This window comes from Lithobates pipiens, unplaced genomic scaffold (genome assembly GCF_037356315.1).
Source record: "Lithobates pipiens isolate NorthernLeopardFrog02 unplaced genomic scaffold, aLitPip1_a1.2 Scaffold_13, whole genome shotgun sequence".
Taxonomy (NCBI): Eukaryota; Metazoa; Chordata; class Amphibia; order Anura; family Ranidae; genus Lithobates; species Lithobates pipiens.
Genome location: NW_027507718.1, coordinates 243,584,878 through 243,656,966, shown reverse-complemented (window position 1 = coordinate 243,656,966; position 72,089 = coordinate 243,584,878).

The following is a 72,089-nucleotide window of genomic DNA, read 5'->3' as shown; positions in this document are numbered from 1 at the left end:
CATTTCCACCGATCATTTAATGCCTGTGCTCGGCTGGCTGAGCTCCAAAAGGAGTTGAACCTGCCCAAGAACCGCCTTATATGTGACATGCCCACCAGGTGGAATTCAAAGTTGGCCATGCTGCAGCGGCTGCACATGCAGCAGAGGGCCATCAGTGAGTACCTGTGCGACTACGGCACCAGGACAGGGTCAGGGGAGCTCGGTTTTTTCTCACCACGCCAGTGGGGCATGATCAGGGATGCATGCACTGTCCTGTCACCGTTTGAGGAGGCCACAAGGATGGTGAGCAGTGACAGTGCATGCATCAGTGACACTGTACCTCTTGTCCACCTCTTGGAGCATACGCTGCGTGGAATAATGGACAGGGCACTTGAAGCAGAACAGAGGCAGGAAGAGGAGGACTTCTTTGCCTCTCAAGGCCCCCTTTATCCAGACAGTGTTCCTGCTGTGCCACCCATTACACAGGAAGAGGATGAGGAGGAGGAAGAGGAGGAGGAAGAGGAGGAGGAGGATGATTGTGTCAGCATGGAGGTGGAGGCTGGCACTCAGCATCAACAGCAGCAGCAGCAGTCTTGTAGGGATGATTTACAGTCCCAAGAAACACGTGGACTTGTACGTGGCTGGGAGGAGGTAGCTGCGGATCATGTTGTCCTTAGTGACCCAGAGGACTCCGGACCGAATGCCTCAGCTAACCTACGCTGCATGGCCTCCCTGATCCTGCAAAGCCTGCGGAAGGATCCTCGAATTCTTCGGATCAAGGAGAGGGACCATTACTGGCTGGCCACTCTCCTTGATTCACGGTACAAGGGTAAGGGTGCCGACCTTATCTTGCCATGGCAGAGGGAGCAGAGGATGAGATATCTCCGGGAGGCCTTGCAGAAAGGTCTGTGCAACCGTTCCCAGAGACTGGGAGGTTACAAACTTCTGCTCCTTGACAACGTGTTGCTGAGGCATTGGTCAGAAAGAGCGGTGGAGAAGGTGGCCATCTGACTGATGCTTTCAGACAATTTTTTAGTCCGCAGCCCCAAGGTATGATCGGTTCCAGCAACCATCGCCAGCGTCTGATTTACATGGTGCAGCAATACCTAGGGGCAAGGTCAGACTTGGACACCTTTCCCACCGAAAATCCTCTGGCTTACTGGGTCTTGAGGATGGATCACTGGCCAGAGCTTGCACAGTATGCAATTGAGCTACTGGCCTGTCCTGCATCTAGCGTTCTTTCGGAACGCACCTTCAGTGCTGCTGGTGGCTTTGTTACTGATCACAGGGTGCGCCTGTCCACCGAATCAGTTGATCGACTGACCTTCATCAAGATGAATCAGTCTTGGATCACCCACAGCTACCAAGCACCTGAAGCTGATGTAACCGAATAATTTTTTTTGAAATATCACATCCCTTCAAGACTGCCTATGCTAATGCTGAGTGACTGTCCTGTTATGTTGATTGTCTATCCTCTTCCTCCTCCGCTGATATGTTGGAAGAACATTTCTGGTTCTGGGTGATGCCATCAGCCCAATTTTTCTGTCCCTGTTTAACAGGGGCGTTTAATTACAATTTTTGATGCAATGCTTTGCAGCAGGGCTAATTCCTGCACCACAACTAGAGTATATGGGAGAGGTTGCAGTGTGGTGGCACCAGCACCAGTGCCTAAGGCCCAATTTTTCTGCCCCTGTTTAACAGGGGCGTTTAATTACAATTTTTGATGCAATGCTTTGCAGCAGGGCTAATTCCTGCACTAAAACTAGAGTATATGGGAGAGGTTGCAGTGTGGTGGCACCAGCACCAGTGCCTAAGGCCCAATTTTTCTGCCCCTGTTTAACAGGGGCGTTTAATTACAATTTTTGATGCAATGCTTTGCAGCAGGGCTAATTCCTGCAATAAAACTAGAGTATATGGGAGAGGTTGCAGTGTGGTGGCACCAGCACCAGTGCCTAAGGCCCAATTTTTCTGCCCCTGTTTAACAGGGACATGTAATTACAATTCTTGATATAATCGTTCACAGCGGGGCGCTCCAGCGCCCACCAAGAGTCACTTTGAGGGCTTACAATGTTGTGGCAAAACCAACACCTTGTTCCGCCATTTCTGCAGAGCATATAGGGCAGGCCCCTACTTTCAAACATCCAACTTACAAACATCTCCTACTTGCAAACGGAAGGAGACAACAGCAAGTGAGATGAAAAAAGATGGACGACAAAACTAATTATACAGGGGTGATAACCCTTCCCTATGTTTTCCAAAAAGCTTAAAAATAGTTTTTTTGACTGGAGCTACACTTTAAAAATGTACCAGTTGAAAATTACAAACAGATTCAACTTAACACAACAAACCTACACAGTCCCTGTCTTGTTTGCACTGCCTGTATACTGCTGTTCTGAGTATATAGGGCCTGGGGGGCCACACACATTTCCTTTTTTTAATATGGGTACGGGGTTCCCCTTAATATGCGTACAAGGCCCAAAGGGGCTGGTAATGGGCAGGGAGGGCTACCCATGCCATTTTTCTCAATGATTTTCAACCATATTGCAGGAACCAGATATAACATTAAAACAGCAAGCAAGGACTGCGCAAGGACTATTCTAAACACGGGAAACACGTGGCACTTCACAGGCATACCACAGACACCCCCCAGGCACGATATTTAAAGGAATATTTCACTTTTTTTTTTCACTTTAATCGTCATTAAAATCAGTGCTCCCGCCAAAACGGCCATTTTTAAAAACATTTTAGGCATTGACCCATGTCCCCTGGGGCAGGAGCCAGGTCCCCAAACCCTTTTTTAGGACAGTATCTTGCATATTAGCCGTTAAAATTAGCACTTTTAATTTTGAACGTTCGAGTCCGATAGACTTCAATGGGGTTCTAAAGTTGGTACGAATTTGGGGTCCATTCGAAAGTTCTGGTGCGAACCGAACCAGGGGGTGTTCGGTTCATCCCTATAGGTGGATATAGCGGTGTATACTGCGTTCAGAGCACGCAGACAGCACGCACAATCTCCTAACATTGACTGAAAGCTCTATTTAAAACGAGCAAGATAGTTTGCTATATAGGTGGATATAGCGGTGTGTACTGCATTCAGAGCATGCAGACAGCACTCACAATCTCCTAACACTGACTGAAAGCTCTTTTTAAAACGAGCAAGATAGTTAGCTATATAGGTGGATATAGCGGTGTGTACTGCGTTCAGAGCACGCAGACAGCACGCACAATCTCCTAACACTGACTGACAGCTCTATTATAAAAGATATAGATATACTGTGATATACTGATAGAGGTACTGTGTTGAAGGTACACAGAACACCCACTAACTGCTACAGACGCCAACACACTACACAAGGCCGCCGCGCTGGTGGCCTTATATAGTGTGGGGCGTGTACTACACAGCCTGAGCTATGATTGGCCACAGGCATCCTGCCTGTGGCCAATCATGGCTCTCCTCGCTGCCGGCGCTGTGATTGGCCAAGCATGCGGGGTCACAGTGCATGCTTGGCCAATCATGAGGCAGCAATGCACTGCGCCATCGCAGTGCATTGTGGGCCATGAGCGCCACACGAATTTGGCGCGGACGGCCCATAACGTTCGGAATTCGCCGAACGGGCGAACAGCCGATGTTCGAGACGACTCGAACACGAAGCTCATCCCTACTTGCAATCCATCTTGAATCTCAAGGCACAGAAGATTCTCTTTGCGGAAAAGGGGTTCTTCTATGAATATGGGGGAAAAAACTGGAAATTCCTCACAAGAGCATCATTGCTATCAACAAACATAGCCACCATTAAGAACAAAACTAATCAAATGGTACAAGATACCAAAATGATCACACAAAGATTCCACAACTACTACACTGACTTATACAACCTACCGAATACACACAAACCTAAACACCTTTTCGGGTCTCGGACGGAAATAATCCACAAATTTCTAACAGACAGTGGCCTCCCCAAAACGAGATGACACGGGCTCCCAATCTCTGGAAGACCCAATTACGGAATTAGAACTCATGATGGCCATTAAAGACCTCAGAACAGGAAAGAGCCCAGGCCCAGACGACCTTACAGCACACTATTACAAAGCCTTCTCCACGGCTCTTATACCACACATGTTGAAGACCTTTAACCACTTTAAAGATCCACAAGAGATCCCAGAAGATTTTCTGAGAGCCCACGTTACAGTTTTACCTAAACCCGGCAAGGACCCCCTGGATTGCGCCAGTTACAGACCGCTATCCTTACTTAATGTGGATTTGAAGCAAAAGACAATGTGATAAAAGCTTTAAACCTTATCCACAGATCACAAATGGAAGACTTTGAAGGTATGCTACTCACCACAGACTCAGAGAAAGCCTTCTACCGCGTGTCGTGGGACTTTCTCTTTGCCACTTGCACCCACATGGGTCTGAAACCACACATGCTGACATGGATCAAGACCCTTTACCACAACCCAACAGCACAAATCAAAATAAATGGAACATTATCTGATACAGTGACACAGAAAGAGATTACAAGTGTGCGGCATACGCTGATGACCTCCTTTTCTTCCTTATCCAACCACACAACACCATACCCAACCTGTCAAAATATTTACTCAATATAGCTTTTATTTCAAATTTTAAAATCAATTTAAAAAAATCTGAGGCTCAAAATTTGACACTACAAGAACGCACAAAGACTACACAGACCAATTGCAAATTCAAATGGGAAAACACTGCCCTAAAATATCTGGGGATCTGGTTGACACCGACACTAGAGTCACTATACACCAGAAACTGTCAACCCCTCTTACAAAACATAAACAGAGACCTAGAGAGATGGACATTGAAACACTTTTCATGGTTCGGCAGAGCAGCCATTATCAAAATGTCAATCCTGCCCAAAATTCTATATTTCTTCCAAACCATTCCCATACTTTTACCAGACAAGTTTTTCCGATCACTATACGCCCCACTCAGGAAATTTCTTTGGGCATAAAAAAAAACACGAGTTAACCTCCAACTACTCACGAGGGATAAACATAATGGTGGAATGGATTTTCCCAACTTTAAAAACTACTACTTGGCTATACACCTCACTAGAATTATAGATTGGATATACCATTCACAAAATAAAGACTGGGTAACATTAGAAAATAATGTAGACCCAATACATGTGACACACTCACCCTGGATACCATGAGATACATGCCCCAAACAATTAAAACAACACCCTCTGATAGGGGCAACACTTAAAAACGTGCAAAAAGTGACTCAAATATCTGATCTAACCACACCCCCAAGCCCACTAACACCACTGCTAGCTAACCCAGACTTTACACAGGGATCAAACAAACTCACCCAGCTGTGTACCAATAGACACATACCGCTCCTAGCCGCACACTGTCTCAACGTTAGCGAATTCAAATCACTATCAGAAATGCAGAGGAAGGTTTATTGGCCTTAAGTCAATGGGATTAACGTCAGATTCATAGCTATGTAATGGGCCCTCAAAGATACCAACACTTCACAAGACCCTTTAGAAAGTATTTGCTTCATAGCTCACACATCTGAGAAAAATATATCCTTAGCCTACACCTGGTTGAAAGCCTCTACTCTTCAGGAACCCAATAAACATAAAGAGTTTTGGGAAACAGCCTTAAACATTACCTTCACTAAAGATAAATTGCTGCAGGCATGTGTGTTTGCTCATAAATGTTCTATTAGCACACGACTACAAGAAACTTAATTTAAACTCTTAACGAACTGGTGCAACACACCAATCAAAATTCATAAATGGAGAAAGGCACCTTACAACATATATGGTGGGATTGCACTCAGATACAGCCATTTTGGAAACAGGTATGCCATATAATAAAACTCATAACAAACAATGATCCTGTTAAACGCATTATGCTGCCTGTTACACATAACCACTTGTTCACTGAGAAAATATAAACGATCACTTACCAGATTCCTAATCACAGCTGCAAAGGCAGTGATACTCAGACACTGGAGAAATACCACAACGCCCACGACCAAAGAATGGCTAGAAGAGGTCCACCTCCTCTATAAAATGGAAGAGATAAGGGTGATAGCACACAAGACGACTGAAAACTTTAACAAGATGTGGCAACCTTGGATCATTTTTACTTTGAATCTTTTTTTTTATTGAACAAGGTATAAAGTCATTACAAAGATTAACAAACGTTTGCATAGTATATCCATTTATTCAGAAAAGAAATACTGCTTATCTTGTATCGAATCTTGTATTGATCGATTCCACTCTTTAGATATACGCCTATGTATTATGTGTGATATAATTGTTATACCTATAGGTAAAACCATCTGCGTCTTCGGATTTGCACCATCTCTCAGTATGGTCGCATCCTCCGAGCCAATAGGTACGCTCCTTGAATTTGCCGCCGTGCCATCGCGTGCAGGCCACCAGCGGCGCACGCATGTGGGCACCACCAGTGGCGCACGTGCGTGTCGGTCGGGACACCCGTGAGACTGACCGCGGACTCAATCACCACGGGGATACTTGCGATAGTCTCACGGGGAAGAAGAACGGAGAGATGCCGATGTAAACAGCATCTCCCCGTTCTACCTAGCAACAAGTGACACTGATTTCTGCTCCCTGTGATTGATGCAGAGATCAGTGATCTGTAAAACTCAGCCATGCGCCCCACAGTAAGAAACATGCCCCTAGGAAACAATTAATCCCTACACTGCCACCTCCTGGTTAACCCCTTCACTGTCAGTGTCATTTACACAGGAAGCAGTGCATTTGTATAGCACTGATTGCTGTATAAATGACAATGGTCCCAAAAAATGTGTCAAAAATGTCCACTGTGTCCGCCATAATGTCGCAGTCACAATAAAAATCGCTGATCAAAAAAATATTACTAGTAAAAAATAAATTATTAATAAAAATGCCATAAAACTATCCCCTATTTTTAAATGCTATAACTTTTGCGCCAACCAATCAATAATAGCTTATTACGATTTTTTTTACCAAAAATAAGTAGAATAATACGTATCGGCCTAAACTGAGGGGAAAAAAAATTTGGGGATATATATTATAGCAAAAAGTAAAAAATAATGTGTTTTTTTCAAAATCGTTGTTTCTTTTTATAGCGCAAAAATAAAAACTGCAGGGGTGATCAAATACCACCAAAAGAAAGCTCTATTTGTGGGAAAAAAAAAGGATATCAATTTTGTTTTGGGAGCCACGTCGCATGACCGCGTAATTGTCAGTTAAAGCGATGCAGTGCCGAATCGCAAAAAGTGCTCTGGTCTTAAGCCAGCAAAATGGTCCAGTCTGAAAGTGGTTAATGGATTTAATGGTTGTGTATATAGTATATAATGACTTTTGTGCTTTAGTAACCTTTGTACCTTTAGTTATAGTACAGCACAGTAACTTAACATAAAAGTAAATAAAATTAAAATAGATAACAGAATGGAAAGCAAAAATAGAAACCTGTCAGATTACTTATCCATAGTCCATTATCCTTAGTCTAGTTAGACCACATTCTCAAAGTGAATGGATTATACAGTATTCAATTGCCTTGAGTACCATTCATTCCATGGTAACCATAATTTGGATTCCTTTTCATACTTCTCCAGTGATAATGAGGGTAATACTTCATAGGTGGCATGAATGTGGGTGGTGGCTAACACTTTTGATATAGATGGAGCCTCTGTGTCTTTCCAGTGTCTGAGAATTGTTAATTTAGTTGCAAGCATTATATGGGACATTACTGTTCTACGAGAGGGTGAAATAGATTCTAGGTCTAGTGAGGGTATAGACATTTCTGGTTTTAAGTACTCTAAGCCCTTGTACACACGGTCGGAGGTTCTGACAACCAAATCCGTCGGAGTCATTCCGACAGATTAATTCCGGAAGAGGTCCGGAAGTGATGTTGCATACACACGGTCGGACTAAGTTGTCGGAAAGTCCGACTGTACATAAAGTGATGACGTTATTTCGTTACGACGGGACTATGTTCAGGCTAGTAGTCAATAGCTTTGGTCTAGGAATTTGATCTGAGCATGCGTGGCACTTTGTCCGTCGGAGTAGGCTACACATGATCGGAGTATGTCTGATCGGAGCATTTTGTCGGAAAATTTTACCGGCAAGTTGGAAAAGTTGGTCCGCCGGATATTCCGACGGAAACAGTCCGATGCAGACCACACACAGTCGGAATATCCGACAAAACGGCCCGATAGGACACATTCCGTCGGAATCTCCGACCGTGTGTACAAGGGCTTAAACATACGAATCCCTGACAAAGATATAAATCCTGACAATCTCCAGAGACTCTGGCATACTATGATCTTTCCTATCATCTCCCCCTCCTTCACTGCTTCTTTTTCCTCCCTATATTAACCTGAGATGGTGAGGGCAATCCTACATAAGCTACTAGATGGTGACCTCCCTGTCTCACTGGCGTTTGATAGGGTGCACAAGGCGCTTGCCCAAGAGTCGCAGATGTGGAAAGGCCCCAGGATGTGCTCTGTTGCCTGCACCGGTATACTCAAAGAACAAATCATGCATGCAACACGGCTCAAGGGTCCGGTGGATTTTGACAGGGTACAAATCACTATTTTCCTGGACGTGTCCCATGCAACACTACTGAGAAGAGCCATGTTAAAGCCATTGTTGGAGAGGCTCTTCCGGGTGGGACTGACATATAGGTGGAGATTCCCCTCCAGCTAACCATCAGGAAAGGGAGCACTTCCTTCACCTTACGGTGCCTTGCCAAGCTTCCTGATCTCTTCATCTTCCTGGAGATGGGACCGTTCCCCTGTGGGACTGGCTGAGTCCCCTGCCTGGCAGAGACCCCCCGTTCAGCTTCCCAGGGTGCCCGAGAGATTTGCCCGTCCATCTTCTAGGTGCAGGCACAGAGAGCCCACTCCGATCGGAAGAGGGGATCCGGAACAGTGAAACCTATAGACATCCACTCGTGAGTAATGGGCACAGGTTGACTGTGTGGTCGGACTATGTTGTTCAGTACCCAGCGGGGTCCCAGGGCTCTGGGAGATATCCCCCCTCTATCTGACACTGTTTGCCCGGGCCCCTTCTTGTCCAATGCGGTCCCTGGGGGGTCCCCCCGGTGTCCGCACTTGCCCCTCACAGTGTAGCTGGTCAGCATGAGACAAGCAGGGTGGCCCCCGGCCCTTCCCCTTCTCCCCCTTGGATACAGTGATCTCCCAGGAATATTGTTGGATTAACGCATCTGGCCACACAGACGAGGGCCTCCAGCTGCAGGACTTCTCTGCCAGCCCCGGGGTTGGGGGCCCGGCCGGAAGCTGGGGTCCTAACCCCTTGGGGAAAGGTGCTGCTGCTAGCCAACATGAACAATGATCTCCATGGCTGGCATGGAACCCACAACACAGACTGTGAGGATACCCATTACGAGACTGTAAGCCAGCTAGCGTGGATGGACTCAGCCCTGACTGAGAATACAGGCAGTGTACTATGCAATTGGCTGACAAAATGGGTCTGGGGGAGGGGGCGGATAGGTGTGTTTCTACTGTACTGCTGCCCTGTCTTGACCCCCTTGTCCCCGTTGCCAGTGAGGATGGGCCCTCCTGGTGGAAATCTGCTTGGGGGGGTGATGGTATTTTGCGTGGTGGGGGGTTGGTGCTGGTCTGTGTGTCGGATGCTTGTTTGAATGATGTGATGGGGATGTGGAGCACTAGAATAAAGGTACTGCTGATGCTGAAACATTCCTCCAGCCCCCATTGTGCAGATATGCCTGTAGCCCTATTTATCACTGTAGTGTTTTGCTTTCTTGCTGTTGGTTGGCAGGGCGCCCACCACCTTCTACTGTTACAGGGGGCACCTTTGGGGTTATGCTATCTTAGCATGGGAGTTGCTGTTTGGCAGGTGGAGTGGGTACCCTATGAGACCTACAAGCTATGACCTCTGATCCGCTTGATTAAAGTGGTTAATGTTGATTGTGTGTTTGTTTTTTCTTTTCATTTGTTTTTTCTGAGGTTTTATTGCTGTTTTTCTATTTTTAATGCTCTGGGTTTGGTTAGGGAGCTCCTGACCCCTTTGCCCAGTCACTTCCCCACGTAGGTAAACACCCCTCTGGGTCCCAGATCAGGAGCTCTGGGGGTGTATTGAGACCAATTCTCACAAACGCCATTGGCGTTTTAGTCATCAGGGCTTGCTGACTTCTCAGTGCCCACCTGATACTTCTTCTGTTTCTTTCTCTTTCTACCACCCCTCCTTCCGCCCCTCTGACCCCTCCTACTTTTGTTTCTGCTGCCTCTCCCCACCTACCCACTTTGCCCCCCCTCCTTACCCTTTTTTTTTCTCTCCCCCTGCCCCCTTCCTCCAGCCCAGCTTTAAACATGAGCCTTACAAAAACACTCAGGCTTATGTCCATTAATGTAAATGGACTCAATACCCCAGATAAACGATCTGTGGTGTTATCCAACTTGAGACACTCAAAAGCCCATGTGTGCTCCCTCCAGGAGACCCATTTTCGAGGCGAAAAAATACCTTAATTTCATGACCGACGCTTCCCGATTGCTAATTACGAATGCTCCTCCGAGTTTAAGTCCAAAGGGCTTAGCATATTAATACGAGCCATGACGCCATGGACGCTGAGTGATGGGGAGGGGAGGGCCCTATTTTTGAAAGGGACACTAGGCAGCACCTTGGTGACCCTGGTAAACCTGTATCTTCCTAACACGGGACAGATAGGATTCCTCAAATCCACACTGACAAAACTATAAAAATTTGCAGAGGGGGCAGTAATCTTGGGAGGTGATCAAAATTTTACTACCCTGTTTCCCCTAAAATAAGACCTAGCGTGATTGTTGACGATGGCTGCAATATAAGCCCTACCCCCCAAATAAGCCCTAGTTAAAGTCCTTCTATGTCTTATTCTCAGGGTAGGGCTTATTTTCGGGGAAAGAGGGTGGGGTTTATTTGGGGGGTAGGGCTTAAATTGCAGCCATCACCGACACTCACGCTAGGTCTTATTTTAGGCGAAACAGGGTATGGATCCCTCATTAGATACATCCAGGCAAACATCCCAGATCTCATACACAGCACTTAAACACCTAAAGAAGAACTTCTACGCTTTCCACTTGGTGGACGTATGGAGGGTTTTGAACTCAGAGGGAGTATACTTTCTACTCGTACCCTCATGACTCTTATACTAGAATAAATCTTCTCATGATACCCCAATCACTGCTCTCTAGAGTCAAATCAGCCATCATAGGGCCCATCACTTTCTCTGACCATGCCCTAGTTTTTGTAGATATAGAAATCTTGGACCCAGTGCATAAACAATGGCAATGGAAGCTCAACGATATACTGATTCAGACCCCCAACGTGGTAGAAGAGGTCTCTAGAGAGTTGAGGAACTTTTTCTCCTCCAACAAGGAAATGGGTAGCAACCCTCTAATGGTCTTGGAAGCCCACAAGTGCACTCTCAAGGTTCTCCTAATAAAAATAGGCACCTGCATCAAGAAGGCAAGGGCTCAGCAAACCTTAGACCTCCTAGGAAAAACCAGGGCTCTAGAGGCCACACACAAACAATCTCTAGCCACTCAGGCGTTACAGGACCTTACAAGTCTGAGAAACCAACTGAGCTCACTGGCCTTGTTCAGGGCCAAAGCAGCTATTGCAAAATGCAAACGTACCTTCTATGAACACAGTAATAAGTGCGGCAAGTTATTAGCATGGGCCTTGAGAGCCAAACGGACACAAGACTTTATCTCCGAGCTTATGAAAGAAGGCGGCTCCAAGGTTCACACCATGCACCACGAGGAGATTGCGGACCAATTTTGCAAATATTACACCTCACTGTATAACCTGCCGCGTCAACAATCAGATAGAGAGAAGTCCCTAGAAAGGGAGGCTATATGGGAATATATCCAAAAGTTCCGGCCTCCCCCAGCTGCTGGAAGAGGCCTTTCGGGGTGTTAGAGGAGCCGCTGTTGGGAGACAAAGTGACACTAGCCTTAGCAAGAATGCAAAATGGCAAAGCCCTGGGACCAGATGGGTACCCATTAACATACTATAAAACTTTTGGTGATATTCTGTTGCCCCATTTTCTGGCAGCATGCAACGAGGCTGGGGTGCGACTCCTATGGTGGACTCTCTGAGAGCGTTTATTTATGAAATACCCAAGGAAGACAAGGACCCCCTATTATGTCAAAACTATAGGCCAATCTCCCTCCTTAACGTGGACCTGAAGATCTTCCCCAAAGTTCTATCAATACGGCTGTCGGAGTGGATGCCATCATTAATCCATTGAGACCAGGTTGGCTTTGTGGCCTCAAGAGAGGCACGGGACAATGCCACTAAAGCAACTAATCTCATTCACGCCACCAAAACGCAGGGTACCCCGATACTATTGCTCTCGACCGACGACAAGAAGGTATTCGATAGGGTGCATTGGCCATTCCTACTCGAGACCCTTTGTCACATAGCACTGCGACAGAGAGTGATGAATTGGATATAAGCTATCTACTCCAGGCCCTTCGCCCAGGAGAAAGTTAATGGTCAGCTCTCCTCCCCTTTGGTATAACCAACGGGACGAGGCAGGGCTGCCACCTGTCTCCACTGATATTCATCTTGTCCTTAGAGCCATTTCTACGCACCGTGAGAGACAATCCCAACATATCGGGTATTAATTTAAGCAACTCCCTGGCCCCCAAAATAGCAGCCTTTGCTGATGACCTACTTTTTTTATATCTAGTCCCCTGGTCTCTGTGCCAAATTTACTGATGGAACTACAGAAATATGGTTTGTTGTCATTTTTCAAGGTCAACTTCCAGAAATTTGAGGCATTAAATGTCTCCATGCCAACCTCCTTATGCTCTTTGTTGCGCCAGGATTTCCCCTTTAAATGGGCAAGCTCCCACATTAAGTATCTTGGAATCCGCTTACCTAGTAACACTGAAGACATCTTCTCCCTTAATTTCCCACCCTTACTGCAGGTCATCAAAAAAGATTTACAGAGGTGGCAAACGGGCTTGTTTTCATGGTTTTGGCGGTGCAGCATAATCAAAATGAACATCATGCCCCGACTACTGTATCACCTACAGGCCCTCCCGATTAAAATCCCGAATGCCTTCCTCAGAGCAACGAATCGAGCACTTACCATGTTCATCTGGGCAGGGGAACACCCACGGCTGGCCCAGTCCATCCTGTGTTTACCAAAAGCGCTGGGAGGAATGGCTTTTCTAGATGTGTCACTGTATCATGTAGCATGCCACTTGACAAGGATCATTGATTGGTGTCGCCATGGGTCACTAAAACAGTGGATACAAATAGAGAAGCTCTCATCAGGGGCAGACCTGGGGGGACTGCCCTGGTGTCAGAAAGGCTGGGTAACAGAATAGGTAACAATACACCCCACGGTAGGCGAGACTTGGTGAATGGTCCAAAAAACATATCGGGAACAGCAGATCGCACCCACACCCTCATTACACACCCCCATAATTGGGAACCCGGATTTTAAACTGGGACTGACTGACGCAAGATTTCAAGCGCTGAAGGGCAGCGACATATATCAATTATGCCACTTTATCAGAAATGGCCAGTGGTTGTCCAGGGACAACATAATGGAGGATCCTCTCCTAGCAAGTCTCTCTTTCTGGCAAAAACTCCAACTGGCCCACTTTATTAGATTGCAGCCTGTTCCGAGATTATTCTTGGGAAACTTGACACCCTTTGAGCAGCTTTGCTCGGCGCAAGAGTCGATACGGCACACCATATAGCTGACGTACCTAATTCTCGTTACTCCTCCAAAAGGGTCTAGACCTCCTTACATAGCTAAATGGGAGCAGGACCTGGGAATACAGTTGACAGAGAGACAAGCGGAGAGAATTATTCTCTTTACGTATAAAACATCAATATGTGCCAACCAACAGGAAGCAGGATACAAAGTATTAACACCATGGTACTATACTCCAGTCAGGCTGCACAGGATGTTCCCTCAGAGCTTGGGCTGATGCTGGAGGTGTGGGGAGGAAGTGGGCACCCTTCCCCACATCTTCTGGTCCTGCAGGCTCCTGACCCCCTTTTGGACTGAGGTCCACCGCATTATACAGAAATTCACAGAGCAGAGATTACCCATGACCCCCAAATTCTTCCTAATACACCATCACGACATACCGGGCAAAGCATATAGAAAATCTATTCTATCCTCACTGGTCACGGCAGCAAAAAGATGCATTCCCCTATTTTGGAAGTGGACAGAGTCTCCGGGAGTGGTGACATGGTTGAAGAAGATAACTGAAATACACAGAATGGAAGGCCTGGTGGCAACTGACAGGGGTCTCAGGGATCAGTTCCTCAAAAAGTGGCATTATTGGCTTGAATTTTTCTATTCTGAGGAGTATACAGGGCTGTCAACCTAAGCACCTGGGGACCCGGAAATCCAGGTTAAAGATGGAAAAACTGAGGGAGGGGAATCCCCCTCTCTCCTTCCCCAACCCTCTCTTCCCCCCTACCCCTTTCCCGAAGTGTTTTTTTTTTCTCCTGCCCCCTCTTTATTTGTTCTTCCCTTCTTTAACTATTCTCACTATATCTTTTACTCTCTCTGCATTCTTAAAAGGATTTACGACCTATTGACGAAACTGCTACCACACAGGACACAATGAGCTCTATAATCTGGGGATTGGCTCTCCAGATTGGGAATATTGAGGTCTTGACAAACAGTTTGGATTTTTCATGTGTCCCATATGTTTTGAAAGGTTGAGACATGCTGACAGTGGAAACAAAATGGTTTTGTCCTCTGTATCAAAGTATGTATTCTGTTATTACTTTGTTTTTTCATAAATAAAGAATTTAAAAAAATTCACCCTGGGGAATTTCTATTTAAAACCATAATGAACTGTATGGCCTTTGAACTATGGGCAGCATAAAAAGGCTTCAAAAGGAGGCTTTTGATTGAGCAAGCCCCCTCACTATAAAAAGGGGGGTACTGAGGAGTTATAGAAGTCCATGTATAAAACGTTCACTGCGTGGATTTGAGGAACATTTGCACAATCAGGACAAGAATTGGTGTATTTTCTCTATAATGTTCCTATTTTATCTATGCCACATGGCCATAATATTTTTTTCCAGAAAACCCCAGATAAGATAAGATAAAAAATACATGTGGTGGCCATTAGTGCCAATATAGAAAATTACACATAATAAAGGAAGTATGGCAATATTTGTCCTGCTTGTGGGGATGTTTGTCACATCCACACAACAAATATCGTATACAGACAGTAGACCTCATAGTGTCAGTGAAATGGTAGCAGCTGCTTTTTTTCCCGCAAGGCTTCCCTTTAAAAATGTGAAGTTTTGTTTCAGGGGTGGTATTATGGGGTTTTCCTTTTTTTTTTTTTTTTTAAGGTTGGGGTGTTCAAAGTGGAGCATTCATTTGTTACTCACCATCTGTTCTTGGAGCTTCTTTTTCTTCACAGCATACCGCTGTATCATTTGAAAGAAATATACAAATATAAAACATAGTTCTGTAACACCATGTACAGCTTTAGGGCATTCATGTATATCTTTAAGGTAACCCCCAAACATGTTATTCAAAATATTTGTGTAATTTTTAATGTAGCCCTCAAAGCCACTTGAAAATACCATATGACCGCTGTGCTTTTTTTTTTTTTTTTTTGCATTAAAACATGTCAGTGACAGTGCCCACCTTCCCGTTCCTTTTTATTGACAGCAGTTTCCCTTTTAGCCATAAAAATAGTCAGAATTTAATAAGATTCAACCCCCAAAGCTTTATTTACATTTGCATCTAAGTTCAGGTTTGCTTACTTTAGAACAAGATTCTCTTAACCCTTAGGCCGCGTACACACGGGCGGACTGTCTGCCCAACTTAGTCCGCCGAAACACATTTGAGCGGACAGTCCGCTCGTGTGTGGGCTTCAGCGGACTTTTTCAGCGGACAGTCTGACGAACAAAGTCTTACGGAATTTCCGTAAGATTGTCCGTCCAAACTTGGTTTGAGCGGACAGTCCGCCCGTGTGTGTGCCAGTCCACTGTACTTTCGAAATGAGTGGACTTTTCCCGCCCGGAGAAAAGTCTGCTCATTTCGAGCGGGTATCCAGGTAGGCGGAGCACGCGACGGAGACGTTGCGGGCCCCGCCGCCTGGTATGGACTTAAAGGGGAACCCCAACGCCGAAAAAAATCGGCGTGGGGGCGCCCCCCAAGTCCACAACAGACCCTTGTCCGAGCACGCTACCCGGCCGGCCAGGAAAGCCTGAGCCGTACCAGGCCGCGTGCCCTCAACATGGGGGGTGCCTTAGGGAAGGGGGGGCCGCGGGGCCCCCCCACCCCAAAGCACCTTGTCCCCATGTTGATGAGGACAAGGGCCTCTTCCCGACAACCCTGGCCGTTGGTTGTCGGGGTCTGCGGGCGGGGGGCTTATCGGAATCCGGGAGCCCCCTTTAATAAGGGGGCCCCCGGATACCGGCCCCCCACCCTATGTGAATGAGTATGGGGTACAATGTACCCCTACCCATTCACCTGTAAAATAAAAGTACCAAAAAAAACACAACACACGAGATAAAATATTTTATTGCACAGCTCCGGGGGTCTTCCGTCTTCGGGGGTCTTCCGTCGTCTTCGGGGGTCTTCTCGCCGGACTCCTCCGCTATCTTCTTGTAGCTCTTTTACTAGCGGAGGAGTCCGGCTTTCTTCCTCCCCGCCGCCGGCCTCTTCTCCCGACTTCGGGGGTCTTGTCCCCCTCTTCGGTTCTTCTGCCGGGCCACCACGCCTTCTTATAGCTCTTTTACAGGCGGTGGCCCGGTCTTCTGTCGCCACTGTCGCCGCCGCCTTCCGTTCGAAACTGTTGCATACACACGGTCGGACAAAGTTGTCGAAAAATCCGATCTTTCAGAACGTGATGACGTAATTTCGTTACGATGGGACTACATTCAGGCTAGTAGCCAATAGCTTTGATGTAGGAATTTGATCTGAGCATGCGTGGCACTTGGTCCGATCAAAATTCTCTACACATGATCGGAGTATGTCTGATCAGCCCAGTTGGTCAGGAAATATTTCCAACAAGTTGGAAAATTGGGTCCGACGGATATTCAGACGGAATCAGTCCGATGCATACCACACACAGTCGGATTATCCGACAACGCGGTCCGATAGGACACATTCCGACAGATTCTCCGACCGTGTGTACAAGAGCTAAGACAGTCACACTCTCTACTTGCTCTGGGGACCATTGTCTCTGTGGCAGAAAGTGGGGGAAAATTCAAAGTGTTATAACCATAACAGGAGGTAAGAGAACATTCCAATGGGGACACCTATTCTGATAACGGCTTTAAAGAAATTACCCCTCACTTCCTGTTGTGTCTCCACAACAGAAAGTTAAGAGAAATATCTCCATTAGGGCGCAAACAGAAAATGCAGGCAGAGTACTATTCAACCCCTACTTATTCTAAAACTAAAAAAAGCTTTGTCTGTATTAATCGGAATAGAGCACTGTTTCTAGGGGGAATCCTTCATAAAAATATTTGTGTTAGCTAGACCTTATTTTAGTACAAGCAGCTTGAGATTTCAAGAAAGTTATGCATTAATGGCAATTTGCAAACCAAATTTTAGGCTTGCCCAGAAGTCCTAATAAAGAGTCTCTTACATATGTTTTTTTTTTTATGCCATACCATAAATTCATTGTTGATAACGCATTGATAAAAAAAACATGTGAATATGAAGAATGCTATATGAATAATAGATAAAACACATACTGTATTTATTGGCGTATTGGTATTGGTGCAAATAGCGTGTGCCTGTTATATGCCGATTCTTCAGTTTTAGCTGCTTTGGAGGGGACAGGAAGGGGGCGGGATGACCGCCATCAGATTACATAAAGTGAAAATCTCCTGCTTACTTGGTGGTCTCTGTAATAGGAAGTCCCGTCTCCTGGGCCGCCATTGGACCACTGTTCTGTCTATCATAGGAGCTTCTCACTGTATGTAATCTGTCGGCACTCATCCTGCCCCCTCCTAGGCTGCAGATGGGCATCGATCAGGCTGCACTGATGGCAACGTTGTGGCTGCTGCACTGAAGGCAATGGTGAGGCTGCTGCATTGATGTCACTGGTGAAGCTGCTGCATTGATGGCACTTGTGAGGCTGCATTAATGTGGACTGATGAGGCAGCAGATGGGCATTGATCAAGCTGGATTGATGGCAATGATGAGGCTGCAGATGGGCACTGACCCTTATTTTTGCTTCAAAGTTCCTTATATTAAAAAATAATTTTTTTTCTTGAAGTTTCCCTCTAAAAATGAATGTGCGTGTTATACGCTGATAAATACGGTATATATTCCCAAAGGTTTAAAAAGATTAGCCAGTCACTGAGAGTTTACATACAAATATATATGCTAGTCATGATTATTATTTGACATTCACAGCCATGGGAAGATAAATGTAGAATTCAATGCTTGGTGGGCATGGGACTAACACGAGCATTGACCACCTGTCTCTTTCTATTCGTCCAAATGTGGCCTTAGTAATTCTATCTCTTGGTTTTACAATTTTGCTTTAAGATGTTTCAGTACTTACTCTAAGCCCTTGTACACACGGTCGGACATTCCGACAACAAAATCCGTTGGATTTTGTCTGACGGATTTTGTCCGAAACCGGTGTTGCATACACACGGTTGGACAAAGTTGTTGGAAAATCCAATCGTTCTGAACGTGATGACGTTATTTCGTTACGACGGGACTACATTCAGACTAGTAGCCAATAGCTTTGGTCTAGGAATTTGATCTGAGCATGCGTGGCACATTGTCCGATTGGAATTCTCTACACACAATCGGACAAAGTCCAATCGGATCATGTTGTCGGAAAGTTTTATAGCCCAGCTCTAAAACTTTGTCTGTCAGATATTCCGATGGAAACAGTCCAATGGAGCCCACACACACAGTCGGATTATCCGACAACGCGGTCCGATCAGACATTTTCCGTCAGAATGTCCGACCGTGTGTACAAGGGCTTAGAAGAAAATACATACATTAATAATTGGAGTCGATTTGTTTGCAAGTATGTTTTTAAAATAGTTGTTCATTTCTAAAACATAGAAAAACTTAGTAAACATGTTTCTTTAAGTGACCAATTCATTGGAAGTTAGCAGTTGTCTCCAATGCACACATTCCAAAGTAGTATCAGACAACAAGGGGGCTGCAAAGGTAATCATGCTGCACATTAGGATAGCAATATTCTATATACCACTATGAAGTTGGCAGGAAAAGTGATGCAGTGTTTACTCTATTCTATTAAAAAAGTTAAGTGCCAGCTGGAACTTTGTAAAAGTATTTGCTGTATGTGGCAGCTGAGATTTGCCCAGCATTGGTCTGAACAATACTATCTTCTATAAAAAATTAGCTTTGAAGTGCTTCAATAGGTTCTAAAAGAGGAAAATAAATTAGGATAATTTGGGTTAATTTGTTTAGCTCTCAAAAAAATTGCCATGTTTTTCTATCTGAGTGGTGTATAATGAGTTTTCCAGAATTTCAATGGGATATTATCTGGTGTCTAATTATAGAAGAACGGTCCTAATTATGACTGTTCTTGTTGCTACAAATAAATACACATAAAACCTCAATTAAAAGTTTTCTTCAAGAAAACATTTCATATCATACTTGTTAAGATCTCAGATGCTTTTCTGACATAACAGGGTTGATTTACTAAAGGGAAATAGATTGAGCACTTTGCAAGTGGTGAACCTCTGCTGATTGCCATCATCCAATCATGTGCAAGCAAAAATGTTATTTTTTTCCATTTTATTTTACTTGCACTTAATTGGGTATACTTTACAAAGTGAAGCTTCACCACATTTACTAATCTCTAGGGGAAAATGAATGCAACTGCACTTGAAAAGTGCACAGTCTATTTGCCTTCAGTAATACAACCCCAACATGTTGCACCAAAGACGTTTTTGTTGGTTTTAATACACCAGGAGAAACAAATTACCGTATGTTATACATACTAATTCCACACATGGAACATTTTCTACTTTGATCTCCCGTCCCCCACCCACCCACCAGGAAAGTGATGATTTGCATATATGGACTTCTAGTTCATGAAATGCATTTTTGTCAACCCCCCATCACAGTTTCACATACGTGGATATTTGATTTATAACTCAACAAAGGATATCTATCATAATGTAAAAATTGTTGCAACTAAAAAAAATTGTTGCAATACTATATAGTTGATATCTCTACGGACATACATTTTATTATATTTTAACTAAATATATAATTCAAATTAAAAAATTGTAGCAGAAATACTGTTGAAGATAATATCTGTTATTTGCCTTAACAGTAAAATATAGCATCCTTTTTTCCTTATGCTTTTAATGGTTGTGGTGATCTGTGGGGGGTCTGCAGGCAGGGGGCTTATCAGAATCTGAAAGCCCCTTTTAAGAAGGGGGCCCCAGATCCCAGCCTACCGCTATGTGAATGAGTATGAGGTACATTGTACTCCTACTCATTCATCAAAAAAAGTGTCAAAAAGTGATAGAAAAACACACAGGTTTTGACAATTCCTTTATTTAAAAAACAATGCCACCCCAATGTAGAGCCATTGTCAATCACGACGCCCACCGCACCACCAGACCCCCCCAAAAAAAGCTCCCACTGCCTGCTTTGCCATCTGTTTTTAAAGTGATATTAAAGTCTATTTTTTTTGTTTTGTTTTTTAATAGCAAACATATACTTACATGCGGTGTACAGTGGTTTTCCACAGAGCAGCCTAGATTCTCTTCTTTCTCGGGTCCCACGCAGGCACTCCTGGCCCTTCCCTCCTGCCAGGTTCCCCCAAGCAGACATGCTTCTGATCTGCAGTTCTGTGTCCATTCACTCATGGAGCCATGACTCTGCCCTGCCCCCTTATTCTCCAAAAGGCTCACTAGCTGTGATTGGCATGTTGTGGACATCACTGGATCGAGAGGGGGCTCAGGTAAGTATTAGGGGAGATGCTGCACATAGAAGTTTTTTTTACCTTCATAGATAGAATGCATGAAGGTAAAAAAACCTTGTGCCTTTACAACCACTTTAAATAGGTAAGGGGTGGGGCCACCTAGCAATGTCACCTCGGGACAACGCCCCCAGGTGACATCACCAACGCAGCATGCAGGCAGTGCTTCTTTTTTCCGGGTCTATTGGTGCATCGGGCATCATGATTGATGATGGATCTAAATCAGGAGACTTTTTGTTTTTTTATTTTTATTAAGGGAATTGTCAAAAACTGTGTATGCTTTTATTTCTTTTTGACACTTTTTTTGTGAATGAGTAGGGGTATAATGTACCATATTCATTCACATGGTGCTGGCATCTGTGGTCCCCTTGTTAAACAGGGCTTCTAGATTCTAATGAGGCCCCTGCCCACAGACCCCCACAACAACCATACAGGGTTGTGGGGAAGAGGCCCTTGTCCCCATCAACATGGCTCAGCGTGATGGCCGCACATTAGGAGAGCTCCGCTCGGCTTAAAGGGGAATTAACAGAATATAGCCCGCCAGACAAGGGACAGCAGCTCCAGCGCACTCTACAGAGAAGCCACAGACCCTCAGCATACAGACCGCCATGCGGAGAAGAAACCAGAACCAGCCAAATGCGCTAAAACTGCTGGATTTTTACCCGGCCTTAAACCGCGGGCTCCAACAAGATAGCGGGGGAGGACAAATTACAGGACATCGCTCCTGACCTCCAGTGCCAGCAGCGCAAGTACACACAGATGGATGGGTGAGTGACACAGACCCAGCGGTGATAGACGCTGCAGCAGAAACACATTCCAATGATTCTGACACCCCCTGCAACTTCTCATCGATGAGGATCCCTATAAAATCCAAACCCAGGCTAGATTATGAGTCCTTGGCTCCTAATAATAGATTTGCAGCGCTAAATATGGAAGTGAGTGGATCACAGGGAAAAGAATCAGAAACCCAGCTGAATGCAGATCCCATAACGCTGTTCCCAACCACAGGGCAGCCAATATCAGATGTTACACTAAAATAAATGTTGATGTCGCTAAGAACATCATTACAAACTGATATGCTGACTTGCTTTCAACAATGTAGAGCTGAAATAAATGATCTGGGAGACCATCAGGAGGAAACGAGAATGCGTGACGTCACAACATCCTTTAACGCATTGGTTGACTCTCATGCGTCACAACAGGAGACTATTACCAGAATGCAATCAAAATTAGCCGACCTCAAAGGTCGTTCCCGCAGGAGCAATTTGAAAATACACGGGATACCTGAAACTGTCACAGTACAACAACTTCCTGCCTTTGCCCACGACCTCTTTCTAGCAGCCATTCTGTCACTCTCACCACTAGACCTCACGATCGATAGAATTCACAGAGCACCAAAACCAACCTTTCTTCCTCAGGAAGTCCCAAGAAACATACTGCTCAGAGTCCACTTCTTCCATACCAAGGAAAAAATTCTAGAGGCATTACGCAAAGGAGACAATCTCTCAGATCAAGCTACCAACTTGCAAATTTTACCGAATCTGTCACAACACACTCTACAACTACGCTGAAACATGGCAACAATCACGAAAGCCATGAGAAACCATAAGATAATGTATAAATGGAGATATCCGGCTAAACTTCACGTAATTTACAAAGGATCTAACCACCTAATTAACTCTTTGGAAGAAGGCCTGCACCTTCTGAAAAGCTGGCAAATCATACCACCGGAGGCGGGCCTGGACCCGCTCCCACAGAACGGACCACCCTCAGGCAAGATGCACCAAGATTGGCACATCAAACAGCAAAGGAGATCGAATGCAAAACATACATGAACCACATCAGTGCTTATGGTACAGATCACCGTACCGTAGACCCCTTGAGTTGGGCAGCTAAACTGCCTGGTCCAATTGGACTTGCTTCTTACTTCTGTTTTGCTGTTTTGTTTTTGTGTTTTTTTTTCTGTTTTCTTCCATTTATTTGTTTTTTGTAAGCTGTTATTTCAAGAAAAACCAATAGACACCTACAAATTGGATACCCGAGTTATCCTAAGCAACAAGACAGTACTTGCTACCTTGGATATACACAGTCTGAGAAATTTTCCTGGGCATAGAACAATGAACACCATAGCATAAACTATAGAAATGTACCAAGTTCCACATCCCGTATACAACAAACACTAACGAAAGCCCTCTACCAACAACAACTGAAGGACTGCACTGTCTACAAGGAAGAAAATCTCCTCGGAATTGAACACAAAGAGAACCTCTACATCAACACCTACCACCTTGGGAAGAAAAAATATGAATCTTAAGATACTTTCAATCAACGCAAGAGGACTTAATCATCCTGCCAAGAGAAGTTCCTTAAGGCAAGAGACTACCAAACACAAAGTGGACATTCTGGCAGTCCAGGAAACGCATTTCCACAAGCTTGCCACACCTAAATGCTCACATCCTAATTTCCCACACATGTTTAACTCCTCCATCACAGCAAAGAAAAGAGGGGTAATGGTGGCCATAAGAGACACAGTGAACTTTGAGCTTAAAGAATCATTTGTTTACCCAGATGGAAGGTTCATCATATTGGTTTGTAATATTAATAAGTTGCCTATTACTTTTGCATGTATATATGCTCCCAACTCGTATCAACTTAAATTCCAAAAAATAGCACACATGCAAGTCGGGAGCATATTGCTATGTGGCGATTTCAACATGATTTTAGACAAAAAAATTAGATACCTCTTCTGGAGTCAGGAATCACTTTCCAAGATTTCGTGACCTATTACTCAAAGAAGAGCTGTACGACGTTTGGCGCTGCCTTAATGCAAGCGAAAGATCGTACACGTATCACTTTCCTAGATTTAATTCCTACTCCAGAATAGATATGTTCCTAACTGATAAGGACATGATGCACAGAATTTCACATTCATCTAGCAGCCACTGGCGCGGTGAAAAAAAACAGCTCCTCAGAACCTGTTCAGTCGTAGAGTTCGTACAGGTAGACGTTAACTGCGCGTTTCTGCTGGAGCAGCCTATCAAGCATATAGAAGGTTGAGTCCCATCGCGTCGGGAAATCGCAAATAAGACGTCTGACCGGCAGATTGTGTCGCCGCTGAATGTCAGCAAGGTGAGCCATGGCCGTGTAAGATCTTCTGAAATGGGCCGAGATTTTCCTTGCCTGCCGCAAGATGTCCTGGACCCCAGGGTATTTGACAACAAATCGCTGCACGAAGTTTAAGACGTGTGCCATGCATGGCACAAGCGTAATTTTGCCCTGTTTCAATGTGCTAAGCAGATTGGCACCATTGTCACACACCACTTTACCAACTGTCAAATTGAGCAGTGTTAGCCGCTTATCTGCCTGTGAACGCAAAGCTGAAAGGAGTGCAGGACCAGTGTGGCTCTTAGCTTCCAGGCACAACAGATGCAGCACAGCATGGCAACATATCACCTGGCATGTCGAATAGGTTCTGGGGAGCTTGGGCGGCGCAGCAGAAGAGATGCTAGCAGCGGAAAAAGGAGGAGCCAGTGGAGGAGGAGAGGGAGGAGGATGGAGTAGGAGGAGTAGAAGAAGAGGCGGTAAAACCAAATCTACACGGGTGCCACAGGTTACATGCTTGACGGCTGTCAGAAGGTTCACCTAGTGGGCAGTAAAAGTGATATACCTTCCCTGCCCGTGTTTGCTAGACCACGTGTCTGTGGTCAGATGTATCTTGGCACCGACACTGTGTGCCAGAGATTATTCACTTGCCGCTGAACATGGCCATATAGCTCTGGGATGCCCTTCTGTGAGAAATACTTCCTTCCTGGGACCTTCCATTGTGGTGTTCCAATGGGCACAATTTTTCGAAAGGCCTCCGAGTCCACCAGTTTATATGGTAGTAGTTGGCAGGCTATCAGTTCTGACAAGCCAGCTGTCAACCGTTGGGCAAGAGGGTTATCCGGCATCATCATTTTTTTACGCTCAAACATTTGGCCCACGGAAGCCTGCCTTTTTGCTGAAAAACGCGAGGATGGTGTGATGGAAGGTGGAGTGGAGGACAATTGTGAGGAGAGAGGAGAAGGAGAAGTAGAAGATGAGGCTGGACGGTGAGAGCCTGGAGTGTGGCTTTGCGTGTTCCGTTGCTCCCACTGGGCTCGGTGATGGCAGCTCATGTGCCTTCTTAAGGTCCCTAGGTGAGTGTTGGACTTACCGAGACTTATGCCTTGACTGCAAAGATTGCAGATGGCAACACTATTGTCAGCAGCGGACACGTTAAAAAAAGCCCACACTGTGGAGCCATGTGCTGGTGTCCTGGGAGCACCAGATGTGACCGTACATGGTTGATGCCTCGCTCCTGATACATTCGCAGTCTGCTTTGTCCCTCCTGTTCTTAGTTCTTCCTGCTCCTCCTCCCTATCTGCTGGTCCATATCTCCCTCTGAACTCCCCTCCTCTTCCTCTCTTGTGGGCACTCATGTGACATCACTAGACACGTCATCAACGACGTTATAATTAGAGATCTTGGGGTAGGCAGCAACAGCGGGGACCAACCTCCCCCTTGAGCTGATCTGGGTACTGTCGTCAGACTTCTGAGTGGCGGTTGTTGCTACCTCCTCTTCCTGATCCAATGCCAAGAGTGGCTGCGCATCGGAAATGTCTTGATATGGATCGGAAAGTGTATTTGGGGGTGCACATAGCAGAGAGTGAATAAGAGTGCAGATTGAGAGGATGAGGAGGGTGCAGAAGAGTAAGGCTGAGTGAGCCACTCAACAAAGTCTGGTGCGTCCTTTGACGTAATCGCATGCACCTTCTGCAATTTGCCCCTTTGGCTCAAGCCTGTTGCTTTTGCTCTACCTCTACCACCCCTGTGGAAGGGCCTGCCTCTTCCTCTGCCTGTCATTTTTTAAACGACCCTGTGACAAAAGTCTCTAGAGAAGTGCAGTATGTATGTGGAAGAAGGTATATAACACCCTGCTTTAATCTGTCGTTTTTGGGGGCCACTGGTCTATCACACCAGTTATAATCCTTTTTTTTTTATTGCGTTTGTCACTCTTTGTAGTATCGCTGCAGAACCGCTCAGCAGTCACAATGCTGCACAGTGGTAATGCACTATACTATGCTTTCTATATGTGCAAGTATTTTATACATGTATTACACACCTATATACTGCACATCAAATAGTACACCTATACCAGTCCTTAAAAGGACCTTTGTGGACCTAGTAGCTAGTGATTTGCAGACTGTCCCTCAGTCCCCATACTGATAAAAGACTACTGCAGAATAGGGCAGTAATCTGCAGCACGGCCTTGCACCAGCACCCTATATATTGTACACCTATACCAGTCCTTACAAGGACCTTTGTGGACCTAGTAGCTAGTGATTTGCAGACTGTCCCTCAGTCCCTACACTGATAAAAGACTGCTGCAGAATAGGGCAGCAATCTGCAGCACAGCCCTGCACCAGCACCCTATATATTTTACACCTATACCAGTCCTTAAAAGGACCTTTGTGGACCTAGTAGCTAGTGATTTGCAGACTGTGCCTCAGTCCCTACACTGATAAAAGACAGCTGCAGAATCGGGCAGCAGTCAAGTATAATATTCTTTCTATATTTGGAAGAAAGTATATTATACGTGTACAACCCTATATACTGTACACCTATACCAGTCCTTAAAAGGACCTTTGTAGACCTAATAGTAATAGCTAGTGATTAAACTGACTGTCCCTGCTCCACACAGTGTCCTGTCCCTACACTGACAAAAGACAGCTGCAGAATCAGTCAACAGTGCACTCAGCAATCACCAGCACAGCAGTGCACCAGAACCCTATATACTGTACACCTATACCAGTCCTTAAAAGGACCTTTGTGGACCTAATAGTAATAGCTAGCTAGTGATTAAACTGACTGTCCCTGCTGCACACAGAGTCCTGTCCCTACACTGACAAAAGACAGGATGCTGCAATCACCAGCACAGCAGTGCACTGAACCCTATATACTGTACTACACCTATACCAGTCCGTAAAATGACTTTTGTGGACCTAATAGCTAGCGATTTGTGTCACTACAGTCTCTCCCTGCTCCACACAGCGTCCTGACCCTAAACTGACATAAGACAGAATGTAAAATGGCCGCCAGATCAGGTTTATTTATAAGGTAGGGGGAATGTCCAATTGTCCATGTGCTGAAATGTCTCTATTGGCTGTCCTGTACCCCATGATGGATCTGTCATCATGGGTCAAAGTTCTTTCACACTGTAAACTCATATGTCCGCCGGGCGAACAGTGGCAATAGTCCGCCGATCGGGCGAATCACAAACACGCAAAATTTGCCGTGAACCAACCGCCGGGTGAACAGTTCGGCCATCCCTAGTCTGGATATAAATACTCCAGAGGATCCAGAAGATCCAGATGGTTCTCCCCGACCTTCTCCTCCCTGTCCTACTACCCTAATCCCCTTCTCAATCTCTTTCTACTTCTCCTGCCCTTTTCTTTTCCTCTTCCTCTCATCAAAACATGAAATACTAAAGGCTTTTCTAGTAGTTGTAGACCCCTAACAATGTCTGCTCTGTTGATAACATGTTGTTGCCTCACTGTTCCCCGACAAAAGGGGAAGGAGGAGGACGGGGGCCGACCTAATGCGCTACAGCCCAGTCTCCCGGAAGTGGGGGCAGGGTACCTATAAAAAGCAGGTACCCGTCTCCTCCCCCTGAAAGGTGCCAAATTGTGCACCGGTGGGGGGGGGGGGGGGGGGGGGAATCATGTAAGTGGAAGTTTCCGCTTTAATCTGTATTAAAGTACTCAAATTGGTAGCCCAGGAAACATCTGGTAAGCACTCTATTTGTTTTGGCCACTTTGGAGTGAATTTTAGAGTTTTATAAACATTTTATATTACTGATTGTATAACATGATTGTTTACAATATTGTGTTTTTACTTGCAGAGTGTTTCCACTTTATTATTTTTCACATGGATTGTTGTTTTGTGCTATGCACTATTTAAGGCACTTATATGAGGTATTTGTTAAATGGGACAGTGCAACATTTTATAAATGTATAATTTGTTGGTATTTTGTATTCAAATATCAATGAGTGTGGCTGTTTAGAAAAATTGTATTTTAATTAAATGTTTATATTTTACATACTAATGTTTTGTATATATACCAATTAATACATTTTTGCATTTATAGTTGTATGACTCATGGCAAGTTGAACTCTTTAATTATTATATAATGATTAGTGAATTACAATTATTATTATATAGTAAATAATGAGTAACATCAATTATTGTATAATAAATAATGAGTTTAACTTGCTATTAGCATTGCAACTCTGAGTGCAAAAATGTAAAACAACCTAAGGCAGCCCATATTCTATGCATTTTTTTTATTTGTTTTGTTAAATACAAAATGCCTTTATTTCCCCTTACACACATTTAAAGGGGATTCCTCCTGCTGTGGTATTGTATTTTGGCAGCAGGGAGCTTTCCCGCCATTAGAATACATGGATAAGTGTTGCCCACTATAGCCGGCGGCAGAGATCGTCCAGTAAAAATCCGACAGGTGGGTTGTATAAAAGTCGTTTAATAGATCAACTTGTGTACAACCAGCCTGCCCATACATGAATAAAAATTCAGCTGGTCTCTGCCAAATATCGATTGATGTCTGACCGGCTTAAGACAACAACATGCTATTCACTGACATGCTGGCTGTCTAATGCTTGTGAACATGGCACTTTCTGTGAAAAAAGGAGCTGCCCCCTGAGCTAATATATCACCATGGGAACTACAATATACTTCGGAATACATCCATGCTAATGGAGTCATTCACACCACAGCTTTAGTGTTTTGAGGGAATTGAAGTTAAGGTTTCAAGCTAGTTCATTCAGTTCAAAAAAAGGAACCTTGAAAAAGAATTCCTTCACACAGTAAAGTATTTATATTTAAGGGTTGCTTTTGATCAGAGATTTATATTACAGGACACGAGTCCTTTTGTTGAGTGTAACGCTACTTTCTGGCATTACATAGAAATACATAGAAATATAGTTTGCATTAAAGTAAATACCCATCCAGGGTCTTAACTACAGGGTCCAATAGCAAAGTTTTGATGTATGACTTCCGCATAAGGGGCTTGCCTAAAACCACAAAAAATGAAGACCTCCCTGACATGGTAAGAGGCATCATAAACATCTTTCGCTTATACTATTTTGAAGAAAATGAGACTGTTATGCAAAAGCTCCAAAGTATCCCCACAATTGACTTTGATGGCCCCTAAATGATTGTAATATTCCAAAGAGTTTTTATTTTTCAGTCAGCTATTCTCACATTAAAACAAATATAAAATAATCAAAACATAGACTTTCCAAGACAGCGGTAACATATTTGACAGCATGCAGTGCAGTGCATGCTGTAACAAATTAGGGTGTGGTCATAATATGGATGCATTTTAGGTATACATTATGTGTAAATTTGAACAGTGACAGGATTTTATGGATGGGGAGTTTACCACTGTAGCGGCAGCTGTATATAAAAAGCACTTGTGTTTGAAGACATTTGAATAAAGGCTTTAGGATATGCCACTTTCCTGGCTCTCTTCATGACAGCATACTTTGGGTCAGGTTCGTCCCTCTGACCCATGAAAGAACCACCTTACTAGCAAATAAAAAAGAGCAAATGTCCCTTACCCAGCATTCTTTGTTTAATCCTTGCTCCAGGACCGTCCTTTTTTTCCTTGCCCCTGCCTTTTTGCCCCTCCATGGTGGTAGACATCCCTGTGTTCAGGCAAATATTTGGGTGTACCTGGGGGGCATAAATTACCCATTGAAAGGGAGAGCTTTAGGTAAGAATATATTTTATTTTTCTTGCAATCTTTCTTGTCTTTTTTTCTCCCCAGTATGGTCCCGATGGCTGGTCCGCCTTAGGGTATGCACACACATTTCTATGTTCTCTTTGTTCCCTTTTTTTCTGTTCAGCCTCCCAAAGGTCTGTGTTACTCTGCACATGTGCATGGTCTGTACACCCGAAGTCTGTATCTCTAGTTCCAACTCACTAAGAGACTGATGTCATCAGACCTGAAATTTTAAGTTCTAGCTGTTCCCCCTGTAACCTGTCATTCGGCTGGCTGCCTTGTTATAGCCAGGGCCTCTCTTAGAATCCCTCTGTAATATACCAATGGTCACAAAAATTAACCCATGGGCTGGATATGGCCCTTTTTCTTACCTTTATGTGGCCCTTGGGGCACTGTTCTGCCCATTAATTTGGGAATTCTGGATGAACCGTCTGCTCACTGCTATATATTTATTCTAGCAAACTTTGCAGTAAAAAACAGGGATTTTTAGTTCACACATATTGCAATACATGTTTAAACTGGCCAACTGTGTTAAAGTAATCCCTCTATGGCCAATCCTACTATTCTATGCAAAGGCAAATGCTACTGTGGACCCAATGTCAAAATGGGGCAAACAGACACAAAGTGGGGGAGAGCTATTAGAGTCAGGTCACTGGCCTGCAATGCAACAGAAACAAGATATATCTGTGCCCAAATCCCAATTGCTTGTACATTACATGTGCAGAGGGTTTAATCCAGAGGTATATCTTGTTTCTGTACCTCTAATATAGGGCACTACTCCTCTCTGTGATATAAGGCACTATTTCTTGCACTGACACCAATGATGGAGTATCATTCCTTCCACTGACACAAATGATGGGGCGCTATTCCTTCCACTGACACCAATGATGATATATTCCTTTCACTGATATAAATGATGGGGCACCACTCCTTCAACTGACTTAAAAAATGGAAGACCATTCCTGCTATTGACACCAAAAATGGGGCGCTATTCCTCCCACCAACACCAATGATGGGGCATTTTCCTCCCACTGATAACAATAATGGGGTATCATTCGCTCCACTGACACAACAATGGGACACGATTCCTCTTCCTATTGACCACAGGCAACATGTAACATTTTTACCCCACTGACTATTAAGACTGACACATTGGGGGTTATTTACAAAAGGCAAATCCACTTTGCACTTTTCGAGTGCAGTCGCTCTAAATCTAAGGGGTAGATCTGAAATGAGTGGAAGCTCTGCTGATTTTATCATCCGATCATGTGTAAGCTAAAATGCTGTTTTTTTTTTTCCTTGCATGTCCCCCTCGGATCTACAGCGACTGCACTTTCAAGTGCACTTGCAGTGCAAAGTGGATTTTCCTTTAGTAAATAACCCTCATTGTCTACTTTCACTGATGCTGGGGTACTTTTTACTCCCATTGACCACAGTCTGTTCTACCTAAAGTCTGAGAGACGATAAACTGGTCCTTTGTTTAAAAAGTTTGGAGATCCCTGAACAATGCTGTAGAAGAATATAAAATAACCAACCCCAAAAGATTGTACTTGGTTAACACAAACAAATGCAGAGTATTATTTACATGGACATGTACCATATGGTTCTTTGACTCCTTGGGACAGTGGGGCTGATTTACTAAGATGAATGCGCTGCGCCGGTTCACACCTTAATTTGTGCACCAGATAAATTATTAAGTGAGCATATGAACCGGCCCACGCATAAGTGCAACAGCTGATAATATGCTGGCACACGCGATAATAATATCCCATTGATAATAGCGCAGGGCATATCCTTAACAGTCCATTCACACAGGGGCAACACGACTTTGGGAGGCAACTTGGACACGACTTGAGTGTGAATCACAGAGCGACTTGGGGCGACTTACAACATGACTTGGGGCAACTTACAACATGACTTTAAGTTGCCCCCAGGCCAGGCGATTTTAATAAAAAAAATAAATGGCATGGGTTCCCCTCCAAGAGTATACCAGGCCCTTCAGGTCTGGTATGGATATTAAAGGGAACCCCACTCCAAAAAAAAATGGTGTGGGGCCCCCCTCAAAATCCATACGAGGCCCTTCAGGTCTGGAATGGGTTTTAAGGGGAACCCCCCGCCAAAAAAAAATGAAATGAGGGTCCCCCTCAAAATCCATACCAGACACTTCAGGTCTGCCATGGATTTTAAGGGGAACCCTGCACCAAAAAAAAATGGTGTGGGGGCCCCTCAAAATCCATACCAGACCCTTATCTGAGCATGCAACCTGGCAGGCCACAGGAAAAGAGGGGGGGACGAGAGAGCACCCCCCCTCCTGAACCATACCAGGCCACATGCCCTCAACATTGGGAGGGTGCTTTGGGGTCCCCAAAGCACCTTGTCCCCATGTTGATGAGGACAAGGGCCTCCTCCCCACAACTCTGGCTGGTGTTTGTGGGGTTCTGCAGGCGGGGGGGCTTATCGAAATCTGGAAGCCCCCTTTAACAAGGGGATCCCCAGATCCCAGCCTCCCCCCTGTCTGAAACGGTAAGGGCCTACCATTTCACCAAAAAAGAGACAAAAGTGTTAAAAATGACAAGAGACAGTTTTTGACAATTCCTTTATTAAAGTCTTCTTCTTTCATCTTCTTTCTTCTGGTCTTCTTCCTTCTTCTTTCCTTCATCCTTAGGTTTCTTCCCCCATCTTCTTCTTCCTCCATCTTTTTCTTCCTCAGATCCTTTGCTTCTGGCTCCGGTGTTCTCATCTGGCATCTTCCTCCACAGCGTCTCTTCTTCCTCACTTCATTCTCGGGTCACTACATGCAATGGGAGGGTGTCCTGCTGTCTGACACTTCTCTTCTTCTGACAGTTCTTATATAACGGAGGGTGGGGCCACCCGGTGACCCCGCCCCTTCTGATGCACGGTTCCGTTATATAAGTGTCAGAAGAAGAGAAGCGCCAGACAGCGGGAGCCTCCCATTGCACGGAGCGGCCCGAGAACGAAGCGAGGAAGAAGAGACGCCATGGAGGAAGATGCCGGACGAGAACACCTGAGCAAACAGCAGAGGATCGGAGGAAGAAGAAGATGGAGGAATTCTTGCAGATTCCGATAAGTCCCGCGTCTGCAGATCCCCACAACCCACTGGCCAGGGTTGTGGGGATGAGGCCCTTGTCCTCATCAAGATGGGGACAAGGTGCTTTGGGGGGACCCCAAAACACCCTCCCAATGTTGAGGGCATGTGGCCTGGTACGGTTCAGGAGGGGGAGCATTCTTTCATACCCCCTCTTTTCCTGCGGCCTGCCAGGTTGCATGTTCAGATATGGGTCTAATATGGATTTTGAAGGGGGCACCCACACCATTTTTTTTTTGGGCATGGGGTACCCCTTAATATCCATACCAGACCTGAAGGGTCTGTTATGGAATTTCGTGGGGACCCCCACACATTTTTGTTTCTTCATTTTTATTTTTTCTTAATGCTAACGTGACCTGTGTACAAATAGCCTTAGAAAAACCTATAGAAGTGAACCAGTGAAAAAAACAAAAAGTCAAGTTAAGAGCCTGTTCAACTTATGCAAATGAATCTATGTGGCTTGGCATTTATTAAGATTTTGCCAGCGCAGTGAACCAAAGCACTTAAATTGACCTCGCGCAATTCCAGGTATATTTGCAGGTGCAGCAGGCTTGCTCAGAGAAAGTTACTTTTCCGTTCTATTTTGGGCATATTTGTTACTTGGACAGTTATAACTATACTTCCTCACATCACCCACATCACCCCCATAATATTGGCACTTCCACCTTCTTTTAATTCTGAGTTGAATAATGCTTGCGCCAGGTCTATAGCGGTGCACCGATTGCCGCCTCCTGTGCGTCGGCATGTTGATAGTAAATGGGGAATTGCACTGTGTTACAGGTGCAAATGCTTTGTGAACATGAAAACGGCCGTTGCGCATTGATGTGCGCCGCAACTCATGTAAATCAGCCCCAGTGTCTGTTTTTAACACACATACTGAGCATTACCACCAACCACCTGATGGTGTAAAAATTATATTATGCTGGTGCCAACCCAATGGTTGCGCTGATTCTAATATCTTCTGGCTCTGAATAAAGGGGATACTGACCCCATAAACACATAAGTCCATATTGCTATTTATGGATAAAAAGGAAATGGTGTGCTGTTCAGAGATAAAGTAATAAAACACTTATCAATTACAAAACACTAGTAAGTGCCATATAAATACAACAAAAAAACAAATATGCATATCTTGAATCCCATATGATAATCCGTGAAATATGTACTTAGTGATAACATATACGTGTACGGTGAAACTTATAATAAACATCCAAATAAAACAAGACCCTGAGGAAGTCACGTGACAAGTGACGCAACATGTTTGGCGGAGCCAGTGCCGTCACCAGTGACTCCAAGGACCCAGAAGTCATGGTGAAGAGGCAATCTGCCATTTTGTACTGTAGCATATCTACATGCTAATACCAAGAAGCATTTTTGTAAGAGTTTTAACCCTTATTAAAAAGACACCTGTTAGAAGGCATATTACGCTATGAGCCTATTTTTTTATATACCCTGAGCACTGTTTTGAAGCAGAGCTTGTCCAGTTCATATCCATTTAAAGGAACATTACAAGTGGAGTTTAATAGTTCTGAGGTATGCCAGATCAATAGCATAACATCTTAAAGGCACTGTAAGACCTGTAATGGGTTAATGAAGGAAGCTGAGCGGTCATTGTACTCAGAGGTGTCTGGTGATGGCATTTTGACACACAGTTGTCGCTTTATAGATGGACACCATATTTCGCATTTAATCTTTTTACTATAATTTTTTTTTTAAGTGGACTTTACATTTATAGAAGTTTTATTTGGATGTTTATGATAATTTTCACCGTACATGTATGTGTTATAACTAAGCATATATTTCACGGAATATCATATGGGATTCAAGATATGCATACTAATTTTTTGTTGTATTTATATGGCACTTACTGTACTAGTGTTTTTTTAATTGTTAAGGGTTTTATTACTCTATCTCTGAGTAATAGCCCATCACAGACCCCTCAATCACAGACACCTTATTGCAGACCCCTCATCACAGACCCCTTCACAGACCCCCCTTCACAGATCCCTTCATCACAGACCCCTCATCATAGTCCCTCCATCACAGACTCCCCTCATCACAGACCTCAAATCACAGACCCCTCATCCCAGACCCCCTCATCACAAATCCCCCCAATCACAGTCCTCCCTCCATATTACTGGCTCCTGCCCCTTTTATAACATCGCAGCACTTCCCCCTAACTCCCCCCTTCCCACACTGTCCTAGTGCTGTCCTGCTGGGACTTTGTATGTTAAAGGTGGGTGAATGATTGCTTGGACTGCCAATCACTTGCCTTTAACAGGAAAAGTCAAGCCTTTTGTCCAGAACTGCTGTGCTTTCCGTCTTGTGTGAATAAGGTAGGATAGTGTGGGGAAGGGGGAGGAAGGGGGAATACTGTGATGTTATGAAAGGGACAGACCTGCTGTACCACCCATGCTGTGCTCTTCCTTGAGGATGATAGCAGCAGCGAACAGGCAGGTGAAAAGACAGCAGGGAGAGGACACTCAGCCAACTATTTGGGGCTGTGTTCTGGACAGGACTTTTATTTGGCCCAGATTTGGTCCATAATTTATTGATGCCTGCTTTACATGGACATACTGTATATGATATGAGTACCATTTTTTCCCAGTTCCTGGAGGCAATTTGAATGGTCTATTCCCAGGAAAAAAAAGGTACTTGCGAAGCATGCACTTTGTGGTTCAACCTTGATTTGTAAAAGATGCTGGTATCTCTTTCCTTACCCCATCCTTTTTATTCTTCTCATCCTCTGAGTCCTTCATTATGGACACCTCCCTCCATGTTCCAGTGCCCCAGAGCCTATTCAATGTTGCTAGCAAAATGCTGCCATGTAGTGCTTCTGCGTGTATGTCAGGGTTACACCTGCCAGAGCAGACCAGAGCTGATTGCAGCTCTTTAGGCCTAGGCCAAAATGTTGCTTGCCACATGTCACTTGTACCATGACTAGGGATGAGCCGAACACCCCCCTGTTCGGTTCGCACCAGAACCTGTGAACAGATCTAAACTTCGTGTGAACTTTAGAACCCTATTAAAGTCTATGGGACTCGAACGTTCACAATCTAAAGTGCTCATTTTAAAGGGTAATATGCAGGTTACTGTCCTAAAAAGTGTTTGGGGACCTGGGTCCTGCCCCAGGGGACATGGATCAATGCAAAAAAAAGTTTTAAAAACGGCCGTTTTTTCAGGAGCAGTGATTTTAATAATGATTAAAGTGAAACAATAAAAGTGTAATATTCCTTTAAAATTCGTAGCTGGGGGGTATCTATAGTATGCCTGTGAAGGGGCGCATGTTTCTGGTGCTTAGAACTGTCCCTGCACAAAGTGTCATTTGTGCAGGAAAAAAAGTCTTTTAAAATCACTTGCGGCTAAATTGTCGGGTCTCCGTAATACAGAGAACACTCAATGAGTGTTCTCTGTATTAGCCGACAATTCATTCATTCATTGATTAAAAAAAAAAAAAAAAAAGCGTGGGGGTTCCCCTAAATTCAATTACCAGGCCCTTCAGGTCTGACATGGATATTAAGGGGAACCCCATGTCAAATTTTAAAAAAAAATTGACGTGGGGGCCCCCCCAAATATCCATACCAGACCCTTCAGGTCTGATATGGATATTAAGGGGAACCCCGCATCAAATTTTAAAAAAAATTGACGTGGGGGTCCCCCTAAAAATCCATATCAGACCCTTTATCCGAGCACGCAACCTGGCAGGCCGCAGGAAAAGCCCAGCGCTGACATTTCTTATATTAGGAGGGCGGGGCCACCCGTCACCTGACCCCGCCCCTCTGACGCTGGAGAGGGAAGCCAGGGGTTCCCCAGTGACGTGTGGGTGACCCCGCCCCCTCTGATGTAACGCAGGTTTCCGTTACATCAGAGGGGGCGGGGTCACCCACACGTCACTGGGGAACCCCTGGCTCCCTTCACCAGCGTCAGAGGGGGCGGGGTCAGGTGACGGGTGGCCCCGCCCTCCTAATATAAGAAACGTCAGCGCTGGGATCTCTGCAGTGTCTCCAGAGTGGAGACAGAAGAAGGATGTATGGACAGCGCTGGACTGAGAGATCCCCCGTCGCTGGATATGATCATCCATCGCTGGACCCCGGAGACCCGTCGCTGGATAGCAAGAGTGGATTAGCACCGCTGGAATCTTTTTTTTATTTTTTTTCATTTTTAATAAAGGAATTTTTCAAAAGTGTGTTTGTCTTATTTAACCATTTTGACACTTTCTTTGTGAAATGGTAGGGGTACTTTTGTACCCCCTTACCATTTCAAACAGGGGGGGGCTGGGATCTGGGGGTCCCCTTGTTAAAGGGGGCTTCCAGATTCTGATAAGCCCCCTGCCCGCAGACCCTCACAACCAACGGCCAGGGTTGTGAGGATGAGGCCCTTGTCCTTATCAACATGGGGACAAGGTGCTTTGAGGGGTCACAGACCCCCAAAGCATCCTCCCAATGTTGAGGGTATGTGGCCTGGTACGGTTCAGGAGGGAGGGGGGGCGCTCTCTCGTCCCCCCCTCTTTTCCTGTGGCCTGCCAGGTTGCGTGCTCGGATAAAGGGTCTGATATGGATTTTTAGGGGGACTCCCACGTCAATTTTTTTTTTTATTTGATGCGGGGTTCCCCTTAATATCCATATCAGACCTGAAGGGTCTGGTATGGATATTTGGGGGGACCCCCACGTCAATTTTTTTTTTAAATTTGACACGGGGTTCCCCTTAATATCCATGTCAGACCTGAAGGGCCTGGTAATTGAATTTAGGGGAACCCCCACGCTTTTTTTTTTTTTTTATCAATGAATGAATGAATTGTCGGCTAATACAGAGAACACTCATTGAGTGTTCTCTGTATTACGGAGACCCGACAATTTAGCCGCAAGTGATTTTAAAATACTTTTTTCCTGCACAAATGACACTTTGTGCAGGGACAGTTCTAAGCACCAGAAACATACGCCCCTTCACAGGCATACTATAGATACCCCCCAGCTACGAAATTTAAAGGAATATTACACTTTTATTGTTTCACTTTAATCATTATTAAAATCACTGCTCCTGAAAAAACTGCCGTTTTTAAAACTTTTTTTTGCATTGATCCATGTCCCCTGGGGCAGGACCCAGGTCCCCAAACACTTTTTAGGACAGTAACCTGCATATTACCCTTTAAAATGAGCACTTTAGATTTCTCCCATAGACTTGTATAGGGTGTTCCGGCTTTTCGAATTTGCTGCGAACAGCCCAAATTGTTCACTGTTCGCTGAACAGGCAAACAGGCAATGTTCGAGTAGAACATGAGTTCGACTTGAACTCGAAGCTCATCCCTAACCATGACAAGGTCCTGTGTGTGATAACTTGATAACTGCCCCCCACTAGGGGAAAATGACACGTGTATTATTAACCCCCAAAGGAGTTGCTGGTTTTATTTGGGCTAACCGTTACCTCACCTGCTCGCTTCTCTGTCACAGGGGTCCCATTGGAAAGTAGCGCCAAATGATGAATCTGACACATAGTCCTTTTTTAAACATTTATTCAGGATAAGTACAAAAGTCCTTCAATAGAGGGTCAGAGGATAAAGGGGAGTTCAGGCACCTAGTAATTGCAGGTTAGAGGTATTGGTCAGGTCCAGAGGACAAACAGCTCTACAGATTGGATCCAGCCCCTCTCACTTGACCTAGCAACCGATGATATGTTCAACAAAGTCTCTGCCACAGACTTTGAACTTAGAAATCTTGAGAGTATTAAAGAACTAACATACAGTACCAGATTCTTTCTGCCGACTCCACGATATTGTATGGGTATTGATCCGGGTTTGCGTCCTCCAACTGAGTTTCCAGGCTCCTCCAGAGACACCAGCCTTGCGCTCGGTCCTCTACTAGAAAAGTCCTCCCCTGGATCCTCTAGTTTTCTTGGCCTCTCCCCGCAGGTGAGACAGCACAGGACCACCCCTGGATCAGTAGACCCCCAAGACTTGTGTGGCCCTACCCAATCAGTTACAGAGCCTCGGGCCAACCGGCCCCGAGGCGCAGGACCATGTGACACAGACCCCAGGCAAGGAGGGCCATGGGGTCTGCATAGCGGACCCCAGAAAACGAACCACCAAAAATGGCATTGGTATCTAAAATACCCTCTCCCAGAATGCACAGCAGGGAAACCACACCCACTGAGACATTTCTGAGCAAGAGGTGCTATTCAATACATCCAGCCTGCTGCATTTCCACACTTACCGGCGGTGACAGTGACACCTACAGTCAAGTGAGAACCAGTGCAACCCAGCTGGACTGGTACAGAAACCAGAACTTTTAAAGAAAATTAGTCTGAGCCAACTACAGCTTCAGACAACTAAATTTGAAAAATAATAGCGTCTGCCCATCAGGAGCAGGGCGCTACACACACATGGGTTGCCTGGCCCATGTCTCAGACCTTATAGTGCAGCCATTCCTAGGCAAGTACCTGGGATTACAAGACCTTTTAGGCAAGGCCATGAGGATATGCAGGCACTTTCACCACTTTTATGCTGCCATGACTGACTGATGGCAGCTGTATGGCTGGCTCATGACAGTCACACGACTTGCTCTTGGAAGTCACATGATTTTCCCAATTCAGTGGATTTCACCCAATGCATGAGCCAATCATGTAATTGACCTAAGCCATTTTTTTAATTGCCCTTCACCAATCATGTGACTGCCATAAGCCATCCGTGTAACAATCATGAGCCAATCATAAGACTGCAATGAGCCAGCCAAGTGACTGCAAACAGTCAGAAAGGTAACTGCTATGAACTAACCATATGATCGCCATGTGCTAGCTGTGGGAATATCATGAGCCAGTCTTGCAATTGCCATAAGCAAGCCATGTAACACCAAATAACCAATCATGTGAATCCCATGAGCCAACCATGTCATTGCCATAGGGTAATCATGTGAGTGCCATGAGACAGCCATGTCTCTGCCATGAGCCAGCATGGAAACTTTAAGAAAACTTTAAAAACTTTTGTACCCATTAGTCTCAGGGTTAGTGAGAGCAGGCATCCAGCAGCAAGGATAACTTGCACTCAGGAAACTGAAACCAAACTGTGTACAACTAAAGTAAGCTTATTAAAGTGGTAGTAAAGTCTTTTTTTTTTTTTTTTACTTGTACCTACAAGTACGTGTACCCCTATAATAAAGCTTGTAGGTACAGTGACTATCTCCTAAACTTGCACTGTTTAGGAGACATTCACATTGCATTCACACACATACCCATGCTGTCCCTTCAGAGCTCCATGCTGTGACCGTGACTCCTGCACACATGTGATATCATCGCAGCTTAGCCAATCAGAAATCTGGAGCACTTGAAACCAGAAGGAAGACAGGGTGAGGATGGAAGCCCTGTCAGGAGTGACAGCGTATAGCTGGAGGGCTTCATTCTAAGCATTTCATAATGCCTGCTATTGTCTTGCAGGTTTAAAAAAAATATATATATCATTTACTACTGCTTTACCAGTGAAACAAAACACATCCAAATGCCAGCAAACAGAATACAAACAGAATACACAGAAAACATGAAGATATAAGTGAGCCATAAACCAAGTGACACAATACCTAACTAGCAACCTAAGTGACTGAAAATCTAACTAACAATCTAACTATAATGCATTATAATGTATACAGACAAATGGATGCAGTTGAACAAAATGATGCGTACATTAATGAATTATTTTTAAAACATTGCGTGATTTGGTTTTACTTTATTATTTGTTTGCGTTATAGGGTGGGGACTGTTGGCCCCTCGCTAAGGTTGATTCAAAGCTTAATCATATGGTGAAAGGCCTAAAGTTTAATGTGACAGAAGATGCAAAATCCACATCATTTTCAGACATAAGGGTTTACAAAAAGGATGGCCATTTAGAGACAGATTTATATGTTAAGCCCACAGACCGCAACCAATTGTTACTACATTCAAGTAAAAAACCTTCACACAGTGTTCCGCTCAATCCCTCAGAGTCAGATGGCTGAACATTGACATTCAATTTCACAGCTCAGATGTATGATTATCAATCACATTTCTAAATTCCAGAGGGGGGGTAACAGAACAGGGAGCTTCAGTTGAAATGCAGGGAAGGTAAATGGATAGCACAATTGGACACCATACAACCCAAAGGGTTAACTGTGGATTTGGATTAATTCCTTTTTCTGTGATTAATTTTCCCATGTAATTTTATTTTTTATTAGCAGGTTAAACTGTGAATAAAGAATAAGGTGGAGACACTGAGATACAATATTTCCAATGTATTGTTTTACTATATAAACATTTTGTGTCAGTTTCATTCATGTTGCTCAGTGTGAGCAGTCCTTTCTTACAAATTGGTAGAAAGATTTGTCAGTTTCAGCTTATACTTGGGAAAGTACTGTGAGCGGTTCGAACCTGTTGTGTACAATTCAAGACTTGAATTTTATAGATTTTGCAAGAAATTTAACAAATCACTGGTGATGCTGCAGAAATACTAATGTGAATATATATATATATATATATATATATACATACACACAGACAAATGGGAAGCAGGGATCGACAGTGTAAAATTGGAGGTGCAAGAAATCAGTCACAGGCACCTGAACCTGATTGTCAGTGATTATGTTGACTCCAAATTGACACTGAAATACTTAGAAGCCAAAACCTCATGGGCCAGTTGGTGCCAAAAAATGGACCACTGGTTGCACTAATATGAGCTTGAGGTGCAGGCCTTACCTGCTGAAATTTGATATGTTAAATAATCTTTCAGTGCAGCGGGCGGATTTGTAAGAATTGCATCTGCCTATTCCCAGACAGTGTGGACCAACTCACTTTTATCAAAATAATTTAAGCATGAATCACAGGCTTATCACTGATTAAATGAATGCATTAATCCAGTATATGTTTTACCAGACAATTTTTCCTATTGTTCTCACTGTTGTGCCTGACAATTTTCAGCCTCTAGGCACCTCTCCTCTTTCTTCTTCCTTCCTTCCTTCCCGTTCCAAAAAATGAAATATTTAAAATTCAATAAGCTTTATAAATTATTAGTGAGCTAATATCAATAATTAATATAATAATCGTGTGCCATAAAAATCAATAGATTAATAGTAAATGACTGTTTATATAAATTAAAATTTGAATTGAAAATGAATCAATACTCCATAATTTGTACACTGTGTATATGAATAGATGAAAATTAAAATATAGTTGATGCAATTGCAAGCATATGCAAGTCTGCTCCTGATGGGATGGATGGATAGATCAAGGATCTGATCAGCTACAGCTCTTCTATCTAACTGCAATTGGATCACTCCTGTGCGGTTATGTCCAAGGACTCAGGATAAAAACCTCAAAAAGACTTATACAGCCTCATATATTTTGTACGTAGACACCATACCCAACAACCCAACCATACTCGCTGTTCTGCATATACCGCTTATCTCTTGCTCTTTAACTTTTAATTTTCATTTGCCATGAAAAAGAAAGGAGACAGGGGATAGTGTACTACCGCTATATGCAAATAGACTTTATATATGCATGTCGATCCACTCACAAATCCTTTCCAGTCAGAGCATGGAATAATGGAAAACATCAGATTGTACTCTTCCTCACAGCCTCTCTGTGCCTCTGAACACTGTGGGCTTGACGTCACTGGCTCCTCCTCCCGACGCGTTGCGTGACAGGTCAGGTGACATTCTCAAGGGAAATGAGCCTGGTGACGCTCGGACAAAATATATGAGACTGTATGATAAGTCTTTTTTGAGGTCGTCCTCGGATATCACCGCACGGGAGTGTTCCGATTGCAGACTTGTATATGCACAGATTGCATCAATTATATTTTCATTTTAATTTATTTATGAACACGGTGTACGAATTATGGAATATTGATTAATTTTCAATTCCCTTTTAATTTTAATCTATTTATTTATTTATATACACAGTAATTTACTATTAATTTATCTATTGATTTTTATGGCACGAGATTATTATATTGATTATTGGTATTAGCGCACTAATAATTTATATAGCTTTTTGTATTGTAAAAATGAGAGTTCACTGAAATTGGTGCAGCTTTTATTATTATTATTCTTAATTTTGATATTTATTCACCACACTAGCGCTGGAGTATTTTGCATCTTAGTATTTACAATCCAATGCTATCTTTTTAATGCTATATATTTGTTTAAACATATCTGTCATAACATTTGACCCTGTTCCTTCTGATATTTAAACTGTTATGGCACTTTAGAAATTTTAAACACTTTGCAACTGAGAGGGTAAGCCCAAAAGTCTTGGGGCCTACTGATCCAAGGGTGGTCCTGTGCTGTCTTGCCTGTCGGGAGAAGCCAAGCGACTGGAGGATCCAGGGGAGGACTTTTCCAGGAGAGGACTGAGCGACAAGGCTGGTATCTCTGGAGGAGCCTGGAGACTCAGTTGGAGGATGCAACCTGGGTCATTAACCATACAGTATTGCCGGGTCGGCTGAAGGAAGCTGGTACTGTGTGACAAGTCTTTAATATTTCTCAAGAGTTTAATTTAAATTGACAAGTCTGTGGCAGAGACTTTGTTTGAGCTTCCCACCGGCTGCTAGGTCAGTGAGAGAGGCCTATCCGGTGATTGCTGGATTCAGTCTGTGGAAGCTGTTTGTCCTCTGGATCAAGAAAACACCTCTAACCTGCAATTACAAGGTACCTGAACTCCCCTTAACCCTCTTTTCCTCTACTGCAAAACTTTTTGTCTATCTCAAATAAATCTTGGAAAAAGGACTAAGTGTCGGAGCTAACATACTTTGAGTCACTTTTCAATGGGACCCCTGAGACGGAGAAGCAAGCAGGTGAGGTAACGTTAGTAAGCCCAATAAAAACCAGCAGCTCCTTCGGGGGTCAGTGCTACACTAAAGTTACCTGAAAAGGTCCTTTTTAACTGATATGATTCAAATGATAGTAGATTTGGTTGTTGCTTCTTATAAGTCAGGCTAATTGTAAAAGAAAATATTAATTCTAAAGATAAACATTTTCTGCTAAAAGTACATTGTCATTGAAGTTGTCCCCCAAAAAAGTGCTTTCTATGGTATTTTGTCAGCTTTAAGATATTCCCCAAAACCCATAATTTTAAGAATTTGTGTATTTTCCGTGTCATTCTCAAAACCACAAGAGAAGGACCATCTTCTGTATTTTAAAAAATGGCACAGACAAAGGTCCCCAATGGTAGTGCTTCCTATGCCTTGTTTTACAATACACTGCCTAATAGCCTAATAAATTGCTGGAATTGACTAAAAAGATTATCCCCACCTCCATACACTTTAATGTAATTAAAAAAAAATCTAGATTTTCCAAACTATTTGAGGGATTCACTAAACTCTGGGTGAATCAAATTTTACCCAATTTGCTCATCACTACTCCTAACTAAGCCCCCGTACACATGGTCGGACATTCCGACAACAAAATCCGTCCGATTTTTTCTGACGGATTTTGCATATACACGGTCGGACAAAGTTGTCAGAAAATCCGATCGTTCGTAACGTGATAAATGTTATTTCGTTAGGACGGGACTACGTTCAGGCTAGTAGCCAATAGCTTTGGTCTAGGAATTTGATCTCAAACTTTGTTGGTCGGACATTCCAACGGAAAAAGTCCAATAAAGCCCACACACAGTCGGATTATCTGACAACACAGTCCAATCGGACATTCTCCGTCGGAATGTCTGACCGTGTGTACAAGGGCTAACAGTTTGGGCTGACAACTTAGTGCCCCTGCTGTACTGAAATCCCAAACAACCTTGTCTGCTGGACTATAGATCTCCACATTTCACCATCCCTTTCTGTCCCTCTACATATGTATACATTGCACACATTGCACACAGATTGCAGATATGTTAGTAGATTTTTAATATTGTTTTGGAGCTATATCAATTCATTTCTGTATCTGCCAAACTTTAACAACACAATAACAAACTAATTATAAATTAAGTTTAGCAATTAAAAAGATTTGAATTGATATTTATAGAGTGCTTTATTTCGTATTACAAAACATAAGAAAGTTCTTAAGGGTTGACATCTAATGTTTCAGAATTTCAAAAGAAATATCTCTAACTGTTGTTTTGCTTTCACAGAGTTAAATATACAGCTTTGTTTATGATGAGTGATGACATTTCCAAATACATGTACTCCTGCAACACTTATATCATGTGATAGTGCAGTTAGCTTAATAAGCACTTGGGAGAGCAAGCGTAATAAGTACTTGGGAAAGCAGCAATCAGAAGTAGATGTCTCAGTCTGACAATCGCAGAAAATTGTATAAACGCATTCAGGAAGGAAGCTGAAATATTAACAGTTTTGCTTCCTGAGCTTGACTAGCTTGTGAACATTTCCACAGAATGTAAACGAATATAATGTAAAAAAAACTACAAAAAATGCATATTTCAATTCCACTAATCCCTTTTCTCATACCAGGCTGTATAAGCATAAAAAATAGTGCTTTGTAACCGCAGAACAAAGCAATGGGTTTACTTTAATGGCCCTCCTTCTTATCTTTTTACTCCTGAAACCTCCCTTCAATGCCCGAAAGAAAGAAAGAATGGATCTAAGATTGTAGATACCCAAACTCATAGCCCAAAATGACCATGCAAATCTCCAGTCTAAATCATTACATGATTGTACATGATTCTGCTTTTTAATATGGTTCCTAATTCGCTGTAAGCATGTTATATTTTAAAAAGTTCCTTAATGACATTTACACAAACTTTACTGATACAAAATGAGATAACACTCAAACTTGATAAAATGATTATACAGCTCTTTATTGATAAAAGTAAAAATAAATGGATCTGCTTGATCCTAAAATGTCTTGACCATCTGGTAAATCATAACCGCTCTAAATTCACCCAACTTATTGTTTCATATACATTCTACTCTTCATATGAAATATTGTACAGGTATTGCTTCATAAAAATTGTCCCCTTAGGCCAACACGTTTCTCAAATGGTTGGCCTTTCCATCCCTGACATCTCAAAATACTATCTAGCTGCCCAAACACCACCTCCTTCTTTACTCTATGCTACCTCAGAACTCCCAATCTGGACGTATCTAGCTATTATAAAATGCTCACCAGGCCCTATTTATAATTTTATTTGGATAACTCCTTCCTGCCAGCTCTATATCGATGATCTGACTTTACATCATTCTCTTTTGTGCTGAGATCGCATTAACTCACGTAACCTCTCATTTTCCCCTTTTGAGAATTCTGCACAACCCTATGTTCCCTCCTGCCTTCATTGATTCTAATAGTTTTGGTTGGTGGCAAAATAAATATATAAAATATAGACCTCTTAATGTTGATTGGAATAAAATCTTGCTCTTACCTTCTAGATCAATGGCATCTTCCTTCATTAGAATCGAAACGTCTCAATTACTTCAGATAACTGAATTTATACAAACTCTCCTTCCTAATATTGCAACTAGCCCAACCGTTTTGACACCTTTCAAAAAAATATGTAAAATGAGCCCCCACTCCCCTGGTCTTATATGTCTCTTATATGCTGCTCAAGTGTCTTGTGCTAAAAAAAACTAACTACATCCTTGAAAACTGGAAAGCTGACCTGGGAGAACCTGCAGAAATTGAAGAATGGCACAAGATTTGGCCAGAAGTGGCTAAATGTTCAATTAATACTTTGGCACAAGAAAACACACATACAATTTTCTTTCAATGGCTTATAACTTCTGTGAAACATTTTTCTTCTTCAGTTTTCCCCTTGTGCTTTAGAGGATGCAATGCCAGAGGTACCTTATTCTATATTTTTTGGAAATGCCCAAATGCCCATTAGTCCAGAACTTATGAACATTTACTTTAGATATAAATCCATGGAAAGCAACACTTCATAAACTCAAAATAAAGTGCTAGTGCGCACAACCCCAACAATAAGATCTAAAATACAAAAATAAAAAATAAATAAAAATACAAGTGCGAATACTCCTCATTACTTTCCTAAGTCCTGGCACTTATATATTACCTTGTACCATTTTTTAGGGCATATACCTACTTCATTCACCCCTTTCTAATAACTTGTCTATTGGTGTCCTTTTGTTAGGAAAATACTCGAGAATGTGAACACCTATTATCCTCGATATTGGGTTAATCTACTATTCTACTCCTGGGGGTCTATATTCCTGTAGAACCTTTTAAGAATCTAAAGCTAGTCAAGTTGTTTCAAAGTATTGTACCATTTTAGGGTATTTACTCACCTCATAGATCTGTCACGTTTGAATGACTTATTGAGTACCTGTTGTACTTTATTTCTGCTCATCATTTTGTAACTGTTCATACCTTTTTTTCAATAAAACTTTTTTTTGGAAAAAAAAAATACAAGTGCGCTCCACTAATGCTAATAAAAGAAAACAATCAATGAGAGGAAGCAGCCAGCATAAAAAGTGATCTCAACACAAAAAATTAAATAGAAATAGAAAAATATGCAGCGCTACCCCACTTTCTCAAAAAACTCAAATAACATAAAAAACAATAACCCTGATAAAAGGAATGTGCAAATCAGTAAAATAAAAATTGATGTAATGCAATCAATAAAATACAAAAATGCAATAAATTGAAAATTCCTATAAACTATAGTACAAAATTAAGGTGCAATGTAGTCCATAATAACCACACGGATAATCAGTGCAGTGCAATATCCATATAGCAGCAGTGATCAAAAAGGTGCTAAAAGTGCAAATAGTTCATAAACACACACACGGTCAGTGCAGTATAAATTCCAGGATGCTGTGATCTTATGATAAATCCATGCAGTGACATACGAAATAAAGTTGTTCCAAAAAAACGGCTCCAAAAAGCTGTGACAGTCCACCAATAGTTCAGTGGTAGACTTGTGCACCACCTATTTCCCCCAGCCTCTCACCTCCAATAAAGACCATTAATGGCCAAATCCAGCATAATCTGTGTGTCCCACTGGCTACTTTCTCCTCTCCTCGTAATATCAGCCCATCAAGGTATTAGGTCCACCAGCCATGCACCGGATAATAAAGAAACAAGAGGGGGACTCCCATGTGTAGAACGTAATGTACAACACTTTATTAAAACAATATCCACACTTACAGTTAGGTAGAAACAATTGCGAGATGGTAAACACAGGAACTTCTGGTCTCGGGCGCGGCCGGAAGTGACGATTGTGACACCTGGCTCCTCCCTGGCGCGTTGCGTCACAGACACGTGACTTTTTCAAAGTTCAAAATTTGGCATACAAATCCCTTGTATAGTCCCTGGATAGTGGACAAATAGATTTTATGTTTGACAGAGAAATATCCAACTTATAGAAAACACAAAGGATTCAACTTTGACCATAGTTATTTACTGTTGTTGGAAAGTTGTCCTATTGTTTAGCACAATATGTTTTTCTCAGAAGGAAAGATGGCTCAGAGCTCCAGCTTTTCTACAGTTTTTTTTTATACAGCCATAGTGTGTAACAAGGGGGGGGGGGGTTATTTACTAAAGATAAATCCACTTTGACAATTACTCAGTCATGCAACACTGTACCCACATTAAATTCGTGTCCTTTTTTCACACAAATAGAGCTTTCTTTTGGTGGTATTTAACCACTTTCAGACCGGACCATTTTGCTGGTAAATGACCAGAGGTCTTTTTACACTTTGGCACTGCGCTGCTTTAACTGGTAATTGCGCGGTCATGCAATGTTGTACCCAAACAAAATTTACGTCCTTTTCTTCCCACAAATAGAGCTTTCTTTTGATGGTATTTGATTGCCTCTGCGATTTTTATTTTTTGCGATATAAACGTAAAAAGACCGCAAATTTTGAAAAAAAATGATATTTTCTACTTTTTGTTATTAGAAAAATCCAATAAACTCAATTTTAGTCATACATTTAGGCCAAAATGTATTCAGCCACATGTCTTTGGTAAAAAAAAAGTCAATAATTGTATATTTATTGGTTTGCGCAAAAGTTGTCACATCTACAAACTAAGGTACGTTTTCTGGAATTTACGCAGCTTTTAGTTTACGACTGCCTATCTCATTTCTTGAGGTGCTAAAATGGCAGGGCAGTACAAAACCCCCCCAAATGACCCCATTTTGGAAAGTAGACCCCCTAAGGAAATTGATAAGAGGCATGTTGAGCCCATTGAATATTTTATTTTTTTGCCTCAAGCGATTGAATAATGACAAAAAAATTATTATTTTTTTTTTTTTACACAAAGTTGTCACTAAATGATATATTGCTCACACATGCTATGGGCGTATGTGAAATGACACCCCAAAATAAATTCTGCTGCTTCTCCTGAGTACGGGGATACCACATATGTGGGACTTTTTGGGAGCCTAGCCGCGTACGGGGCCCCGAAAACCAAGCACCGCCTTCAGGCTTTCTAAGGGCGTAAATTTTTGAGTTCACTTCTCACTACCTATTACAGTTTTGAAGGCCATAAAATGCCAAGATGGCACAAAACCCCCACAAATGACCCCATTTTAGAAAGTAGACACCCCAAGCTATTTGCTGAGAGGCATGTTGAGTTCATGGAATATTTTATATTTTGCCACAAGTTGCGGGAAAATTACAAACTTTTTTTTTTTTTTTTTTTTTTTTCACAAAGTTGTCACTAAATGATATATTGCTCATGCATGCCATGGGCATATGTGAAATGACACCCCAAAATAAATTCTGCTGCTTCTCCTGAGTACGGGGATACCACATATGTGGGACTTTTTGGGAGCCTAGCCACGTACGGGGCCCCGAAAACCAAGCACCGCCTTCAGGCTTTCTAAGGGCGTAAATTTTTGAGTTCACTTCTCACTACCTATTACAGTTTTGAAGGCCATAAAATGCCAAGATGGCACAAAACCCCCACAAATGACCCCATTTTAGAAAGTAGACACCCCAAGCTATTTGCTGAGAGGCATGTTGAGTCCATGGAATATTTTATATTTTGCCACAAGTTGCGGGAAAATTACAAACTTTTTTTTTTTTTTTTTTCACAAAGTTGTCACTAAATGATATATTGCTCACGCATGCCATGGGCATATGTGAAATGACACCCCAAAATAAATTCTGCTGCTTCTCCTGAGTACGGGGATACCACATATGTGGGACTTTTTGGGAGCCTAGCCGCGTACGGGGCCCCGAAAACCAAGCACCGCCTTCAGGCTTTCTAAGGGCGTTACAGTTTTGAAGGCCATAAAATGCCAAGATGGCACAAACCCCCCCCAAATGACCCCATTTTGGAAAGTAGACACCCCTAAATTTAGGGGTACACTAGTGAGACTAGGTAATAAATGGCGGGTGCCCTGAAACTATAAAAAAATAACTAACCAACCAGCGTCACCTGTAACAGTTATATGGTGATCACTGGTGAAAGGGTTAACTAGGGGGCAATCAGGGGGCTTTATGCAGTAGTATATGGGGGTCCCTGGCGCTATAAAAAGCTGCAGCGAACCTAAATACCTACCTGCCTAACTAGCGTCACCTGTGACACTAATACAGCGATCAGAAAAACGATCGCTTATTAGGCTGGGTTCACACTGGAGCAATGCGGGAACGCCACGAATGCGCGGCGGGTTCCCGCATCGCATGCCTCCCGGCGGCAGTTCACACTGCCCTATGCGAACTGCTGGGAGTGTCAGTGAAATGTTACTGACACCCCCAGATCAGTTCGCATATCGCAGTGCGATCTGCAAACTCGGATCGCATGGTGTGAACACCCATGCGATCCGATTCTGCTGCGGGCCAAAAAAAGGGTCCCGTGCGAATTTGCGGCGGGTGCGGCGGGTGCGGCGAATGGCTGAACTCGAATCGCACAGAGATCGGATGTGATTTGCACTGCAGTGCGGTGCGAATCACATCCGTTCTCATAAACCGCTGCAATGTGAACCCAGCCTTAGTGACACTGGCGACGGGGGGTGATCACGGGGTTAAACCTTTATTGGGGGGGTTAGGGGGGTACCTTAGAACTAAAGGGGGCTAACCCTAACTGCCCTAACAGTTATTAGTCACAAATGACACCCGCCGGGTGATCAGGGGGTTAAACCTTTATTAGGTAATAAATGGCGGGTGCCCTGAAACTATAAAAAATAACTAACCAACCAGCGTCACCTGTAACAGTTATATGGTGATCACTGGTGAAAGGGTTAACTAGGGGGCAATCAGGGGGCTTTATGCGGTAGTATATGGGGGTCCCTGGCGCTATAAAAAGCTGCGGCGAACCTAAATACCTACCTGCCTAACTAGCGTCACCTGTGACACTAATACGGCGATCAGAAAAATGATCGCTTATTAGGCTGGGTTCACACTGGAGCGATGCGGAAACGCCGCAAATCCGCGGCGGGTTCCCGCATCGCATGCCTCCCGGCGGCAGTTCACACTGCCCTATGCGAACTGCTGGGAGTGTCAGTGAAATGTTACTGACAACCCCAGATCAGTTCGCATATCGCAGTGCGATCTGCAAACTCGGATCGCATGGTGTGAACACCCATGCGATCCGATTCTGCTGCGGGCCAAAAAAAGGGTCCCGTGCGAATTTGCGGCGGGTGCGGCGGGTGTGGCGGGTGCGGCGGGTGCGGCGAATGGCTGAACTCGAATCGCACAGAGATCGGATGTGATTTGCACTGCAGTGCGGTGCGAATCACATTCGTTCTCATAAACCGCTGCAATGTGAACCCAGCCTTAGTGACACTTGCGACGGGGGGTGATCACGGGGTTAAACCTTTATTGGGGGGGTTAGGGGGGTACATTAGAACTAAAGGGGGCTAACTCTAACTGCCCTAACAGTTATTACAGTCACAAATGACACCAATGCAAAAATAAAAAAAAAAAAATAAAAAGACCCGCGGGAGGCAAGGGACATACATGTACGCCAATATGCCTGCCCGTGCCATGCTGTCGACGTACATCGTCGTGCGGCGGTCGGCAACTGGTTAATCACCGCTGTTTTTTTTATTTTTTGTGCTATAAAAGAAAAAAGACTGAAAATTCAGTAAAAAAATGAATTTTTCTTTGTTTCTGTTATAAAATTTAGCAGATTAGTAATTTTTCTTCATACATTTTGGCCAAAATGTATACTACTACATATCTATGGTAAAAATAAGTACAAATTGGTGGATATTATTTGGTCTTTGTGAAAGCTATGGTGCCAATATCTGAAAATTGATCACACCGGCCTATCTCATTTCTTGAGATCCTAACATGCCAGAAAAGTACAAACACCCCCCAAATGACCCCTTTTCCGAAAGAAGACATTCCAAGGTATTTAGTAAGAGGCATGATGAGTTTTTTGAAGTTGTATTTTTTTCCCACAATTCTTTGCAAAATCAAGATTTTTTTTCCTTTTTTTTCACAAAATTGTCATATTATCAGTTTATTTCTCACACACAGCATATGCATACCACAAATTATACCACAAAACACATTCTGCTATTACTCCCAAATACGGCGATACCACATGTGTGAGACTTTTACACAGCAGGGCCACATAAAGAGGCCCAACATGCAGGGAGCACCATCAGGCGTTCTGGAGCACCTAGGCCAATTCTGACATTTCTCTACTACGTGTAAAAATCATAATTTATTTGCTATAAAATTACATAGAACCCCAAAACATTATATCTATGTTTTTTTTTAGCAAAGACCCTAGAGAATACAAAGGTGGTCGTTGCAACTTTTTATCTCGCACAGTACTTGCGCAGCAATTTTTCAGACACTTTTTTTTGGGAAAAAAAAAACAGTTTTGTGCTTTAAAAAAAAAAACAATGAAGTTAGCCCAATGTTTTTGCATAATGTGAAAGATAAAGTTACGCCGAGTAAATAGATACCTAATATGTCACCCTTCAAAATTGCACACGCTCGTGGAATGGCGCCAAACGTCGCTACTTAAAAATCCCCATAGGCGACGTTTGAATTTTTTTTAGTGGTTACATGTTTTGAGTTACAGAGGAGGTCTAGGGCCAGAATTATTGATCTCACTCTAACGTTCGCAGCAATACCTCACATGTGTGGTTTGAACACCGTTTTCATATGTGGGTGGGACTTAGGTATGTGTTCGCTTCTGCATACGAGCACATGGGGACAGGGGCGCTTTATAATTTTTTTTTTTTTTTGATCACTTTTATTCCTATTACAAGGAATGTAAACATCCCTTGTAATAGGAATATGGCATGACAGGTCCTCTTTACAGTGAGATATGGGGTCAATAAGAACCCACATCTCACCTCTAGGCTGGGAAGCCTGAAATAAAAAAAAAATGATTCTGGCTTTGATCGTACTGGCGAGTCGGTAGAAGCACCGGAGGGTGGTGGGAGGGGGGGGACATCCCCTCTCGCCTCCTGTAAGAACGATCAAGCAGCGGAACAGCTGCAATGATCATTCTTATGGTGTAGCGCATCGCAGCCTGATTTACATATATATTCTATGAAGCATTATGAGTCTTTTGAATGGTTCATTTTTTTTACACAAGTCTTCAGAAAATGTGGAAAGAAAATGAAAAAATTTTTTTTAACACAAAGTTGTCCATTTATACAATAATTATAACACATAGCATGTACATACCGAAAATGACACCCCAAAATAGAATCTCCTACTCCTCCTGAGTACGGCGATACCACATGTGTGAGCCCTTGTACACACGGTCGGAGATTCTGACAACCAAATCCGTCGGAGTAATTCCGACGGATTCATTCCGGAAGAAGTCCGGAAGTGATGTTGCATACACACAGTCGGACTAAGTTGTCAGAAAATCCGATTGTACATAACGTGATGACGTTATTTTGTTAGAACGGGACACTTTGTCCATCAGAGTAGGCTACACATGATCGGAGTATGTCCGATTGGAGCATTTTGTCTGAAAATTTTACCGGCAAGTTGCAAAAGTTGGTCCGTCGGATATTCAGGCGGAAACAGTCCGATGCAGACCACACACAGTCAGAATATCCAACAAGATGGTCCAATAGGAAAAATTCCATCGGAATCTCCAACCGTGTGTACAAGGGCTTAGACTTCCACAGCCTGGCAACATACAGAGGCTCAGTACAGCCAAGCATGGCCGAGCATGGCTGGGTATCACGGAGTATTGCAGGGTATTGCCGAGTATGGCTGGGTATTGCAGGGTATCACAGAGTATGGCTGAGCATAGCCAAGTATGGCTGGGTATTGCAGGATATCACCGGGTATGGCTGGGTATTACCGACTATGGCTGGGTATTGCAGGGTATCACCGAGTATGGCTGGGTATTGCAGGGTATCACCGAGTCTGGCTGGGTATTGCAGGGTATCACCGAGTATGGCTGGGTATTGCAGAATATGTCTGGGTATTGCAGGGTATCACCAAGTATTGCTGGGTATGGCAATTTATGGCAGAGTATTGGCAGGGCATTGCAGGCTATTGCAGAGTATTGCAGATTATTACTGGGTATTACAGAGTATTGGCAGGGCATTGCAGAGTATTGTCAGGGAATTGCAGATTATTGTCAGGGCATTGCAGAGTATTGCAGAGTATTGACAGGGTATTGCAAAGTATTGGCAGGGTATTGGCAGGGCATTGCAGAGTATTGGCAGGGTATTGCAGAGTACTAGCAGGGCATTGCTGGGTATTGCAGAGTATTGGCAGGGAATTGCTGGGTTAATTGTCGGTGAGCAGCGCTGTGGGCACTGCAGATCCAGCCCACAGTGCTGCTGACACCGATCTCTCCCCTCTCACTGCACCGATCGGTTTGTTTCCAAGTGATCGCTCTGTCATTTGATGGAGCAATCATGAGGTAAATGGCGTGATCCATGATGCGCCGGGTCCTGTGGACGCGGCGGTCATGGATGCTCTCGAGTGCGCACCCAAGGGGGCACGCGAGAGCGGAATTCTGGGAGGACGTCATATGACGGCCTCCCAGAGTTAAGCAACTGCCCTGTAGCCAGTTGTTAACTGGTTAAAGTGCAGTCGCTGTAGATCCGAGTGGAACATGTAAGGAAAATTAAAAAAACAGCATTTTTGCTTGTAAATGATTGGATGATAAAATCAGCAGAGCTCCCTCTCATTTCAGATCTTCCTGCAGTGTTGGTAAAAGCAGTGAGGAGGTTAGCCTGCAGTACTGTAAACTATTGTAGATTCTAGCAACTGGGTGCAAACAACAGGTTGGAGTGCAATGGCAGTGTTGTGTGATTAAGAACCCTCTCATTCATTTTCACAGCACAGCCCCCCCCTCCACCTTCCATGTGGAGTGGGGCCCCTTTGTGCTCCTTTGGGAGGGCTGTGAAGGTGGTGATGACCCAGTCCACCTGCCCAAGGGTTCCGCTATCTGCCTCCTTAGAATGATCAGCTTCTCTGGCTGATTTTGAGACTCCCTGACTAGGCCCAATCTGGCCTGGGTCCATGTAGATCGACTCTGCTCTCACTCTCATTCATTTCCAGCCTCCAACCCAGTCTTTACCATCTACTGTTGTGTTTCCAAGCTTTTTCCTTTGTAAATGCTGTATCCCCTCTGCCAGTCATCATGTGTGGTGTAGTTCAGCTAATCTGGATTAAAGAATCCTGCTCACAGCAAGCAAGTCCCAGAGTTCCCACCATTTCTGTATGAGTTGTATAATAACTAAGTTGGGGGGCATGTCCAAGATGGCACAGGGAACAGAGGTGCTCTAGTACTGGACAAGACAAAGACAAGGTGCGCCAGACTCAGTGTAGTATTTAGGTATTCATTTAAAAAGAAAAACAAGCCAAATGGCTACTTACAAAAGGAAAATGATATCAGGTACATAAGTAAGGAGTCCGGGGTATGGGGTCACTCTGCAGTCCGTGAAGCAGTCTGTGTGATGGAGAACTGGCTTGGTCCCAATGATGTAGATGGTATGCCGATAGGAGATGGAGTAGTGGTGAAGCCTCTATGGATGTCCAGATTGCTTGGATAAGCAGCATGCTGTAGCTCTCTGTGACATCCGGAAATCGGGACACGGAACCGGAAATGCGTGTCAGCCTGGAACGCAAGCTTCGAGGACCGGAAGTGATGTTTTTGAGCAACCAATCTCTTTTCTACTGATGTTCTAGTGCTGCGCCATCGTTCGGAACTTTTATCCTTGTCACTACAAGTGTGGGATGATTGAAATCTGCCTTGGCAGCTAATTCTGAGAGCCTGGTTCCGATTCTCTATGCCTGGATCCAAAAAATGGGGTTCTTCTTGGAAAAACAATATGCTAGTGGATCGACCGGAAGTTAAGGGCAGGACCGCCACCACTGCCTGTAGTAGTCTGACTCTGGCCATGCAGACAGAGGAGACAAGCATGATGGCTGAGACTCCTGTAGCTCCCCTGGAGTTTGCTGAGCTGATGTGATCACCGCCTGCCGCTCCACCAAGACAGAAAAAATGGATCACGTCTACATGGAGCTCGGACTTATCCGGAGAGACCTGGATGCTTTCCAAGGCCGCATGGTGGAGGCAGAACATTGTATATCCTCGGCCAAGGATGTACATAGAGAGAACTCGGCAGACTTGCACGCTCTGAAAACCAAAGTAAGAAGGTAATAACTTCTTTCACGCAAAGATTACTGCAAACCCTCCTCCCCTGGACCTCATTCTCGTCCCAGTTTGTGGTAGAGCATGCTCACTGTATTCTCCCTGTTAGAGGCCCTCAAGGAGCACCTCCATGCGCCTTCATATTTAAGCTTTTGAACTTTCATGACAGGATCTGGTATTGCGGGAATCTCGCAATGTAGGGGAGTTGAAATATGAAAATATTAAGCTCCTTATATTCGCAGACAATTCAATTGAAACACGCGATTACAGAAATCATTTGATCATGTCCGAGCCCGCCTATGAGTTAAAGGCCTTAAGTACAGTAATTGACAAAGTGTGGTCCAGACTACCATCTAACACCCATAAAGCATAGGCACCTTCTCCCCTATCAATTTGAAAATAAAGAGAGAAAGAAACAAAGGGGGGATTTTTACAGTGCTTTCATACCAATTAAATACAAAAACATTTTTTTTAAAGAAATGTTATAATTTATTGAAGTACAATTAAAATATCACATATAATGCAATAACACAAAAATATACATAGACAGTTTTTACATAGGAGGGGTCCTGGAAGCAAAGGATGGAATGTTGACAGAGCTTTATCCCAACATGTTTCGCGTTAGCTTCATCAGGGGAAGTGCGAACTAATGACAGATTTAATTGAAAAAGGATAATAACCAATAACAATTACGGTACTTTTTCCAGCAAGACTCTGGGTTCAAGATGGAGAGTGGGTGCGCTTCTTCACGTCGCCTGAGGAGGCATCCTCCTGGCTAGATAAAGTTCATACGGGATGATGGTGGCTGTCATCTCCTCTTCCTTTCCTTATCCGGAGCATTCTTATGCATACCATCTGGCCTTTTACTTGGGACGCTCTGCTGACTTCTGGGCCTGTGTCTGGTATGGGGACACCCCTTTCATCAACCTCACTAGGCCTATAGGTGAACAGAGTTTCAACATTCTTGTTTACCTGATCTTGTTGGGCCCATACCTGATGGATTTTGACTGTTTGTCCAGATGATGTTGCTCCTTTGTTCTGGAGCTATACTTCTTAGCTAGTTGATCGCTTTGAAGGACTCTTCTACTGACTGTTCAAGTTTTGTACCCACAGCTTGCTGAATGACCTGCACATCATTTATTCTGCGGATGACCCTACATATTATGGGTTAACAGACTTATGTACTGCATGTCTCTTGCACATTTTGCCTCCACTACACGGCAGTCTGCCATTCTTGGTTTGGGAAGATACGCTGCTCCCAATTTTGGGGAGGTTGGTTTGTTTTCTTTTTTGTTTGATGTGCATATATGACACAGGCAGTTGCTCTGTCTTCGCTCATGGTCATTTTGAGTGAGTTGCTATGTGGCGTCCTGCTGGGCTCTGTAGGTCCATCTGGTTTGGTGCTGGTTTCTGAGTCTCCTTCTATGATGCTGGTTGCGTTGATTTGATGGCCTCCCTCACTGTGATTTCCTGGAACGCTAGGGGTTTAAATTCTCCTATAAAGCATTCCCTGATGTTCCAGTTCAAAACACCTATAACTCCCATATTTCTGTCATTCAAGAGACCCACTTAGTGGGGGGAAAAACTCTCAGCCTATAGAAACCCTGGGTGGGCCACCAGTATCACTCAAGTTACTCAAACTTTGCCAGGGGAGTGAGCATTTTGGTACACAAGTCCTTACCTTTTAGACTTACACCCTGCGCTAGACCCAGATGGATGTCATGTTGTAATACATGCTATGTTTAGAAATTGTGCTGGTGGGATTACACATACCTCTTCCTGCTTCTATTGGGTTGCTCTATAAGATAACTGCCCTCCTTGCCAATTACTCTACGGATAATGTGCTTTTTTATTGGGGGTTTTAATATGTCCCATAACCCGAGATGGATTGGTTCACATCCACAAGGGGGACCTCCTCTGACCTCTCTGTATGGGACACCAGGATGGAGTCATTAATTTGCCTGTCTATATTTTATGCCCCCAGATTTTGGGTACAGGACACTTTTTCAGTGTGGTGATAATTGAGCCCTGCCCCTGTAGAGGGATTTCTCAAGCCTGGTCCCTCTAATTCACACCTGTGATCTAATATATCTTGCATCAGCAGTGAGGGTAGGTCTTTTCAGCTCAGTTTGTATATAATCACAGATTTTCTTGCTATTACCCCAATGTTGACGGGGATGCCTGGGGAGGTACTTATATGATACATGTTTGTATGTTTGTTTCCACCTAGCCAGTTTGGACACCCAATTGAAGCGTGGCGGGCCTGTGTGGTGGTGCCCTCTGTGACACCATATGGTGGCTAGGATTCTGGTTTGATTGACAGGAAAACAGGATCCGTGGGGTTGGGGGGTGTATGTTTTCTCACCAATAACCTCCCTGTCCTGGTTACATATTTGGATTTCTTCTCATCCCTTGGGCCCTCTGACCTCGGTGGAGCTGGGGTAGATCAACCTTAATGTTGGATGTTATATGAAGTTCACCATTTTAGGGACTCATTAATGACAGGAATAGTACCACTGGATTGGTGCAGGGCCAGTGTGGTGCCTATATTTAAAAAGGGAACAAAGTCTTTACCAAGTAACTATAGACCTGTTAGTTTAACTTCTAAAGTTGGGAAGATACTGGAGGGATTAATAAAAGACCACATAGACAAGTTCTTGCAGGAACAAAAATATTTTAAGCAACAGACAGCATGGATTCATGAAAGACAGAAGTTGTCAGACAAACCTGATTTCTTTTTATGAGGTGGTAAGTAAAACCTTGAACAGAGGGGTGGCGGTGGACGTGGTATACTTGGATTTTGCTAAAGCATTCGATACAGTTCCGCACACACGGCTCATGTGTAAGGCAAAGTGTACAGGTTTGGAAATATCAGTTTGTAATTCGATAGAAAACTTGGTTAATGATTCTTACTCTGAATGGTCTAAGGTTATCAGTGGTGTACCCCAAAGGTCAGTGCTGGGACCCTTACTTTTTAATATCTTTATTAATGATATTGGGTCTGGGATCAAAAGTAACATTTCTGTCTTTGCAGATGACACCAAGTTATGCAGTGGAATAACCTCCTTACAGTATGTCTCCAATTTACAAGCCGACCTCAATGCTCTGTCTAATTGGCGACTGTGTGGCAGATGAGGTTTAATGTTGGTAAATGTAAAGTTATGCACTTGGGGGCTAACAATATGCATGCATCATACATGCTAAGGGGAGTACAACTGGGGGAATCCATAGTGGAGAAGGAACTGAGGGGTTTTGGTAGATCATAAGCTCAATAATAGCATGCAATGCCAAGCTGCGGTTTCCAAAGCAAGCAAAGTCCTTTCCTGTATTAAGAGAGGTATGGACTCCAGAGAGAGAGATATCATTTTGCCCCTGTTCAAATCATTAGTAAGACCTCATCTGGAATATTCTGTTCAGTTTTGGGCACCAGTTCTCAAAAAGGATATCGGGGAACTGGAGAAAGTGCAGAGAAGGGCAACCAAACTGATAAGAGGCATGGAGGAGCTCAGCTATGAGGAAAGATTAGAGGAACTGAATTTATTCTCTCTTGATAAGAGGAGATTAAGGGGGATATGATCAACATATACAAATATATAAGGGGTCCATATAGTGAATTTGGTGTTGAGTTATTCACTTTACAGTCAACAAAGAGGACAAGGGGACACTCTTTATGTCTAGAGAAAAAGAGATTTCATCTCCAAATACGGAAAGGTTTCTTCACAGTAAGAGCTGTGAAAATGTGGAATAGACTCACTGCAGAGGTTGTTCTGGCCAGCTCAGTGGATTGCTTTAAGAAGGGCCTGGATTATTTCCTAAGTGTACATAATATAACTGGGTACTAACATTTATAGGTAAAGTTGATCCGGGGAAAATCTGATTGCCTCTCGGGGGATCAGGAAGGAATTTTTTCCCCCCGCTGTAGCAAATTGGAGCATGCTCTGCTGGGGTTTTTTGCCTTCCTCTGGATCAACTGTGGGTATAGAATTGGGTGTATGGGATTGTATGATATTATTATTATTTTTTTTTTTTTGAAAACTTGATGGACATGTGTCTTTTTTCAACCTGACTAACTATGTAACTTTGTAACTATCTACACATATGGTTTGTAATGTGTATATATTTATATGCATTTGTTGCTATGTGAAATATGATTGCATCAGTGTATTATATTGAAATGTACACATGATTAGCTATTAAAATTGTATTTTGCTTATGGGTATCTATGTACGTGACTGACATGAGAACTTGTAATGTATTTTTTTTTTTTTTTTACTACAGATCTACTTGGTTTGAAGAAGAGGTCAACTGTTTATATATACCTCGAAAACGTTGGCTTACTTTTTGTAAAGATCATCTCTTGCAATAGACCTGGTCATTCATTGTTCTATGTATATATGTTATGTACTTCTAGTATACATCCAATTTTTCTTTTTTTTTTTTTAAAAGGTATTTATTGAAACAAAAATGATACATGGAACAGACTGCTCTCACACAGGAGAGTCAGTAGTAAGGCACATCTTAAAGGTTAAGAAACAGTATGCCAAGGAAACAATACAAAGGGGGAGGGTAGCACCTGCGAACAATATCCATGAGGTTAAAGGCTATGGGTGGAAGGCTCGTAAAAACTAGGGTTGAGAGAATGATGCACATGGGATTCCGCTACTTAAGGAAAAGTCAAGGAGAGGGGGAAAGGGGTGCAGTTTAGTAGTAGGAGGAATATCCAAGTTTCTTCGGGGAGCCCAGCTTCCAGACACCCCAAATGGGCTCAGACTGTGCCTGGAACTCAAAGCCCCCCGAACCCCCAACCCCCTAGGATTACCGTGTGCATCAAACCTGACATAGGGCAATTTGAAAGGAGGAGTGTAAACAATACAAACTAAGAAAACATCTACATAGTAAATAATGCGGTCCGACTCTGGACCCCCAAAAAAGGGGGGGGGGGCAGAGTGGGATTGGCCCTACGGGCATGAAGAAAGCAGTGCCATGGCAGGCAGATAGGTAGGAGCGAGTACCCTTGCTCAGGCTAGGCTCTGATCTTGTACCATATATCCACATCCTCCCGACGAAAGATTTCGAGGGGAGGGGCGGAGTAACGAGGGGGAGAAAGCCAAGACAGAAGCAGAGGGGACAGAAGAGGAGGGGGGGAAGGGGGAGGTACCTATGTCAAGGGGAGCTCCCTAGGGAAGACGGGGATCTCGCTGTGGTGCTAGTTGTTGAGATTATGTTCAGTTCTAGGTCTAGAGGAGTACCCCTACGTAGCGAGCCCAAGGTTCCCAGATTTGTTTGAATTTTTTAGATTTATCAATGATGAGACTAGAGGTCTTTTCTTGGAACATAATCCAGGAGATTTTTTGTTTAGCTGCCGGGAACGAGACCCTTGGGGACTTCCAAGACCGGGCTATGGTCATCTTGGCACTTATGAGTATGTAGTGGATCAAACATTGTTGGTATTTGGAGATTTTAGGAATTGGCTGGTTCAGGAGTGCTATAGTTGGAATTTGGGGGGCCGCAACGTCAGTGACCTTGCGGATCAAGGAGAAGATCTTGTTCCAGTAGCTTCTGACCCGATTACACTCCCACAGGATATGGAGAAGGGAGCCCAAGTGGCCACAGCCTCGAAAGCATAGAGGTGAGGTTTGAGGGTAGAACTTAGCCAAGCGGGTCGGGACCAAATACCACCTAGTGAGGACCTTAACGTCTGCTTCAATGAGAGAGACATTAAGGATCCCTGCGAAGGCCCTCGTAAAATAGGAGTGCCAAGTGTCCATGTCCCATTCCAGGTCGAGGTCTCGTTCCAAGCTCTGCATATAACTTGTTTTCTCCGAGGGGGTGGACAGAGCTGAGTAGATCAGGGAGATTCCCCCCTTCATGTCCATGGCCGACACGCACCACTGTTCATAGGGAGTAACCCCGAGGCGATCTGAATTGGTGGACAGAAGAGTGCGTAAGAAGTGAGCTATCTGGTGAAATCGGAACTGCTCCGTGGGGGGCTTGGCAAGTTGGGAGGTGCATTGCTTTAAAAGAAACCGGAAAATGTTTAGCAGCAAATTTAAGAGAGCCTCCTGGGCGGAAGTGAGTCTCCTGGACTAGGACCACGTCTGCGTTGGAGGACTTGAACTCCTTCAGAGCCAACCATCGCTTATGAATAGAGTTCAAGCCTTTAACATTGTATGTAAGTACCCTTAAAGCCATTGTGCACCAAGTAGTTGAAGCTTAAAGTACCCATAACCAACATACAATAAACAAATATACCTGAGTAAACCAAGGAAATACTGGGAGCCGTGGTGTATCCTAGGAATGAAAAGCGAGTAGAAACATATAATAACAACAATAATGCATCTAGAGATTGAAAAAGACAACAGCCAAAATGGGCAAGAAATGAAAAAAAGGCCAAAAAAAAGGCCTAAAAAGTAAAAAAGTAAACTATAAGTAATAGCAAAAAGGCCTGGGGGGTAAAAACCACCCAGGAGTCCGCAGCCGCAGCCGCGGAACAAAAGGAGGCACATCAGGGGTACCTGCTCATCTAGAGGGACCCCGCCACCTTCCAGAAAAAAGCTATAGGCAGCGTGAACAATATACCATAGTCCCAATCAACAAAAACAAAAAGAAAAGTCACAACCCGTAAATAGGGGTGCGAATACCCCCTGTCAAGAGGGGAAAAAAAAAAAAAAAAACACAAACATGGCGAAATAGGGTCCGAAGCCAAGATAAACCAAGCACAGCACTTAAATGTTCTCTTCAAGGAGGTAGTCTGGGATGCAAGTTCCGCTGGGGAGTAGAGAAGGATTTCTGCGATCTCTGACGAGCTGGGGTCCAAATCCGTGTCGGGATGGCCGTGGGTCTGGGTGTCGTTGGAAGCGGGACAGGGTCTTCGTCAGGCAGTGGTGGCAAACCCAGACTGCGTATGAAAGCTTCACTTTCCTGAAGATCCCTCATGGAGTATTGAATCCCATCTTTAGTAGCCGAAAGACGAAAGGGGAAACCCCAGCGATACGGAAACTGGTGATTCTGCAGATGGGCAGTTACAGGGCGGAAGCTGCGACGTTTAGCCAAGGTAATGGGGGAAAGGTCACTGAAAATTTGTATCTTGGCCCCTTTAAATTCCAGACGAGACTTGTTACGGGTGGCCACAGTCAGAGCTTCTTTGCTGTCGTAGTAGTGGAAGCGTACAATGATGTCTCTAGGGTTGGCCCCGGCTGGGGGCTTTGGGGCTAAAGACCTGTGGGCCCTATCCAATCTCCAATCAATGTCCGGGATTTTAGGGGCGACAACATTGAAGAGGCTGAGAAGGTAAGGTTTAATCTCCCCCTCACTAACGGTCTCGGGGACTCCTCTGATGCGTAGGTTTTGGCGGCGTTCCCTGTTCTCCAAGTCCTCCTGTTGGGACTGGAGCTGTGAGACAGACTGCTTCAAACCGGCATTATCCTCCTCCAAGACGTGTACATATTGCAATAAATCGTCAAATTTGGTTTCCAGGACGTCAGTCCGTTCCCCAATCTGGGCCAGCTCCCCCCGCAGTTCATGGGCGAGTTTGCCCATTTCCTTCGAAACATTACTGGTCAAGTCTTGCAGGAGAACTCGCAGTTTATCATCGAGTACTTCAACTGTAACAGGGGCGGACATCGTGTCAAAGTGGCCCTTTGACAAAGGGTTCGGATTATCTTGTACGGACAGTTGGGAAGCCACTTGTGCGTATGTGGAAGAACCCGGAGTTGGAACAGGGGAGGCCGGCCTGCTTAGGAAGCGATCTAAAGTCTGTGAGGGCCGCAGTTCAGGAGACAGAGATTGAGGGAGGTGTTTCGGACCGTACTTCACCATGAGGCGTTGGGACTAGGCATACATTCAGTTACACGTGGAGCTCCCCATGTAAAGGTAGCGACTGTGAGCTGTAGGGGAACATTGAAAGGCGGCTAGGGCTCGTAGAGAGTGATCACATGTCTGTCAAGTAAAGGGACCCGGGGTGTGACCCCAGAATAGGACGTTGCAGATTAGGGGGTAGTGGGGGGGTTGGAGCCCAGGTAACACTATATCACTGGAGTATGAGGAGAGTCTAGGCATAAACCAGGATGCGGCTGAGAGAGATGTAGGCCTCAGGAGGGTGGGTGGAGGGACTGGGTGCACCAAGATGGCCGCTGGTGGGGCCTAGGGCGTGTGTGCAGGACTCAGAGAGGCACCAGAACCAAGTGGGCAGCGATCCAGTGGGGGACAGGCTGAACTGAGAGTGGGGGCAATGTTCTCCCTGCAGGAATTTGTGGAGCAGCTGCCAAAAGGGGTTTGCAGGAGGACTGCTTTAGGCCTCGGGTGTACCAAGATGGCCGCCGGGTCTCACCTCTCAGGGCGCAGCTCTGGATCCTCTCCGGGCCTCCGGCGGGCGCTCATCCGGCTCCTGTCTCAGGCGAGGGGGTCCGGTGGGTCCAGTAGGGAGATGCGCCGTGGGATCCGTCTCTGGATACGCCTCGAGAGCCGCCGTCCGGAGGTCTGGAGGCACGGAGTAGGCCGCAAGATGGCGGCGGAGACCGGCCTGTCTCGCCACTCGCAGCCCCGGGGTCCGTTTCGGCGATGGATCGGCCGAAAATAGCAGCTCCGTCCGGAGCTCGGATGGTCCCTAGGATGGATGGATAGCCTGGAAGGGCGAAAAAACGCCCGGCGGGCACGGATGGCTATAGATGCTGAGAGGTCTCTGCGGAGCTCAGCCCAGGTGCATTGCTTTAAAGTGATGGGGCCATTCATGTTAAAAAAGTGCCCAATCCTGTAGAGGCCTTTGTCCAGCCACCATTGAAAAGCTTTAATATTTAAACCGGGGGGGAAGGCGGGATTATTAAATATGGGGGCACCAGCTGGAAGTAACACTATTTAGCCTATGAAGGGTGTCGCAAATCGCAAAGGAATGTGAGAGGGTAGGGGACATGATCGGGGGTCTGCATTTCGGGGGCGCCATAGAAGAAAGTCGATGGTGAAGTTGGGGATTGCCTGTCTCTCCATTTCAATCCAGTCTGGTTTGGGGCCTCTCGAGTAAATAGTGGAGATTTGGTTTAAGTGAGCAGTGTGATAGTACCAACGGAGGTTAGGTAAGCCCAAGCCTCCTTTCCGTCTGGGTCGGAAGAGAGTGTTTTTGGGGAGTCTATGGTTGGAGTTGCCCCAAATAAATCGGTTAATGGACAATTGAAGGTTTTGGATGTGGGATTGGGAAACAAGAATGGGAAGCGAGCGGAATAGGTAAAGAATCCTAGGGAGAAGGGTCATCTTAACCGCGTTCACCCTACCGATCCATGATAGTTTGTGGAGCGACCATTGATCTAAATCCGTCTTGAGCTTCTTAAACATGGGGGGATAATTATATTTGTAGAGTTGGTCAAATTTGGGAGTAAGGTGAACTCCTAGGTAGGGAATGGAGGAGGTGCTCCAGGAGAAGGGGAAGTGTTCTGTGAGCCAGTTAACCATAGCTTGGGGGTAGGAGATATTGAGGGCTAAGGATTTGGACATGTTAACCTGTAAACCTGAGGCCTGCCCGAATTGAAGAAGAAGTTGGAGGATATTGGGAGTAGATATAAGGGGGGCGGTGACAAAAAGGAGGACATCGTCAGCAAATAATGCACACTTATGTACGGATTGGCCGCATTGAACTCCATGGATGTCTGGGGGATCCTAATGGCGATCGCAAGCGATTCGACGCCTATGGCAAAGAGAAGGGGAGATAGGGGACAACCCTGTCTGGTGCCTTTAGAGATCGGGAACGGGTCAGAGAGGTGTCCCTGTAGTCTGACTTGAGCCCTGGGTTGCGAATATAGGGTCCCCAGGAGGGTCGTGAAATGAGAGCCGAATCCCCAATTCTCAAGGGTGCGAAACAAAAAAGGCCAAGTAATAGTATCAAAGGCTTTCTGTAAGTCAAGCGAGAGGAGGAAGCCCTCCTGTGGAGAATTCCCATCCCACCGAGCCTGAAGCACAGATATGATGTCTACAGCTCTCCTTATCTGGTCCGGGCCCTGTCTCCCCGGGATAAAGCCCACCTGGTCTTTGTGGACGTAGGACCCTATAAAGGAGCCCAATCTGTTAGAAAGAATTTTTGTCATTATTTTGAGGTCGTTGTTGATTAAGGAAATGGGTCTATAGTTGCTTACTAGACATGTGCAGAGTAAAATATTTCGTTTCGGAATTTCGTTTTCGTCCGAAAACTTAATTTATTTAGTTACTCCCGAAATTCGTTTTTATTTATTTCGTTTTTCGTTCAAAAATTGCATTCGTCCGAAAATCCACATGAATTACGGTCGAATCTGTCTTTGAAGGCTTATGGTGTCTGTCGAATGTATAAAGAAGATTAGACGGAGCTAGTATATATATATAGCATACTTTAGAACCCTATTAAAGTCTATGGGACTCCAACGTTCAAAATCTGAAGTGCTAATTTTAAAGACTAATTTGCAAGTTACTGTCCTAAAAAGTGTTTGGGGACATGGGTCCTGCCCCAGGGGACATGGATCAATGCAAAAAAAAGTTTTAAAAACGGCCGTTTTTTCGGGAGCAGTGATTTTAATAATAATTAAAGTGAAACAATAAAAGTGTAATATTCCTTTAAATTTCGTAAGGGGGGGGGGGGGGGTGTCTATAGTATGCCTGTGAAGGGGCGCATGTTTCTGGTGCTTAGAACTGTCCCTGCACAAAGTGTCATTTATGCAGGAAAAAAAGTCCTTTAAAATCACTCGCAGCTATTATGAATTGTCGGCTCCGTAATACAGAGAACACTCATTGAAAGTCATTGATAAAAAAAAAAAAAAAAAAAAAAGCGTGGGGGTCCCCCAAATTAAATTACCAGGCCCTTCAGGTCTGGTATGGATATTAAGGGGAACCCTGCCTCAAATTTAAGAAAAAAATTGACGTGGGGTTCCCCCCTAAATATCCATAACCAGACCCTTCAGGTCTGGTATGGATATTAAGGGGAACCCCGCGTCAAATTTAAAAAAAAATTGATGTGGGGGTCCCCCTAAAAATCCATACCAGACCCTTTATCCGAGCACGCAACCTGGCAGGCCGCAGGAAAAGAGGGGGGACGAGAGAGCGGCCCCCCTCCCTCCTGAACCGTACCAGGCAACATACCCTCAACATTGGGAGGATGCTTTGGGGGTCTGTGACCCCTCAAAGCACCTTGTCCCCATGTTGATGAGGACAAGGGCCTCCTTCCCACAACCCTGGCCGGTGGTTGTGGGGGTCTGCGGGCGGGGGGCTTATCAGAATCTGGAAGCCCCCTTTAACAAGGGGACCCCCAGATCCCCCCCCTGTTTGAAATGGTAAGGGGGTACAAAAGTACCCCTACCATTTCACAAAGAAAGTGTAAAAAATAGTTAAATAAGACAAACACACTTTTGAAAAATTCCTTTATTAAAAATAAAAATAAAATAAAAAAAAGATTCCAGCGGTGGTAAGCCACTCTTGCTATCCAGCGACGGACGATCATCTCTCCGGGGTCCAGCGATGGCTAATCTGATCCAGCGCAGCAAATCCATCCTTCTTCTGTCTCCATGGAGGAGACACTGCAGGGATTCCGGCGGCCTGACGTTTCTTATATACGGAGGGCAGGGCCTCCCGTCACCTGACCCCGCCCCCTCTGACGCAAGGGGAAACCCGGGGTTCCCCGTCACGTATGGGTGACCCCGTCCCCCTCTGATGTAACGGAAACCTGCCTGTGTTACATCAGATGGGTGCGGTGTCACCCATACGTCACAGGGAACCCCAGGTTTCCCCCTGCGTCAGAGGGGGGCGGGGTCAGGTGACGGGTGGCTCCGCCCTCCGTATATAAGAAACGTCAGGCCGCCGGAATCCCTGAAGTGTCTCCTCCATGGAGACAGAAGGATGGATTCGCTGCGCTGGATGAGATGAGCCATCGCTGGAGAGATGACCGTCCGTCGCTGGATAGCAAGAGTGGATTAGCACCGCTGGAATCTTTTTTTTATTTTTTTTTATTTTTAATAAAGGAATTTTTCAAAAGTGTGTTTGTCTTATTTAACTATTTTTTACACTTTCTTTGTGAAATGGTAGGGGTACTTTTGTACCCCCTTACCATTTCAAACAGGGGGGGGGCTGGGATCTGGGGGTCCCCTTGTTAAAGGGGGCTTCCAGATTCTGATAAGTCCCCCGCCCGCAGACCCCCACAACCACCGGCCAGGGTTGTGGGGATGAGGCCCTTCTCCGCATCAACATGGGGACAAGGTGCTTTGAGGGGTCACAGACCCCCAAAGCATCCTCCCAATGTTGAGGGCATGTGGCCTGGTACGGTTCAGGAGGGAGGGGGGCGCTCTCTTGTCCCCCCCTCTTTTCCTGCGGCCTGCCAGGTTGCGTGCTCGGATAAAGAGTCTGGTATGGATTTTTAGGAGGACCCCCACGTCAATTTTTTTTTAAATTTGACGCGGGGTTCCCCTTAATATCCATAGCAGACCTGAAGGGTCTGGTTATGGATATTTAGGGGGAAATCCCACGTCAATTTTTTTTTAAATTTGAGGCAGGGTTCCCCTTAATATCTATACCAGACCTGAAGGGCCTTTTTAATTGAATTTGGGGGACCCCCACGCTTTTTTATTTATTTATTTATTTATTATCAATGACTTTCAATGAGTGTTCTCTGTATTACGGAGCCGACAATTCATAATAGCTGCGAGTGATTTTAAAGGACTTTTTTTCCTGCATAAATGACACTTTGTGCAGGGTCAGTTCTAAGCACAGGAAACATGAGCCCCTTCACAGGCATACTATAGACACCCCCCCACTACGAAATTTAAAGGAATATTACACTTTTATTGTTTCACTTTAATCATTATTAAAATCACTGCTCCCGAAAAAACGGCCGTTTTTAAAACTTTTTTTGCATTGATACATGTCCCCTTGGGCAGGACCCAGGTCCCCAAACACTTTTTAGGACAGTAACTTGCAGAATCTTTTCTCTCTGTCAAATCTTTTTTCTCTGTCGAATATTTTCTCTATATAATCTTGGACTAATAGAGGTAGGGTTAGGCACATTCGACCACGGGTTCTATAGACAGATTGTTATTGTCAGAGTCACGTCGAATCTCCTATTCTATATCGAACTGTTGTAACAATGAAAACGAAAATAAAGCATTTATTTATGTCGGATCTTTCGTTTTTCGGATTCTGTGCTTTCGTTATCGTTTGTCAAAACAAAAACTAAAATAGCTGAAATTCGGACGAAAATGCATTCGGACGAAAACGAATGCACATGTCTATTGCTTACTAGACTCTGGTCCTTGCCGGGTTTAGGTATGACAGAGATGTATGCAAGATTGGAAGCTGTGTCGATAGGTGAGTTTTGGTCAAAGGAGTTAAAGAATCGGGTCAGAAAGGGGGAGAGGATTTCCGAGAAGGATTTATAGAAGCAATTGTAAAATCCGTCAGGGCCAGGGGCAGAGTTCTTTTTTAGGGACTTGATTACCCCACTAACCTCCTCCTCAGAAAAAGGGGCGTCCATGAGTGATTGGTGGGCATCAGAGATTTTGGGGAGGGGAATGCTGTCGATGAACGAGTCGATCGATTGGTTGTTACCTGGGTTAGGGCCCGAGTAGAGGTCGGAATAGAATTTGTGGAAGGCCTCTAAAATATGTTTGGGATTTTGGGTCAGAGTGCCAGACAGGGATCAGATTTTTGGCAGAGCCCTTACTCTATATTTTGGGGAGAGTTTAGCCACGAGATGGGGACCGAATTTATCAGAGTTAAGGTAGAATCTACCACTTACCCAGCGTAGGTGTTGTTCCGCGTCAGAGGTGAGAGCCGTATTAAGTGCAAGCCTAGCTGCATCCAGGCGTGCTAGTGAAGGGGGGAAAGGGTTAGCTTTGTGGGCTTGGCTAATGGAGCGAAATTCTTTCTCAAGTTTTACGATGTCAACCTGTTTCTCTCGCTTTAGGCGTGAGGAAAGTTGTATGATTTTACCCCTCATGACCACCTTATGAGCCTCCCATAAAGTACTAGGAGAGATATCAGCAGTGTCATTGTGGTGGAAGTAATCCTTCAGTTTGTGTTCAAGCATAGTGCGGTGGGCCGCATTAGAGAGGAGAGAGTCCCCAAGGCGCTATTGAGGGGTGCTAGCTTTATTTAAAAGACCTGAAAGCGTGAGAGAAACCAGGGAATGATCAGACCAGGGGACCTCTCGTATGGTAGCCTGAGAGGCCAGTGGGATGTCCGAAGAGTGCAGGAAGATATGGTCAATGCGGGCATACGTGTTATGAGGTGCAGAAAAGTGTGTGTAGTCCCTAGTTGTAGGGTGAAGCTCCCTCCAGGCATCAATCATGCCCATCGAGTGGAGAAGTCGTGCGATAGTGAGGCTCTGTTTGGGTGGCCTTTTAAGGTGGGTTTTGTGGAGGGATGATTTGTCAGAAAGGAGGTCGAAGGCAACATTGGAGTCGCCCCCTAAGACCACTTTGCCTTCAATATGAGGAGAGAGGGAGGTTAACATCGAGGAGAAGAAGCGGGCCTGGCCCTTGTTAGGTGCATAATATGAGATGAAGGAAAACAAAGTTCCATTTACATGGCCCTTAACTAGAAGGAATCTCCCCTCATCATCTCTGACTATGTTGGAGAGGGTGAAAGGGATGTGTTTAGAGATGAGGATGGCCACTCCTCGCTTCTTATCCTCAGCGTTAGCAAGAAAAAAGGTAGGGTAATTACGATGTAGGAAGGTAGGGTTAAAGCTTTTCGGGAAGTGGGTCTCCTGTAGTAGAATAATGTCAATTTTTCTCAAGTGATAGTTATGGAAGGCTTTGCGTCTCTTCGTTGGGGAATTCAGGCCCTGCGTGTTGTGTGTCGCTATCTTGAGGGATTGGAGTGTGGGGGGATCGTCAGCCATGGACATGGGGGTGGAGGAGCAAATAAAGGCTTAAAGATCTCACCTGATCCGGCGAAGAAGAGGTCATTGGAGACGACAGGCGTGATTGGTCCCGGGGCCGCTTGGAAGGCAGATGGGGAGCTCCCTTTGGAGGTACCTGAGGAGGGAGGGAGGTGGGAGCAAAGAAAAGGAGGGAAAGCCAGAAAGGGGGGAAAAAGAGAAGAGGGTGAGGAGAGAACAAGTCCAGGAAAGAAGTTATCCTGGACTGCGTGTCAGCAGGGCTGGGCGGCCAGCACCTGCTCCAATTCCCTAAACAGAACAGGGAACGGTAAGAAGGCATCCCTACAGTGGGATGAGGTCCTGGTGGTGTCCTGAGGAAAAATAAAGAACCCTCAAGACTACAACAGGAGGAGCGGCAAAAAGTTCCGCTCCGGCCGAAAGGCATTACACATTTCAATGGAACGGGGGGACCCCCAGGGGTCCGATCAGTAAAGGTGAACCATTAGTAAATTGGGGTTAATCAAACAGTCCCAAAAAATAAAAAATAAAAAAAAAAGTACCAAAAAATATACAAAAAAAGTTCAGTAAAGCAAAGCAGGAACCATCTGGGTATATAGATGGCTCATTCAGAGAGAGAAAAAAACGGCCTAGGCAGAGGATTGGGGCCTTTCCCAACAGGGAACGCAGGCCGAGTGAGTCATCTTGGAGGGATGGAGTCACGGTGTCTCTTCGACTTTTGTTTCATCCACATCGGGGGAAGCAGGCTAGTCGGAGAGGGCCTCTTAGAGGAGCTGGAAAGGGTTTCCATCTGGTCATGGTCGACATCCTGGGAGATGAGTCCAAGCTGAAGAAGTAGGCGTTCGCCGTTTTGGAAATTCGAGAAGTTATAGGATTTCTCCTTATACTGGAATTGCAGG